The sequence below is a fragment of the Phaeoacremonium minimum genome (genome assembly GCF_000392275.1).
Source record: "Phaeoacremonium minimum UCRPA7 unplaced genomic scaffold PA7_03_scaffold_601, whole genome shotgun sequence".
Classification (NCBI taxonomy): domain Eukaryota; kingdom Fungi; phylum Ascomycota; class Sordariomycetes; order Togniniales; family Togniniaceae; genus Phaeoacremonium; species Phaeoacremonium minimum.
In genome coordinates, this window is record NW_006921503.1 from 208700 (window position 1) to 280478 (window position 71779).

A 71779-nucleotide genomic window follows, 5' to 3' on the forward strand; every position below is an offset into this window, starting at 1 on the left:
CAGGCTACACGAGACTTGCCCGACACAACCAATGGAGCGTATCAGTTTCGACCTAGTAGGCTAGTCAAGGGTTGAGGAAGTGACCTCTATCGGCTATGACTCCCGGGTGCTCCCAGTCAACAAGTAACCTGAGTCGTATTAGTCTAGCTAGGCCGCGGAGTATCGGGTTCGCCATCTCCTGGTGAGCTTCTCCCCACACTCCGGATCAGTATTTATCAATTTGGAAGGCCTCACACAGCTTTCGTGGCTCGCACTTATCTTCTAATGTTATGAAAGTACGGTCTCCTACACAATCAGCGCCTCTACTAAAGCGCTCCTGAGACGCCACCATCATAGTACTTGCCCTGGTCCTGCAACGATGTCAACTACGCAGCCAACTTTGCGCTGGGGCATCATTGCAACCGGCCTGATCTCGTCATGGTTTGTCGCTGACTTATCTCTGCCACGCACCAATGCACAAGCAAAGCATATCATCCAGGCTGTCGGTTCTTCATCCCAAGAGAAGGGCAAGGCTTTTGTGGACAAACATCTGGCTGGGATATCTCCAGCGATATATGGCAGCTATAAAGAGGTCTACGCTGATCCAAACGTTGATATTGTCTACATTGGCACACCGCATGCGTTTCATCGCCAAAACTGTCTGGATGCAATTGCTCATGGCAAGAATATTCTCTGTGAGAAGGCATTTACACTGAATGCAGCAGAGGCCAGGGAGGTCTTTGCAGCTGCCGAGAAGAAAGGGGTGTTCATTATGGAGGCCATGTGGACACGCTTTTTCCCACTCACCAAGACTCTTCAATCCATGCTCCATTCCGACAAAGTCATTGGAGACATACATCGGGTGTTCTGCGACTTTGCAATCAAGCAAGACATTACTTCGCAGCCCGCAGAGTCTAGACTCAGGAACCGCGCACTAGGAGCAGGTAGTCTACTAGACGTCGGCATTTACAGCTTGACATGGGGTCTTTTAGCTCTAGACCCTAACAAGGGAACAGAGGCGCGGACCCCAAAGACGACAGCGGTTCAACAACTGGTCGATGGGATTGATGTCGCAAGTTCCATTATTCTCCTCTACCCCGGAGGCAAACAAGGGATCCTCACTTCGTCAACGCTTGCCAAAACAGCCCCGGAATTCTGTCGAATTGAGGGCAGCAAAGGTACCATTATCATTGAAGGAATAGCATCTTCTGTGCCGTCATCTTTCACAGTTGTAGTGCCCGGGGAAGCTCCCAAAAAGTACGAATTTGCGCGACCAGGTAAGGGCTTCTACTGGGAAGCGGACGCGGTGGCACTGGATATCGCAGCAGGGCGAAAGCAGAGCAGCGTGATGCCTTGGGCTGAGACTGTTCGCGTTCTAGACCTACTGGATGAAGTCAGGAGGCAAGGCGGGGCCACATTTCCCCAGGAGGAGGCGACATAGAGCATTCATGAGCACGGCATCTGGATCCGACGATGCGGAGATTGTGGGGCAAGACCTTGGGAGCGGAACACAACTTACTGGAGGTAGACATGTACGCTTATTCGTAATCGCCTAATTATAGACGATTTCCCGAGTCCGTGGATTGTGGCTGCTAAACTACCAGAAATGGGTGCTGATGACTCGAGCAAGCCCGTCTGCTGTCGAATGAGCATGCTTCCCGCTACTCCCCGAAGAGGGATACCTCCACCTTCCCCAATTACAACTTCTCCATTTTATATCATCTCCCGCCATTCCCCGACAACTTGGACGTGAGCCAGCAACAACCACATCTACCATTTTCATCTCGCCAAAGATTTGGCTGGCTGGTTACCACAGGATCCACATCATAGGGTTCATCTCCCCGCAAGACTACAATGCATGGGCTGGATCATCCAGAAGGAGACCTACACCCCGGCTCCAAAAGACGAAGGACGTCAACTATGTACCAGCGTAGACGAGCTGTGACAGCTTGTCAGCCTTGTCGTGCCAGGAAAACGAAATGTGACAACGTCAGACCCGTATGCGGATTCTGCGTAAAGAATGCAGCTCAATGCATATATCTAGATGCATCCAAAGACTATTCCTCGTGCGTTTCGCCAATTCCTAGACATGTGTCGTAACACCTGCTGACACGACGAGCTTAGGTTTGATCCGGCAAGTCTGGCAATCCTGGACCGCGTGAACTACGCAGTCAGCCTTCTCGAGTCTCAATGCGCTGGAGCTGCCAGTGCGCAACGCAGTCAAGACGTGCAAGGTCTCTCTCCAGCATCAATTGTCACCCCGCAACATTCTACCGTCGAGATATCTCCTTCTGTTGCGATATTTGACACACAAGCTTCATCGTCGCAGGCGGAGCATGACCTGTTCGATAGCCCGGAGTATCCCGCTACCATCATCAATTGTGAAGCGGTTCTTCGCTGGCCTATCTTCCAAGGATTCGTCCCCGATATTCAATCATTCGTTCTGGATTTCGACCATGATCGGTTCAATGTACAAGATGAGTCTAGAAATGGCACATTAAATGGTGGGGTGAGAGAGGAAGAATTCAACACTCTTTCCAAAAGATTTCTTGCTTATGTCCACATCAAAAACCCAATACTTGACACTGCCGAGTTCAAAACGTATGTCAGGGATGTGGCGGAGCATGGCATCAGATGGGATGGGCCTTCATGTCTAGTAGTATGTTGAGTTGATCCATCTCAGCTCATGAGACTGACTCTTGTATAGCTAATAGCATGTGCTCTCGCCTGTCTGTCCCCGCGATTTCGACCGGATCATGAATTGGAGACGTCGAAACCTGAAGTCAACAAGAATATGGCTTCCGCTTGTTATCTGGCTGCCAAGAAACGTCTGGGGCTGATCGAGCCTTCCCTGCTTTCTGTACAATGCCTATTTCTCTTTGGAGTGTTTGAAATGTATCTGCTCAAGCCTGTGAAGGCGTGGTTTTACTTTAATCAGGCTTGCGTACAGTTCAGAAATCAGCTATGGGCAAGAACGCGTAAAGGGTCAACATACGACCACTCCACGCCACGTGAGACTCGACGGCTTGAGCAGCGACTGTATTGGTCGTGTATGAAGTCTGAATGGTACGCAACACCTTATGAAACATTACGAAGATGCCTTACTTATCCTATACACAGCGAGCTGCGATGCGAGATTCCTTTGCCTCCAAGCGGAATCACTCGCTTTGGGTATCCTGATCCGTTTCCCTCGCCGCCCACCGAACTCACCTCGCCTACGGCCGATTGTTCAAACCTGGAGCATCCAAGCCCCCATCATGACATCAAACCAGAAGAGGAGAGAAGCTGGTTCTACTATCTCGCCGAGATCTCCTTTCGGAGGATGATGGACCGCGCGATTGCAGTACTTGCACGAGACGGCGAGCGAGGATGGATTTCAAACATTCGCGAGAATCTCGAGCACCACAAAGCATTCCAGGAAGAGATAAACATTTGGTAAGCTTGATATTTCATAGGTTGTACATGATATCCCTTGCAAGTCTGACACTGTTTGTAGGTGGTCCCACGTCCCACCACAAATCAATGGTCAGGATGTCAAGACCATGCCGAATGAACTCGCACACTGTATTCAGAGCCGGACAATAAGCTGTCGTGAATGGATCTGTCGCCCATTCCTATACTATGTGATTCATCAACCTGCAGATGATCCATACATGTCAGAAGCCATGCCTTTGGCAAGAGATTGTCTTGACCTCTGCATTCAAGGCCAGCTCCACATACAGGCATATCACCGCCATCACGGGACGTGGTATGTAGTGCGGAACTCGGCAACAAGAGCGTTGCTTTTGACCGCTGCGGCAAGAAGCGGAAAAATCAAGATGCCAGCAAGAAGCAAAGAGATAGTGGATATGGCGATGGAGACATTGAGATGGTGGGCAACAGAGGCGCCGGACCTGCTTTGGGCGCGTGATGTGCTAGAAGCCCTCATGACAAGCCAACTGGATCAGCAGCTATACTGTTGAAAGCTTATTGCATTCCATTTCGCATCACTGGGCAAGCCTGTACTTGGGACTATGGGGCTATTCTTATCAAGGTGGCTCAACGTTGAAACCATGGCAGAATAGGTTGGAAAATGGTATCATATTAATGCGAGTAAACATAGTACGAGACTATGACAATCAATGGGCAAGATCTATACTAGACTACCCCTATTATTAAGTCTCCTCGAAAGAAGATCCGTCGTTTGATTTAGGTTCGATGCGAGAGATTGTTTAGATCAAGGTTCCCTTGTTCTGCTTCTTATCGACATTGTAGTTCTTCCACATTGCGATAAAGGGGAAACCCAGGACGAGACAAGCCGTAGCGGCGATGCACTCGTACTTTTGACTGTATCCGTACGCATAATTGATGGCATCTCGCGTGGCGCTTCCGACAGGGTATGACATCTGAGTAGTTGTTCCGCCGAGATAAATCGTGGAGAAGTTGCCCTTGTCCGCTTCAGGCAGCGCCCTGAGGAGGGCATCAGGGAAAGTGTTGGTGTAGATTGCGCCAGCTACTGCGTAACCGATGGCACCTCCTAAGCTGGATGATAGTCCGACCAAGGCAAGCATCAAGGGTACACCGTCACGATCAGCCGCAGCCATGACCGCCATCTGCTCTCCGATGACGAGAGTGCCACCAGCGAAGGCAATGAAGATCTGGCACATGACGAGGTACCCAATACTTCCCTCACCACCACGGAAATGAATCATGAGGCCGGCACCGAGAATCATCAGAGGCAGACCGAAGAGCAAGCATGTGTACTTGAAATGCTTGGTCCAGCGGACCCACAGCCCAAAGACAACACCCCAGAAGCAAGAACCAACGTTGTAGACCTGTAGCATATAACCTGCGTCGGAGATGTTGAGGTCGTACACCACCTGGACGAAGTAGTAGTAGTACAAGTCCCACTGGTAGAAGCTGAAGTAGAGAAGGGCAGCAAGAAGGCAGGCACCAAGAACGGTGGGCTTCCTGAAGAGTTCCCATTTGACGAAGTGAACACGAGCCGCCCACTTCTCCCACGCCGCAAAGGCAAAGAAGAGTAGGAATCCAATGATGACCATGGCGATGAAGCTGGCTGAGCTATACCCGGCTCGTCCGTTCGACTGCAAGCTGAATGGCAGAAGGAATACGACGAATGCCGCAATCAGAAGGAAGGCGCCGACAATGTCGAAGTCATGAAAGTAATGGACGCATGACTGCCACTTAGTGCGACCGCTGGGCTCTCTGACAAACAAACCCATCTTTTCGGCCTTGCGCTGGAAGAACTTGAACACGATGGCAAGCGGGGTGAGCACGACGAACATGATGATCGCAAACGCGCCGTAGGCCCATCGCCAGCCTGTCTTAGGGTCTCTTGTGATGAAGGACTGTGCGGCCAAAGGACCTGTGAAGGCTGTGCAAATGAAGGGTGTGCCCACAAATGCAAATGCAAAGGCTCGGTTGCGCAGACCAGAGGTATCGGCGATGAAGACATCCATGATGAAGTAGATGGCATCATAGCCGATCCAGTAGAGGACGTAACCAGCGGCATAGCCATTCGGGCCTGTGCAAGAAGCAATGACAATGATGCCAAGCAGGTACACGCCCGCGAAGAGCAAGAAGCCCTCGGCTCTGCCCCAGAGATTGAGGATCTTGGCGATGGGAAGCCTAAGCACACCGCCGATGATGGATGCTAAGATGTTGGCCGTCGAGACTTGAGGCGCGGACATGAAGTTCGAGTAGGCATAGTAGATGACGTTGTTGCCAATGGCGGACTGCAGCGCAAGCATGAAGAAGCATAGCCAGATCCTGTTGGCCGAAAACGTCTTGTTAGCAAATGCAACGGTCGCGAGGACAGGTCAACCACTGGTTCAGAGGTCGTAATCCAACTATGCTTGTTGAGGTTATCATTGCTTACCATCCATAGGTTGCGTAAACAGCCCATTTCGGCCAGACGAGTGCCGCGGCCTCCGCCTTCTTGACACCGAGCTGCGCGGTGTTGGTAATGCGATCGGGGTTCTCAATGACCTCCTTCTCGTTCTTCTCCTCCAAACTCAGCGTGTCGGTGTCCGATTTGTAGTTGTCAGCAGGGACTCCTGCCGGGCCATCCTGCACTCTTTTCTCATCGGCCTGGTTTGGCGTTACGCCAAAGGCATGAGCGCCGAGTCGCGTGTCGTTGCGACCGCGGACAAGATCGAGAACACCCATGTTCTCGCTAATTGGTAAGTAGACAGATGGACTTTGCTCTGGTCAATCAAAGATAGATAAGATAATGGAGGGGAAAACCCCGACACAGAAGCTGCCAGGGACGATATAAAGATGTGCTGGAATTGAGCTACAACTAATTAGGTAGAGTGAGAGAGAGCTCGACAATCGTCGTCACTCAGCCAACTCCGTGGGTAGACATGTTACATTCTTATATGCAGCTGCACATCGGCGAAGCCGCTCTGCATGCACAGGGAAAAGGCAAGCAGGAATCGGGATCGTGGGCTCTGGTAGGTCCATTTCCCAGGGTCCCTCCAGCAGCAGGGACTGCATTGGTCTGGTGGGGGGCAATGCCCGAGACAAGTGAAGAACCTGGACACAACACGGACAGGATGGACAGCACCACAAGGCGGACCACTTTTGACAGACCAAGAGACCAAAAGAACCCAAAAGACCAAGACCATGACCCGCCCTGGAGCTTCTAGATCAACATGGTGCTGAGCCGTTTCCGGGAGTGACACACCAGAAGCCACAGTGGGATCAGCGGCTCATTGGCTCATCGTCACCTCATCCTTCCAATGTTATCATTCCATCTAATCTACGATGGGGAAAGCACAGGTCAGATCTGATAATCGCCCTTCACACACTGCACCCTAGAGTATCTTGTCCCGACCCCCCCAAGCCAAGTCATCTGCGGTGGCTTGAATTGCGGTCTCCTCCAGTTCTCTTAAGTCGAAAGCTTGTCTCGCCGCCTGCCCGCAAATCATGTCAATACCCGTAGATCCGTGACGTGCCCGCCCCGTCGGGTCTTGTCATTGCTTGACTGATGATGCCACCTAGTAGACCATCCACTGTCATTCAGGTGCGGACCTTGAGACTAGTTACGACCCGCCGTGCACCCATCGCAGTCTCTTGCCGTCTCTCTCTCCCGATTGCGTCCAGGCCCATATGGGACGAGGAGCTTCCCGGAAGTCGCGGGCCCCAAACCAAGAGACGAATACTGTAGAGTTCTTGTCCAGGGTATTGTCATGTGAAGGATGCTCTGATGCTCTCTTGGCTAGAGACTTTAGTCGGGAAGAACTGGGCCTCATCACCTAGGAAGGGGGCCACGTAATAGGAGACTAGAACGAAGTCTAGAATTGCTCTGACTCGCTGGAACAGGACCCTGGACCGCCCTAGGTGGTGTCTGCTAGTGTTATTCTCCTACTCTTCTGGGCTTGCCTGGTTTTGCATGTAGTGTATCTCAGGTGCATTGTACCTGGTAGTGAAGAATAGGCCGGCTGCAAGTACTGGCAGACACTGTTATTGCCAAGGCGTGAGCTCTACATTCGTATGGGTGGTTCTGTGCATGCGTGCTCTGAAATTGTTACTGTGCCGTGCATGCTGACATGTGTGTGGTGTGGTGTGCTCAGTCAGTTTCCTGTGACCTCTTTTCACTCTTACAGTACTGATAGCTTTGAACAGCACACTGATAGCTTCTCATCAGATAAAACGGAGGCGCAGCACTTCCTTGAGAGCGCACCTAGCTACTCTGGTGTCTCTACCTTGGGAGCTTGGCTATTTCCAGCGTCTTGTCCCGCTCAGAGCACCCGAGTAAGGCAAGCCACCATGCAAGCTTTTGCTGGAGGTAACGTTAAGGCCCGGGGCCGGGAGCGGGCAGGGAATTGGCAATGCATGGCGCTGCGGGCGTGGGCATGGGCACCGGGAATGACTGGCAATGTGCCTCGAAGGTGCATACCAGACACCGCATCAGATAAAAATTTTCTCATTCTTTTCCCCACTTTCTCATTATCGGCCCATCTGATAAAATTGTGACTTTGATCTTATCTTTTCTCATTTCCTGCCTGTGATTCCACGTTCCATCACGTCATGACCCACTGACCGGCCTCGCACCAGGTGAGCGGCCTGGCAAGCCTAGCAAGACCATCGTTGCTGATCAAGGAGCTGTGCCGTACTGATCAAGTCATTCATTTGCAGGAAACGTCAATATAGTGTGCTATACTAAATCACAAATGGGTTTGCATGTGTAAGGCTAACAGGGTTTCTCTCCGAAGCTAGACACGGGCGGCTTGCATAGCCCAGTGCCAGTAGAACCTAGTGAGTCCACAGTACACCCTCAATGTAATGTGTACTTCTGTCAGAGTTGTCGGTGCATGGATTACATGAATTGCCCAGCCATCACGAGAGGGTAAGGTAAGATCTACCCGTCTGCCTACATGCCTCGAGACCAAACAACGAGTCTTGTGAAGTCTTGCACGTTGAACCTTTCTATGACGATGCCCTCGATCTATTCTGTCAATCGGCTCGTCACCTCTTAGTGGCCGCCTTGTTGCATCGACCATCTGACAATTCTTGGCCTTTGCAGGCCTTTGTGGGTTAGCGAGAGCTTGACCCAAGCTCCTAATGCCAAAGGCCCTTGTGTCAAGCAACCGAGATTACTAGCATTGTATTCGCCAAAGTCTATATCGAGTAGACTCCGGCGCCTGTTCAAATGAACAGCAAGCGATGCAAATTGGTATCACAAGATATTATACCTTTCCCAGCTGTCTTTTTGGTGTTAGCGTCGGCGTCCGTGTCGGGATGTGCGTGCTTCTAGTTTAAATCGGGGACGAGGTAAAACTGTAGCATATATATCGACAACCAAATCGCGGCTTGTGTTCCTTGAGTAGTTCGATCGGGATCGAGTTTACAATGCCGTTGAATGGCTGTCGTGCGCCGTTTGCACATGTGCCGAGAATTGAGGGCATTCATCCATTCAGATCTATGGTGGCTCATGGCGTCAAGCCGCACTTGGATGGAGCGAGTCGCCGGCATGGCCGTTCATCGGCGCCAGGGTACATGCGGCGCTATTGATATTAGCTAGATTATCTTGATCCTTTGAGCCCATTCCGCTCGTAGCCTTGTTGGTGGCTTTCCACAGGAATGCGCTCCGATGCGTGAAGTGTTTGACAGATGCCAGTGTTCCCGTTGTAAAGAAACACCCGGATAATCATCTCATCCCACTAGATCTTGCTTCCATACCAGACTTCTTCGGTCCGTCGATCTGGATGCTTTGGCCCACACTCATCAAGAGATTGACACGATTCATAGCAGGACTGCATCCGTTATCGTTCTTTAGCTATCTCCTAACCCATCCGACTTCAGTTTCGATGCTCAACTGGATTCAGGTAGCAATAGCGGATCGTCAATATCTACCACTTAGTCTAACCTTCATTGTCATATCCTTTCTTGGCCCTGCCTCCATTCCAACCACCTGGAAGGCCAAATCGCCAACCTTCATGTCAAGGTCTGTGTACATGACTCTTGGTTCCTTATTCTGGGTATCTACCAAGGTTTCAAAATCAAACCAACGAGCTGTCAAAGGAGGCATGATATTTAGCTCATCCATTGCGAGGTCTTGGGCAATGCATGCTCTTGGCCCACGCTCAAAAGACCGCCATGCAAAGCGATGCGTCTCACCCTCCTGACTACCTAGGAACCGTTCCGGTCGAACCATCTTGGGATCTTTCCGGATGGCAGGGCCCATTTGTGACGAATGCGCACATGGGATTACCATCGCGTTAGAAAAGAGAGGATACTCTTGCCTCGCCACTTTGGTGATTTTGCTCCACCTGGGGGCTTACGAATCGTGAACCCAACAGGATAGAAACGAAGTGTCTCCTTGATGACTGCACTTGTGTATGAAAGCTCATTCGTCTTGGAAGGGCTGGTGACAAGCTCCTTGATAGTGGCGTAAATGTCCGGGCTGAAGTGTGCGTCATGCTCTTCGCGCAGTTTGTTCATGATATCAGGGTAAATGCTGAGAAACATGATGGCGAAAGTGAACGTGTCTGTCGTAGTACCGTGTCCGCCGAGAAGAAGAGCCTTCAGGCTGCGAGAGCGATTAGCAACGTCAAAATTGATTCCATGAGCGGCATTACTTGGTAGCTGCTGTTTCGATGAACACATCTTCCAAACCCGGCCTCGAGTCGCCTTGGATTCTGTCAAGGATGATGCGGTCAAAAATACTACTAGCTTGTCGCCTAGTCGGAAGCTCCTTCTCATCTTTCATGACTCGATAGCGCTCCCGCATTCCAGTTGCCAGGGCGTCATGAACACGTCCCTTCACATCACGCAACCTTTTCCAAACTGCAAGACGAGCCACTGGGTTTCATGTTGCAAGGACTGCCGTTGCAGGGTCAATCGAAGCCCGCAAGTCGTCGAGAAGAGGCGAATCGGATTTCTGAGCTTTCAAGGAGAAGCCGAAGCCAAAGACAATTCTACCAATCACGTCGAATACGGTTTTTGCTGCCTCCTCTTCAAGACAGAGGGATCTCCAGTCTTTGCAAGGTCGTGTAGCCTGTCGTGAAAGACTTTCGCCTCGCCTGCGATCATGCCGATCATCTGCTTGATGTATGTCTGTGTGAACCCAGAGCTAACCATCCGGTGGTTGAACTTCCATCGTTCGCCATTAGAAGCAGCTATATTGTTTGGGCCTGTAAAAGGTCGCAGGAAAATCTCAAATCTTTGGTGTTTCGGATAAGGGAGTACCGTGAGGACTTGTGCTGCGGCATCAGGATCGGTGATGATGATTTGAGGTTCAAGTATTGGCCATGCTTCGATATAGAAGATCCCAGGGAGTTCATATCGCTGAGCTAGATATGTATAAAGTTCTGCGGGTGTGTTAGTGGCGGGAAGAGAGCGATGGCCTCTTGGAACACCCTGAGATGTCCCCATAAAAAACTATCGCCCGGTGGTTGAGGCTGTCATCAATTAGAACCGCCGGTTTTGCATGCCGTGGCTGAAATCATACCAGACCTCTAAACAACAGCCGAACTTGAAGCCATCGAAAGATAACAAAGCCAAAATATGCAGCCATGCCGGACACTACAAGCGAGGTATTAGACAATACGAACATTTTGACGGATCTAACTCGAGTCATGTTCCGTGACGAAGCCAAGGATGACTGGGCTTACAGATACTTCGACCACGGGAACACCGATCTTCTCCTCATCTTCTCGTTCCAGAAGTTGCCATCCTCCCCGCCCAAAGCGTTATTTTTGTCTGTCAAGAGCAATTGGATGGACATGATTGGAAAACTCGGTCCGTATTCGGACCACCAACAGGTGTTACCGATATTGGGTCAGAGTTCAACTTTGAAGCTGATTCGATAGCTTGGCTCCGGGGCTGAAGCACTTGTGCTACACTCAATCGTAAAGATATCACTAACCCTTGCACTTGTATGGCTGATGGCCACACTGACGAGCACCCTACTATATTCTAATGCTTTTTAGGTTATCTTATTGGATCATCAGTGCATAATTAATGAATAAGTGTACCATACACCCTTCAATGCGACACAAACAGGCCACGCAAAAAAATAGAACATTCAACACGATGATCCAGGTACTATTAGGAAAGGTATTTAACTCGGCGATGATACAAGTACTATGACATGGATTGTGTCAAGAATCAGACTTCCAGACGGCGCCAATTGTAATGTACCGTTACTCATCCTCCCATAGATTTCACTAGTGAGTCGAAATCTGTCTTTGAAAGACGCGCTTTACTCATATCCAACTCGAAGTGATCCTTGCCAATATCATGGAATCTGATAGGACTAGAGCTGCTAGATGGCGTCTCAACAGCATGACTACTAACTCCCCAGCCGAAGGTTGCATTTCCATTAGGATCAATTGATCCACCATCCCATTTGCTGCACCCAGAGCAAAGTAGATTGGCAGTCCAGTGAGTAGCATTAACAGACGAGCTTGAATAGACTTTCGTGACTGTGCCGTTGTATGGTGTTGGAGCATGGTACGCACTATAAATACCTTTTAGCTGTTTTGGCATGACACTGCCGAGAAGAAGATACTGACCTAGCCCAGCGACTAGACACGACAGCCCCGTCACCATTTGGCCAAGCAATCAAGAGTGGACTTCGGAGCATACAACCACCAGAAGCAAAACCTACCCAGCCGGCACTCTTTGGAGCGATAATTGACAGGACAATGTCAAAAGGGGCAGCTGAGGCATCAGGAATGGCGAGCTTGTAAGTGACACCACTTGTAGACTCAGGCCATTCCAGCATTTTCTGACATTGTACAGTACTTATAAGGCTCATGACGCCAGCTAGTAGATATGTCTTCATTGCTGCGGTCTTGTAATTGATATCAGGAACGAAGGTGTGTGCAGATCATTCGCTGTTGTTTTGAGGTGAAGCAAAGGACCGAAAAGAACAACGTGAAGATATTCTTCGTAGCATCGGGTCCTTTCCTCCCGTTTTATAATCTCACGCTTGCAAGATTAGGACTGACAAGCCATAGATTCTCAAGACAATTATCAGCACGATCATTGGGCGTTTTCTGTTAATGCCCTACTATTTTAAGATCCAGGACCAAATTACTGGTGCCGGTACATCAATAACTTTCTGGGGTAGACGCGGCTAAACGCATCGCCTTTTGCCGCATCAGGTCTACGTTGATGGACTCTCATCTCCAAAGTAGCTCCCGGGGCTTCCCCTCAATGCATAAATCCCGGCCCTATGGCAGTTGAACGATTGTAAATGCAATGATTTTCCTGCCAATCGGTCTGCCGGTATATCTGAACCTACATCGTGAGACCTGGTGGTCCTTCTTGTGGTGGCGCATAACGATTCGCTGGTAAGGCTTTTAAGGATGTTACTGAAAGCTTACTCGAAGTGTTGGATATAAAGGCAACGATTGAAATAGAGTTATGTATATATGGACTTTGCTATACGATCTATATCCAAGAAATATATATATATATACAAAAGATTGCAAGGTAAATCATAGCGAAGGAGTGACTGGGGGGAGTTTCAACGCGCCAGAGTCGAATACCAAAACAAAGCCCCCTGCCCTGAAGAGTTGACAATTGATTATTTGCTTTGGATGCAGATGCCCCTGTATCATGATAGACAGCGCTGGATTGAACTATGTAATTTGCAGATAGAGCGAGATAGCCCCTTATGCCTGCACTACTTGCTACTTGTTTATTTCCTGTTTCTGTAATTTGGTTGTCCACTGGTATCTCCACATCAAAAGCAACATCTACTCCTTGCATCACAAGACTGTTCATCGTCCAGAAGCTAGCCATCGAATTGACCTCTTCTGGTCAGAGCCATGCTCCGTGAGATCTACTTAACCTAATGAAGAGAAGAAAATCACTAGACGAAGTTCAATGGATCGCGAAGATCTGGGCTTCGATGTCTAACACTTCAATGATCAACCGTCGCAACGAATCTCTAATGAGCTGTTGGAAAGAATCTACTGGTGGTTCTTGTGTTTGCCTGTTGTTCCGTCTCCCCCTTGTTAAGAATGCCGTTGAATCGCACCGCAACTGCAGTGCGAACTTGACCGTCTCACGCAATAGCAAGGGAAGGCCCTAAAATGCCTGAAAGTCGAGGAATGAAGCTCTATTTGAGTGCTGACACTACCCCCACGCCGCATGATCTCCTACCATTCCACCAGTTAACTGTGCAGTAGAACACTTCTAAACCCACCCAGGTCGCTCCCTGCCAAATGTAGCTCTTGGCGTCGGTTTATTCTCTAATACCTTTTCAATTTCCTCCATTATGTCCGGCGTGAGCTTCTGGATCAACTCTAGTGCCTTGCAGTTGTCTACAATCTGCTGAGGCTTACTTGCACCGAGGATTACAGTGCTAACATTCTCGTTCTTCGCAGCCCACGCAAGAGCCAACTGAGCTGTGGTTCCACCCAATCTCTCAGCGATCGTGGTCAACTTCTTGACCTTTTCAATCTTGGCCTTTCCATCAGATTCGCTCAGAGCACCGATCGTATTTTTGAAAAAGTCTGCATTGTTCGCAAATCGAGAATCCTCCGGGATGCCATCGTTGTACTTGCCCGTAAGTACACCCGATGCCAATGGCGACCAAATGGTGGTACCATACTGGAACTGTTGGTACAGTGGTGCGTATTCAACCTCGAAGCGTTCACGGCGGAAAGCATTGTATTCTGGTTGCTCAACCACTGGCGCAATGAGATTATATCGCTCAGCTATTTGGGTAGCTTCCATGATCTCCAAGGCTGACCATTCAGACGTGCCCCAATAGTATGCTGGGATAATGTTAGTCATGGATCAGGCCACGGAAGTCACGCACCTACCTAGATTCAAGTTCCGAATGACTTGAGTAAACCCTTCGACAATTTCGCGCATGGGCGTTCCGCGATCAGGTCGATGAGCGAAGACAATGTCAACGTATGGCTGTTGAAGACGTTTCAAGCTGCTCTTTAGTCCTTCTACGACATGCTTCCTGCTCAATCCACGTGTGTTTGGTTCCTCTCGACCGGTGCCGAAGAAAATCTTGGTGGAGAGCACATATTCGTCTCGCGGCCACGCAAGCTCCTGTAATGCTTGGCCCATTTCAATCTCGCTTTCTCCCTTTGAATACGTCTCTGCTGTATCAAAGAAATTGATACCATGATCCCAGGCTGTTTGCATACACTCCTTGACAATGTTGCCCTTCTGTGTACCGCCATAAGTGAGCCAGCCTCCGAGCGAGAAGATCGAGACCTTCCTGGATCAATTGTCAGTAGCTATCACCCGAAGACAGACGATGGAGCTATGAATTACAGGCCGGTAGGCCCCAGATGGCGGAAAATCATTCCATTGGCTTTGTACTTGGACTCGACAGGCATGTTGAAGACGTGGATATGGTCAATGGAGATTCTACACTGGAAGATCCAAAGGTGAAAGATTGTCACAATGAATGGTGCGAGATCAAATTCAAATTGGCACCACTAGAAGCGGGGAGCTTGTTATAAATGGAGGGGGCAAACAGCAAAGAGCCTAATAAAGCTCGCGATAAGCTCATCTTAGTTCCCGCCTTATCCCCCCTCCCGAGGAAGCTGAAGCCCTAAAGTCCATGACGCAACAGCTAAGTCCGACCCGTTCCCCTGAAACATAAAGTCATGACGGAGACGCATGTCGATCAAGGAGAGATGCCGAATCAGGCAAAGAAACACACAGATATACCGCTTCAGAGCATTGAAAGGCCTAGGTAAAGGCCTTTGACACGTGTGCGATTACAGGATACTGCTTCACAGCATTCAATCGCGTAATGCTTGCCAGATTAAGCATGCTTGACTACTCCAATGGGGTAGCAACCCCCCACACGAGCATTTGTCATCAATTTCTTGTACAAGTGAAGATTCGGAGTTAATGATTGGCACTCTGCTGGGACTGAGCATATAGCACATCTATTTTCAAGCGGCACCCTGATGGCATCGACTGCATTGGCATATCACGACACGGGGGCTGCAATGACCGGATTGACTGCTTAGGGGTTTGGTCATCTTTCGTATTTGAATTCATTCATTGCCTCTTGTGGAAGAGTTGTTTGACTGACTCCAAGCCACTCAACTAGGCTGATGGTGCGTACAGTCTGATATACAGGACGTCGGAGATAACTTTCTCATGGCAACTTTCGGTGAATTCGACCTCACCCGCTGAGATATTCCACCGGGCGCGACTGATCTTCCACATCACGGAATGTATCAATTCGTTGAAACCAAATGGATGGCTTCAAGTGTGCAATCCAGATCTGCCAGAGTTGCAGGAGTATGGTTGCAGCTAGAAGGGAAGTCATGATAGCAGCGATTATCTCCTCGCGGCGACAACCAGACGGCAACGAGGTATCTACGCTTGATGATTGTTAGCTACGAAATGAACTGCTAGATGGAAAGTGACTTACCAACGTGATCACAACGAACGACTTGAGCGTGGCTTCGATTTTTCCATCCCCACATAAAATGGAGATGGCCCGGCCATGCTTTATCGATCCGGATATACGTTGACGCTTTAGGTTACGTCAAGGGAATTTAAATCAATGTTTCCTGACAAGCAAATTCCGCAGTGGCTGGATTTGATACTGGAAGTCAGCTCGCTCCTTTGCTCGATAGCCAGTGGCGAATATGATAACTCAGGCCAATAGCGGGAGTAGCTGATAAGTGTCTCAGTCAAGACAATACCGAATGACTCGTTTGTAATTTCGATGGGTATGCAGCTATCAGATGAAAGTAAACTCCCCAGAGCCCCAGTCGTAATTCATCGATGAGGCATCTGCATCAGATATGGTAGGAAAGCTAGCAGTGCTCCTCGCTGGTGCCAATGATGCAGCATCTCCAGGCGGGCATCGAGAACTGGCTGATGCATCAACGAGATCCCTCTCGTCAGGCATCTCGTAGAAGCAATAGCATGTGGTAGCCCCAAGGACCTCCTGCATGATAGATAGAAACCCGTTTATGATTGGTCGTAATAGTTCTCTGTATAGGTCTTTCGACATTCCAGTTTCAAAACTTCCGTACAATTGTGCCGAAAGGTGCAGAGGACCGTCACCAGAAACACCAGCAATGATGGCCATAAACTGACGGAATATATGGGCTGCTCGATGTGCTTGAATCCAACCTTCAGAGAATGCTTCTAGGATATTGATTACCACAGCCACCTCCTCTCGAGCTGAGAAGGGTGTTCCGCTAAGAGCGGAGGCTGCAAAGCTATGCAAGAGTACCAATCCTACCGGAAACATCCGACAGAGTGTTACTTGATTCAAAGGCAGTTGCCGTTGCTGAAAGAGCGCCGAAGTCGACTGAAGGTGCTTTTGTGCAAACCGAAGTAATTCCGTTCCGGAAATCGGTATGAAAGAGTTAAATTGGCAAGGATAGTACAGAAGAATGAGTAGATGGTAGTATCTGGCACTCTGCCATGTCACTGAATTGTGAATTGGGAGGTTATCTGCTTCGAGAGATGACACAAGGCATCCAGTGCTATACCAGCCCTCAATATTGGATCTGATATCTTGTTGAATGGCTCGTCGGTCGGTACGAGATATAGCTGCAATGTCCGAGTTTCTTCTGAGGTGGATTTCTCGAAGAATACGATCCTCCAGTTGTCGCAACTGTATGACGTGACGATTGGTCTGAAGAATGGATGCAAAATACGGCTTCTCTGTTGATGCAAACTCCTCGATTGTCAGGCTAGGGAGAGAGACATCCACATTGTCATCAACAAGTGCAACCGAATAGCCAAGAGAGACGGCCATCATCCTATCGAAGACATATATACTCCAAAATAGACGGTGTCGGAGTTCAATATCGGCTGCAGAGAGAGACTTTTCTTCTGATATCTTTCGGCTCAACCCGAGCAGTAGAGCCTTCCGCGACACAATGCCAATGATCGACCATGCTGATGCGCCGTTTGGATCAAAGAGCGAATACAGAGCAAGCAACAAGAGTATCTGGATGGACTCGGTGTCTTCTCGAATGATACATTCTTGTATGATGGCTGCGTATGCAATATCAAACTTTGATGTCGTATCATTTGGGATTTGGCCTGCACGCTGAAGAGTCGTGCAGCCAATTGCCATGATGAGATAAAGCAGAGTGGAGCTGGCATCACTTCGACTTCCTGGAACGCCTCTCATTGATTCAAGCCCTCGAAGTATTTTGATCCGGTCAACAAATGGATACGCACGATTGGTATTCCGGAAGTAAGCATCGACAAATCTCCGGGCAATAGCATCCCTTGGAAGCGATTGAGGGTTAAGACTAGTTCGTTGAGTCGAATTGGGCTTTGAAAGTGGAAGCTGCCCTGTGACCTGCAGTCTCGAAGGCTCATGGCTACTTGCTGCCAAGCTCTCTCCGTCCTGGTTGACTGCAAGACTCTGTTGGTTGAATATTATTGAAGCAGAAGGACCCGGCGTCTGAAAAGCTTCTTGATTGTCGATAGTGGAACTACCAGGGGTAATGCCAGCTGCCGGCGTTGGCGAACTGGTTTCAATGCTTCCGAGCAGTGCATCCAAATCAGATCCCGTGTCGATACCTTCAACGCCCGACATACCAACAGGGAGATTCTTGTTTATATAACGGGTGAGCCAGTCAACTCTCGCTCGAAGATGATGTGCCGTGGCTGCGCTTGAGGTTGCTGGCGTGGAGAAAGAGCATTTGTGACCTGCGTTTGCACATAAAGTACATACGGGGAAAGTACGGCTGCATTTCTTCTTGAAACTTCTACATCTGTCACAGGCTGGGATATCGCGAGATTGGGCGACTGACTTCCGGCCAAGAGTGTTACTGTTTGGGGTGCCATCGCTATCTTGGGATATATCCGATGGATGGGCTGTCGGAGTTGTCGACATGGACCTCAACAGAGATACGCGGCGGCTACGGCCGCGGTTGATGTTGGACCGCGTTCGTTGAGGGGGCTGCGTATCTGGCATCTCATCCATCTTTCTATTGTATCATCGCATCCTGTGCGGTTCAATGCGACAATGGTCGCGGCTGACATTCGTAATCAGCGTGTAGGCTTTGATATCATTATCACGGCAGAATCCCGCTAGATTGCGACGTCGAGACAAAGCGGTCAATGCCTACCGAGATTGTCGCTTGCACACTGGCGAAATCAAGTCCACTTTTCCACCGGAGTATCAACGACTCGTGCTGAGTCGTGCTCGCTTCAGCACATCTAGATTCTGCTAGCCCCTCCCAAATGACCCACTCATCCCTTGCTAATTGTCGGACAAGCCCGACACAGTCTGTCGGCGTCGGTGCGATTCGCCATCGACAGTCATTCGTGATCTGACTAAACATGGGCATATATCATCTTGATAGTTTGGATGTATGTGAGGTAAGCGTCCGATAGCTCCCATTGTCTCAGGCTATATCACGATTGCTACGACGACACCAATGCATTTCACTTGATTTGGCCGCTCGTCATTTAAGTAACTCTGTCGCCATTCTGACCAATTTGGTCGAACTGATCAGGTCCCTTCACAATGTCACCCATGTATACGAATGAGGCGTTGGATATCGAGTCGGTCGCTGTCATCGGAGCCGGTCCCTGCGGTCTAGCTGCAGCGAAGTAAGTGCTATGCTAAATTGCACTAATATTGCGTGCTTACTCTACTACAGGTATCTATTAGCTGAAAACAAGTTCTCCAAAGTTGAAATTTTTGAACAGAGGGACACAATAGGAGGTATCTGGACTTACAGTCCCTTGAATGTCGTGGACAACAATTTCACAATCCCGAGGACAGAGCCATCACACCACCCAGACACCGCGGTTTATCTAGACGACTGCAATGTTCCAAAATTTGTCTCCCCTCTGTATGAGTTTCTGGAAACCAATATTCCGCATACCTTGATGAATTATTCAGATCAAAAGTTCCCTCAAGGCACATCGTTGTTTCCCGCTCACAACATCGTCAAGGAGTATCTTGAAACGTACGCAGGAAGTTTGAAACCAGTACTATCGCTTTCAACGCAGATCCTTGGCGTCACTAAGATACAAAACGGTACGAAGAAGCAATGGGAGGTTGAATCACTTGATTTAATATCAAATACTAGAAAGAAGAGCTTTTTCGATGCTGTTCTTGTAGCGAGTGGTCATTACAATGACCCATTCATCCCTGATATCCCGGGTCTTTCAGACTTCAACAAGGCATACCCTAGATCAGTTTCACATTCCAAGTTCTATAGGAACCCTTTGCAATATAAGGATAAGGTGAGATAAGATTTGCCTCGTAATAATGGCTCGCTAATTCTGGCAATAGAAAGTCGTGGTGGTTGGCAATTCAGCATCGGGCATAGACTTGAGTTCGCAACTATCGACGGTCTGCAAAAGACCAGTCATTGTGTCAGAAAAATCGACACCCAATACACCCAGCGAAGCAAATCTAAATATGAAGATAGCCCCAGAGATTTTGAGAGTCGATACGAAAGGACGAACCTTGGTATTCGCGGATGGATCCATTGAGACAGACGTCGACGGGATAGTCTTCTGTACGGGGTACTTCTATACGTACCCTTTTCTCAAAGGGCTTGCATCGCCCGTCACTACGAATGGATCACATGTTCGACGTCTTTACGAACATGTCCTATACATGGATGATCCAACTCTAGCGTTTGCAGGAATACCTCAACGTGTTGTTCCATTTCCAGTTGCTGAAGCGCAAAGCGCATGGGTAGCACGCATATGGGCAGATCGCCTAAGTCTGCCGTCAAATCACGAAATGCGGGAGTGGGAAAGCGAAACATACAAAGATGGAGCAGCTGACAAGAGCGTTCACAACCTGGCCTTCCCTAAAGACGTGAATTACATCAACAGACTGTATAGCAGGAGTATGACTGCCATAAAGAGGGTAGACCTTGAGAATGATGGAGTTGGAAAGCCGCCACCGTATTGGGATGCAGAAGCAGCTTGGGTGAGGGAACGATTCCCTTTAATCAAGATTGCATCCAGAAAGCTAGGAGAGAGGAAACATGAAGTGAAATCACTTGCAGATTTGGGGTTTGTATACCACAGTCAAGACGTTTCCAGTATCGCCGAGAGAAAGTTGCTTTAAAAAGATATAGCAGGCTTCATCATCAGGTTAATCATTTAGATTTAGACAGGTCATGTAACTCACTCATGACCAAAGGCACGGTTCTGCTAATGTATTTCGCCGGAACAGAAATGGTGAGGTCGTGAAATAAACAATAAGATTCACTCATCGGCATTGAAGCGGTCACTGAAATTGTCATCTCTTGCCAGCTGCAGTCAGTCATTGTCTTGTTTAAAATCATAAAAGTACTCTACTCTCTCGAATCGTCCCTTGGTATAATGAGGGCACTGCTTGAAATTTTTACCAGGGGCATCAAGGGCAATACAATACAGTGATATGCGTCATCAATGTGTACTCTTGTATTTCAAGGTCACTCAATGGAATCATTTCCAAATCGACCTGATATCGTTAGATCTTTCGGTCACCTAGTGTACGAAGATGTTGAAGTTCAACATAATGATCATATCAGGTTAGATTAAGCGCCAAAGATCTTCTCTAGGTACCGTAGCCAGTTCTCACCCAACACTTTCCGCATTTTCTCCTCACTCCAACCCTTGCGTGCCATAGCTACAGCTAGCTCTGCCCGCTCAGCCAAAGGACCCAAAGGCTTGACTACCTTTTGGCTACCCCATGGTGTAAGTTGTCTTGCATAACCTTTATCCTTGTTGCACCAAGCCATAAAATCACTTGGTCGTCCATGTCCTTCGCTTGCATCGGATCCGATTCCCACGAGATCCTCCCCAATCAAGCCAATAACATAGTCCAAGGCATCAACGTAATCGTCAAGTGTACTGTCGTTGCCACGCGCCATATGCGGTCCAAATTGCGATAAGCCAACGAAACCTCCCTTGGCTCCAAGTGCCCGGATTAGATCATCCGACTTATTGCGTGGGTGATCATTCATCCCTCCTGGCAACACATGAGAGAAGCAAGGCGGTTTGCCGGCAGGGGCAAATTCGATAACGTCGGCTGTAGTCTGTGGCCCAACATGTGATAGATCGCATACAATGCCAAGCTTCGCCATCTCCGTTACAACTTCGCGTCCAAAGCCAGTGAGTCCGCTATCACGGAGCTCTGTATATCCTGCACCACTGTAATTCTGGGTGTTGTACGTTAATTGCATCTTACGCACACCAAGGTCGCGGAATACACGCAGATATTCCAAGCGGTCCTCGATGCCTGCGGTGTTCTGCCAACTCAGGAGCACGGCCGTCTTGCCAGATGCTTTGGCATTGCGAATATCAGCGACTGTCTGCGCTTGAACAATCAAGTCGCTATGTTCCTCAAACCACTCCTTCCATTGAACAACATTTAGAATACTGTCGCGGAAGTTTTCCCATAGACCACAGGTGCAAGACACACCAGTAATACCACCAGCATTCCACGCCTCGAAAATGGGACGGGACCAGTTACAGATATTCAGTCCGTCGAAGTGAATTGCCGACGCATAAATCGAACGGGCCTCAGATTCGGAGACCATTGCGTCTTGAAGTAAATTGAGTTGTTAAGGACGTCACTAGACGTATCTCGGTTCTGTCAAGTTTGGATAATAGTGGCAATTGAGACCCCTGTCCTCTTTTCGCTAGAATGATTGAACCTTTGCCTTCTATTCTCCAGCTCATCCGGTGATGATTACGCCAGTTTTGCTATTATTTTTGAAGTCGGTCGATGGCGACCCATAATTGTGCTAGAACGAACTTAGTCAGTCGGGCCACGCTTAGTTTCCTTGAGTCGGGCTCTCCCCGACAAAATCTGCGGCATCCACCCGGTCCCTGACCCAACGGCTTCCTGATAGGAATGAAATGACTCGCCAGGACCAGCTTATCGAGCCTTCTTTATCACCGGTTGTCGGGATAGTCCGCAAAAGCCCCAGAGAAACGAATTGACGACATCAGCTCCCACAATTTCACCATTATCTTTCCAACAAGATTTTGATGATCAACTCGTCTATTGAAGAGTAGAACTTCTTATTTATAGCTTTGGAGACGCTCGCGTGAGTCGTGGCAGGACTTGATATTCTCACAGCGAATGCCGATGGGGCTATGATTTCTTGCTGAACTCCCACCTGCAGCTCAAAAACAATGGAGCAGACAAACCCTGACAGACCCGCTTCTGCGGAGAAAGACACGGCATCGGTCAACCTGAGCTCCGGTGAGGATGACTCTCGGAGCAGCCCACGCCGGCCGTTAAGCAAGCGTATCTTGGCTGTCATCTGGGATTCCTTGGATAAGACACCGGAAGAGAGGAGATTTATCGCAAAGATTGATTGGTGGATCCTGAGTTATTGTTGTATTGCGTACTTTGTCAAGTACTTGGATCAAACAAATGTCAGTATTGACCCGCTGTGACCTTCAATGCGTCTTTGAACAGGCAGGAACTTGGCTAACATGACCCTTTAGGTGTCTAATGCCTACGTGTCTGGCATGAAGGAAGATCTTTCGATGACTGGCAACGATCTCAATTACCTGACTACCTATTGGAATATCGGCTACATTCTCGGCCAGCTCCCTTCCCAGTACATGTTGACAAAAATCCGCCCTTCCATCTGGCTTCCTACTCTTGAGCTTTCATGGGGCTTCATTGTCATGGGCATGGCTGGCTCTAAGAGCGTCACTACTATGTATGTGTTGCGCTTCTTCAGCGGCCTGCTTGAGGCAAGTGCCTATCCCGGTATAATGACCTTGTTGGGAAACTGGTATACGCCTATGGAATTGGGAAAACGTGCTTGTATCTTTCAGGCATCTAGTAGCGCGGCCCAAATGTTTTCAGGGTAAGTTTCTCTGGCTGTCAGGAAGTAGTCCAAGTCTGACAGAATAGATATCTCCAAGCTGGCCTTTACTCTGGGATGAATGGCAGGGCTGGTCTCGCGGCTTGGCGCTGGCTGTTCATTTTCGATGGTATCATTGGGATTCCCATTGCTGTATACGGCTATTGGGCCATTCCGGATGCACCGACATCTTCCAAGGCCCGTTGGTTGAAGCCCCGCGATAGGGAGATTGCTGTCTCTCGAATGGAAAAGGTCGGCCGTGCTCCACTCAAGCGATTAACTTGGGGTACAATTCGCGACATCCTTGCCAACTGGCCGATCTGGCTATTCAGTTCCATCTTTATTGCACACGTTTGCGCTATCAAGATCTACAGCTACTTCAATCTCTGGCTCAAGTCGACGCATCTGTATTCAACCGAGGAGGTCAACATTATTCCAACTGCCGGATACGGACTCCAGATCGTATGCACGCTCACCTATGCATGGGTATCCGACGCGGTTCAAAGCCGGTGGCCGCTCATCATTGTTGCTTGTCTAGTGGCACTGATTGGAACAATCATTTTGTCTATCTGGCCGTCAGGGAATATCAGTGCGATGATGGCAGGATGGTTACTGACGTTTTGCGAAACCGGTGCTGGTGCTCTTATCATCACTTGGATTAACGAGATCTGTGGACACAATGCGGAACATCGGGCCATCATCATCGGAGTCGTGGAGACAATGGCATTCACTTTCTCCGCTTGGGTGCCGTTGCTTGTGTACAACACCGGTGAAGCACCCCATTTCAAGATTGGATATCAAATCGCGGCAATGTTCTTCTCGATTGAAATTGTATTGACGGTTGTCATCTTGTTCTGCTGGAGGAGATGGCCTCAGGGGTAGGCTTTGAATATATAGAGAAGATTCACTGTTGCTTATCACGGAATAAAATCATTAGGAAGAGCAATATGATTTAAAACAAAACTTATCTTAAATGCCAATAATTTACTTGATGAAAAGTTATAAATTTCTTACAGTTATATTAGGTTAATAAAGTACTAGAATATTTTAAGGATAGAAGGAGTTGCTTCCGATCTATTTACGCTAGTATATTAAATTAGTCAACGTTGGGTCTATATGACACCTTATTATTATATAAATATCTTATTATCTAACTTAAATAGATTTAATATATTCTTTTTCTTATAATTTATAAAGGGTATAGTTGTTTTATCATTAAGAGTATTTATTAATAGTAGAATAAAGATCAAGTTTTTATTAGAGGCTTTATTATAATGTAAGGATATCGCCTCCTTGCTGTGGCTGTGGCTGGAAGCCAAAGGCCTACGCCTCAAAAGGGAGCACGGACCTCCTATAGTATATATAAATGCCTCACCGCCGTTCGGTCGGAGACCGATCAGCAAGCAGTAGTATTAGAACCTACACACCTAGCTTGGGGGTAATAAATCAATAACCCCCTCTCTGTTCTTCACCTTGCACATGTGACTTAGCTTCACCATCCTTACATATAATCAAATTAATATAAAGATAGTATATATATTTTTTTAAGATTATTTGTCTTCTGAAAGTCTAGCTCTTCAAAACATAGTAGTTTGCTGCTTCACCTTGGGAAGTCTGCAGCCATTGTTCCACCGTACTCCGGACTGTCCTGCTTCTCGGCGAGGATTACGATTCAATTAATTAAGGACCATTGAAACCTTTCATAGAGACTGCATCTGGTAAACCGGACTGGCAACCAGCAAAGAAAGTCTTGCCTTTTAGCTCTTACATAGGAATAGAACGCTTCGTGGTTGGTTTCTTGTGCATTGAGCCCAGGGTTTACCTCAGGGATACGTCAGGGGTAGTCACGTGAGCTATTGGTGCACCCTCCATACTCGACGACTTGACCCTACGATGCACCTGATCAGGGACGTTCTGAAGAGAGAAGGAAGGGATGGCAGTCTGGCTGTGCGTCATGCAACCACTACATGTGCGATGTGCTTGTGGCAGCAAACTGTTGCATTCCACCTAGGCCGGATTCGACCTTCCATATAAAGCCCATGCCGCGGTAAGATACCTTGGCTGATGAATCCGGTTCATCGAGCCGTCATGTCTCAAGCTCATGTACGTGATTGAGCCTTCCAGTAAGCGACGTCCCAACATGATCTAGGGATCGTTGACATCGTCTTCTTCCCCTTGGTAATAAGAGTACTTCGAGGACTTCCGGACGAGAACGGGTCGCTGAAATCGAGATATATCGCGTCTGACCCTAGACTATCGAGGTTCATCAAGAGGCTGAGGCCCAACACCTATAAGTGTTGCCTTAGAGGTCTATTTACAGCGGTGAGAGAAGCTCTGAACAATACTCAAACTTCGGTTTGCTGCAAGTAGGAAAACAAGGTAGCATACGTGAAATAAATCAACTCGGCGCTGAGGACACCTCGTTAACATCCCATAGCTCCGGTGCGCTTCTAAATCTGCCCTTCTACCTCTTACGGCAGACTCGGCATTCGCGGGTCGTACAAGACCGATATCGAGGCCCGCAACTCGATAAAGGCCTTCTCGGTCGTCAATAAGCCCGCAATCCGAGTGTTGTCTGGACTGTGTTGTGACAATTACTCCCGAGCAACTCTGCTTCGGGCTATGAAGAAGTTTCAGTGAATGAAGTCTCCCTAGGTACCCTTCTCAAGTAGATTGCCATAATAGGCCTGGTTGCGAGGGGCCTTTGGCGCCACATCCTAACCTCAGACCAATTGCGTTGTAAATGCGTCAGAAGAGGTGCCTCCTACCGGCAAAACCTCGGAACAGATGGAGTCTGCTAGAGGTTTAGCCCGAGATTCATTCACGTGGTTGCAGCATAAGCGAATTATCTGATCGCCCTTTATTGCATGTATGGCTGAGGTTTGTACACTCTGCACCCAACAAGACCGTCCCCGTTCCTGATTGCCGAAGTATGCCTAGACCCTAAAATAGACTGGCTCCGGGGGTTAAACCTCGGCAGCTCTAGTGTAGAGTTAGCTGATGGAGGCGACCTGACTCGCGAGGTGGATTGAGATTCCCTGGTGGCCTTTACGGAGAACACAAATTCCCACTATCAGCCACTTTGCCTGGGCACGTACGCGTACGGCGACTCCCATGGCACGGACCTTATGTCGTTATGTACATTGTACATTGTAGACCCAATATCATTGTTGGGGGACCCTGGAATTCGGGCGATTGGTCTCCGGGGACGACGCTCAAAGTCCTTTCGGACGATCTTTCCTACGACAGGCAAGGTATGGGGTCCCCGCAGATTCTCCCCGCGGTAGAGTCTGGGGACACCCCTATAAGGCTCGTGGTGGCACCTAACATGTTAGAATCACTCTTTCCAGGCCCATCTCGTTGCCCTCGTCTTCTGACAATCCAGAGGCACGTTCCCTAAGCTCGATTAGATCTCTCTAGACAAGATCATCAAAGAGCAAAATCACACCGTCAACACGTTCCTTGTCCCTGGGCTTGATCATGGATAAGCCAGAGACAGAGTTGCGGGTCGAAAGGCCTCAGGACGGCTATGACCCCACGATCGGAAACAATCCTGAAGAGATCCATGGACGCGCCATCCAGCAGCAGGAACACAACCGAGGATATATGGAGTCACTCCGGAAGGATCCATGGCTTCTATTCTGGATTGGAGTCATGCTCTGGACCCTGGGCGTGCGGGGTTTCGAGGCGCAGGCATCTGGCTCTGTCATCAGTATTCCTTATTTTAAAAAAACATTCGGGAAGCCCTTGGACGGCGACTACTATATCGAGACAAGCTGGCAGTCTGCGCTTAATGGCGGTGGCAATGCCACCGGCATCGTAGGGGCGCTTCTTGCCTCCTATTTCATCGACATAATCGGATACAAGCCTGTCATCCTTTTCGCATGCGTTATCAACTTGGCATCAGTAGGCGTCGAGTTCGGCAGCACCTCCATAGCCATGTTCTTTGGCGGCAAGATGATGAACTTCGTTGCCATTGGGGCTTTCCAAAACGCCTGTACTACGTATGTTGCTGATATTGCGCCACTGGCGATCCGAGCGTCCGCTATTGGCTTCTGCAACTTGGCTCAGTGCATCGGCCCCTTCCTCTCGGCGATCATGTCTTACTATACCGCTCAGTGGGATACTGAATGGTCCTGGAAAGCCCTGATTTGTGCTCAGTGGGGTTTCGCCGGTATTGCTTTCATTGGACAGATCTTCATGCCCGAGTCTCCGGTGTATTTAGTCCGGAGGGGCAAGATGACCGCTGCTCGGAAAGTTCTCGGCCGCCTCTACAAGGATCCATCTGATGCTGATGGCCATCTGGAGGTCATCAAGCTGACTTTGGAGGAGTCGGAAACGTCGAAGAGTACGGGATCATACATAGACTGCTTCCGTGGAACCAACCTTCGGCGAACTCTGATTGCTATGCTGGCTTTCCTTGCTGAGCCGATGTCCGGTCTTGGCTTTGTCGGCTCATACGGAGCTCTTATGTACCAGTATGTGGGCATCGGGGCTCGCCAGTCCTTCCTCTTGCAAATTGGAGCTCAGATTCTGTCTATGTCTGGGGCCACCATCGCCTTCCTCGTTAGTGACTTCTACGGCCGTCGACCGATGTTCCTTGTCGGCTGCACTGCGCTCGCCGTGCTGCTCATCTGTATGGGCATTGCGGGATCGATCAACACAGTCGCCGCCACGACCGCTGCTGTCGGTTTCTACACCATGTACAACTTCTTCTACAACGTAGGCGTCGGATCGGGAGTTTATGCAATTGCTGGCGAAATGCCAACCTCGAGCCTACGAGGCAAATCGCTCGCTCTCTCAATGATGCTCAGCAATGCGACGAACACTATGTGGGCGTTTGTGTGCCCATACATCTTCAATCCTGGATATGGCAACCTCAAAGCAAAAATTGGCTTCATTTTCGGTGCCTTCATGCTTATCTGGGCTGTCATGGGCTTCTACCACATTCCGGAGACCCGTAGGAGAACCTACGAGGAGCTAGATGAGCTCTTCATGAATCACGTCCCCGCTCGCCAGTTCCGCAAATACGTCACTGTCGCGGAACAGCGCGCAGCAGAGGCCTACAGCACAGAACATAAGGCTGCAGCTGCAGAGGCCGAGCATGTGTGAACAGCTCAGGAAGAGGAAACAGAGACTATCAGAGGTCACTACACCATTTCGGTGTTCTAGTCTCCCAGCACATGCGTAAGGGCGTACAATGTGCGATTGAAGCAGTTCTGTAATCTGGGTTGATACATTGACTTCCTTCAGCAAATACAATCTGCCATCTACGTAGGTTACAGACGCATTCGTGTGCTCTGGATCGTGACTGTCCAGACTTCATGCGGTCCAATGACTAATGTCTGTGTTCTAATGCTGGAAACCACTACCTATGATCCAAGACATATTATTGACTGTGTGGTTCCGTCCCAGTTGAGGGCCACGTTGGCTCCATTGCTGGACGTGGTAAATACATGGCTGGTTTCTGATATACATACTGTAAAGTTGAATCGCCTCGTACAACACCACGTTACTGGCGGCAATTACACCGAGCGAGGACATTCGGGGGAACAAATTGACCGCGAGATCGCACTCTTAATTGTTCTGTGCCACAGAACGCTGAGTAGCTAGAGAAAGAATGGACTGTAATGTGGACACCGTAGATTGTCTACTCCTCGGCCAGGATAATAGTTGTTAGTTCGGCAAGGATATCACTACCTCCTCAACAAGGGTTTACTACCTTTGTAGAAGTAAACAAACCTATGGTAATAAACAGAATATTTGAGAACTTGATGATTATCATAACTCTCGATAATAAGTATCTTTATCCTTCAATAATTAACGTTTGTTACCTGGCGGAGGAGTACTTGTGCAGGAACTTCCCAGTGGGAGTCGCGGAAAACAACCCCCACTAGATCCACTCGTGGATGGATCTTGGCATGGGCACATTACTCGTGCAGCTTTCCAATCACGGATTTCGTTTAAAGACGCCATAACACTTGTGTACCAACTGTAATGGAGTTCGGGGAAAAGGATCCCGAGGAGCAGCATATACCTTTCAATGACGACGAACACTAGGCGAAACTTGAAGCATTCCATCACTCAAGCAGCTTGCCTTTGGAGTGATTGACTCTACCGGTTTCATCATGTCGCCTGTCCAACCTACTCTATCTGCCCCCACTATCGAGCAGCATCCGACCGGGTTCGCGGTCAGCACGGCTTCTCCCCGGTTGTCATGGCGGTTTATACTTGACGATCCCGCACCGCAGGGCTGGGAGCAGACAGGTTATGAGCTCGAGATCATCCGGCCGGCGTCTACCGTCGTAGTGCCCGAGCTGTACAAGGTGACCGGCAGCGCCTCGCTCTTGGTGCCTTGGCCTAGCACGCCTTTGCGATCGCGGGACCAGGTTCGCGTTCGGGTCCGGGCCTATGGTAACATGGGCTCGGAGCCGACCGAGTGGTCGCCATGGACGGTAGTCGAGTGCGCATTGCTAGAACGGAAGGACTGGATCGCCCGCCCGATCACCAGCGCCCGCCCTTTCAGCTGCGACATTTCTGGCCCGCTGAGGCCGTTGCGATTTCGACGAACATTCGTGGCGCCGCGTGAAGCCGCAGTCCGACAACGATCTCGCTTGTATATTACTAGTTTAGGAGTATATCGTGCATTCATCAACGGAAAACGAGTCGGCGATGAGTGCATGGCGCCCGGCTGGACTAGCTATAAGCATCGCCTCAACTATCAGGTCTTTGATATCGCCCCGTTGCTGAAACCCGGTCAAACCAACGTCATCGCAGTAGAAGTTGCTGAGGGTTGGTGGGCCACACGGCTTGGCTTCCACGGTGGCAGGAGGTGTATCTATGGCAACGATATCGGAGTGCTGGCACAAGTGGAAATAGGAACACGGGATCATGAAGGATATACATTGGTGTCAGATGAGTCATGGCTCTGCCAACCCAGTGCTATCATCCGCAGCGAGATATACGACGGCGAGGTATATGACGCGCGAGAAGAGATTCCTGGCTGGAGCGAACGATTGGAGCTGGAGGATCAGAGTTGGCATCCTGCTCGCATATTACCAATGCCTGATGCAGATTTGGTCTCTCCTGAAGGACCGCCAGTTCGAGTTACAGAAGAAATCAAGCCTGTCGACATCACTATTACACCGTCAGGCAAGACTATAGTCGACTTCGGCCAAAATCTTGTGGGCCGACTGCTCATTCGGGGTCTACAAACGCCTTGTGGACACGAGGTCACTTTCACCCATGCTGAGGTTCTCGAAGACGGAGAACTAGGCATTCGCCCCCTTCGCGTTGCGAAATGTGCGGACACGGTGATATCGTCAGGAGAACTGATAGAAAGTTGGTCCCCAGAGTTTACTTTTCATGGATTCCGCTATGTCCAGGTCGAAGGGTGGTCACCGGATGACCTGGAAAATCCATTAGTAAAGGCCAGTAGCCTATCCGCCCTAGTCATCCACACTGATATGCTCCGGACTGGCCACTTCTCCTGCTCGCATTCCATGATCAATAAACTGCATCAGAATGCTTGGTGGAGCATGCGTGGCAACTTTCTCTCCATACCTACGGATTGCCCACAGAGAGACGAGAGACTAGGATGGACCGGTGATATTCAGGTCTTTTGTCCTTCAGCCAACTTCCTCTACAATACTGCGGGCATGCTGGGAGATTGGCTACGGGACCTGGCGGCGGAACAACTTGAAGAAGGAGCCGATTCTATTCCCCCTTTCGTCGTGCCCAATGTCATAGAGCACTTGTGGCCGCAGGCACCGCAGGCGGTGTGGGACGATGTAACGGTTTTAACCCCGTGGGCCTTGTATCGTTCGTATGGAGATGTCAATATCCTTCGACGGCAATATCCGAGTATGGTAGCTTGGGTAGACAGGGGAATACGCCGTGGACCAGATCGCCTTTGGGATTCTCAACTTTGGCAGCTCGGTGACTGGCTTGACCCAACTGCACCTCCCGATGAACCGGGTAATGCCCGCACGAACGGCACTCTGGTGGCCGACGCATACCTCGTTCATGTCACATCCGTCTTAGCAGAGATTAGCAGAATCTTGGGAGAAGAGGACGACGCCCGCCGGTATGCTCTGGATTTCCAGCAGCTGAAGTCTACCTTCCAAGAGAAGTACATTGCCCCGTCAGGCTTTCTAGTCGGCGACAGCCAGACTGCTCTCAGTCTAGCACTGGTCTACGATCTGCATGCGACACCCGAACAGGTTGCACGTGCAGCGGAACGGCTGGTGGAACTGGTCCGCTTCGCAAAGTTCCGCGTTTCCACCGGATTTGCCGGCACACCCATCATCACCCACGCCCTCACCAAAAGCGGTCACCATCAGATCGCTTACCGCATGCTGCAGGAGAAGAACCGCCCTTCTTGGATGTATCCCATCAGTATGGGAGCTACCACTGTATGGGAACGGTGGGACAGCATGTTACCCGACGGGTCGATCAACCCGGGCGAGATGACCAGCTTCAACCACTATGCCCTGGGCTCTGTTATAAACTGGTTGCATGAATGCGTGGCCGGTGTCAGTCCTCTAGAGCCGGGATGGAAGACATTTAGGGTTGCCCCTATTCCTGGTGGGACCGTTACTTGGGCCGAAGCAACCTATGAGACGCCGTATGGCCGGCTAGAGTGCCGTTGGTCGATCCGGGGTGACGACCAATTTGAGCTAGACCTGTCAGTTCCCGCGAACAGTAGCGCTCAGGTCATTCTCCCTCACGAAAGGACTCGAATTCCGGAATCGGTGGGGAGATTTGTCGGATCGGGACGACATCATTTCCAGAGTCGCTGGAACAAATCTACACAGTGGCCACCTAAACCTTTGCTGCCCCCAGTGGGTGAGTGGGAGGAGGATACTTTTGTCTAAGACACAAAAATAAATAATGTGTTGAGATCGGATGCCTCCTCTTAGACCTACCCTAAGTTCTCTCAGCTGATCAGAGAGCGAAGTCTTCAAGACTTCAGTTAGTGGATGGCGCAGGGTATATCAGGTTGTGCTACAGATTTTCGGCAAGTCGGCTGGCCGAGCCTTCAAGACTCCTTTGCAGAATGACTGCCAGGGTTAGTGGTTGATGGCGCCAAATGGGGAAGAGGAGAGTTGTTAGTTTCCACATTCCAGTGCATGAACCGACCAGAGGACCCCGGTCGAGTCTCTTCAGACTTTCTCTAGCTGCAGATCCACGCATTAGCATCTTCTCTCCTCCTGCGAGGCTGGGAAAAACACACACATCGCATCACGCAGCTAGCAACATCATGTTCTCGACCTCTGGCTGGCTGATCCTGCCCTCGAAGACTCCTAGAATTACACTGTTACCCTTTGCAAGCGCGGCTGAGCCCTAACCGGACCGGCAAATGTGGATTCAAAATACGTCATGAAAGCAAGGATGAGCATATACAACGCTGGGTAACAGAGGAGGAGGAGTGTGATTGGCTGTGGTGAAGGGACCCACGGTCTACACGGAAAGATCAGCACTCTGCACCTAGCATTCCTCTCCTGTAACAAGTCTAGCCCTGTCATCTCATATACTGTCCCTCGTCACCATACGTTTCTGTCGAGCTTTTTTTTCGTCATACAATAACGAAATCTCTTAACTTTACCTTGATGTTGAAGCAATCCAGATAAAAAGTGTCTAAATATGCCTCTTCTGAAACCATGTAATGTTTGCTCGATCGGCGGAGAATCGCCGCCACGGGCATCCACTGACAGCACATACCATGTCGCCCGAACGAGCTGTGCAAGGCAATAAGGCGATAGGGCTGACCTGCTCTGGTGCAATTGTAGCAGAGCCCAACGCCCGGCTCAATCGGTGCCCTAGGGCGAATAATGTTACAGAATCATGGGTAAGGTATGCGAAGTGAGTTCAAATGCTCTCGAAGTAGCTGTCAACCTCAAATTTTGACCCATCTCAATAGGAGAGGTTAATGTCTTTGAGATATCCGCTATCTTGCAGGAAAGGGTTATGGCCTCGCTTTCCGCTGCCATCACTAGCACGCCTCAGTGTTATGTGGGCTCCACAACCGGTCTCCGAATAGCGAGAGGAACATACGACAGTCCCTGATGAAATTGCCACCGTGCTTGTAGCCTACAAAGTTTTTGCTTCAGGAGTTGCCAGTCTTGAGGCGACTATTAAGTAGGGCGATTTGCTCATGACGATTGATGAAACTCCGATCTATAAGCAAGACGAGTCAGAGCCAACTGCTTCAGTGCCAACAAATCTGCTGTTATTGCCTGAAGCTATTACACTACACCGATCACACCTTTTATACAGCAATTGATTGCGAAGATAGTATCTTTAACATTCTATGGTTCAAATATATGCTCTTATTACTACCACTGCATACTTGCCTGATGTTCAGCTCACTTAGATACAATCAGAGTTAAGGACACTAGTTTGATGATTTATTTAGTTTATAGTATCCCTCGCCTCCTAAGATGAAACACTCAAAATCCAAGCTTTGACACAAATCCAATCCTTCCATTCAATCATCTACCTCAAGTTCTCTTAGTTGAGGTGGTGTATGAATGTTTGAAGTTGTCAATTTGTTAGGTATCAAGGTGCATTCTCTACCAATTTATCACTTGACTCAATCGCGCGATACCGCAATCATCTTTTAGCCTTGAAGTGTGAAAGTTTGATTCGGTCATTCAACAGCTGCAAGCTGGAAGATCAGATATGATTATTCATCAGGCATCTATCATTTATTTGTCTATTGAGTTGGGGAAGCAAGGTCTTACCCCTGCCAGCAGTCAGGTGACTTATTTTGCTATTACTTACTTCACTTTGTTCGCTTCACTTAGTTATTACTACTACAATACAAGAATGGCTACCCCATTCATTCTCAGTACGTTCTCAGGCCCTGGAGGCTTCTTCTTGTGTGTGTGCTATGTGATATCTTGATTGGGTGCTGGTCAGCAGTAGGCACTGCTGCCCTTTTTCACTATGTCTGGTGGAGAGTGCGCTGAACTCGTGATACGTGTCCTTGTCCCTAATCTGGGTAACTAATCTGCTTCTCCAATATCAAACTTAATTCTCCGCAGTTGTCGTATCTGAGAGCTCAGTAGATTCAGAATCCTTCTTACTGATTTTCTTCCAGCTCATCCCCCAAGCTGTAAGAGAAGCCACTGCAGCGAGAGCAGCAGCGAGATAGAACACGTGGTCAATACTGTTTGAGTATGCTACGAGCACTCCAGGTAGATCCCCGGGGCTCACGATGCGGCGAAAATGTGTGGCACCAGCAGCGATAACAGCCTGAGCATCGACATTTGGAGCCTTACTTCGTAGCTGCGAACGGAGACTGGTGTCGAAAATAACGTTATATAATGATAGAAAGATCGTAGGTCCAATGTACTGGGCCCAAACTACGAACGCAGTGGCAGAAGAGATCTCCTCTCCTTGTGCGGCGTTCTGAACCGCGATAATAGGCTTGAGATTGTAAGCAAAGCTCGGTGTGGACACAAGGTTACTAACCATCATTATACCCAAGCCTCGACCCAGCCCAGTAAGAACCATGAATCCAACCCACTCACCTGTTGAGGTGTTTGGTTGGAGTAAGCTGAATAAACCTGTTCCTACAGCTGTGAGAGCCCCTGAGACTATGGCAAATGGTGGGATATAGCCGAATCTATTCACTATCTAACCGTTAGCATTCGCATCTCAGGTGTATACCTAGACACCTTACCAGTAGCACCAGCAATCACGACCAGTAGCATCTGAGGAAGAATCATTGCAAGAAGGTACACCCCGCTTGTGATAGCTTTGACACCCTTGACCGCTTGAAAGTAGACTGGCAAGAAATATGTAGCTCCAAATAAGGCTGACATGACGACGGTATAGTTTGCACCACTTGCCATGATTGCTCGTCGCTTGATGATTTGGAAAGGTAACAGGGCATCATAGCCTTTGAAATAGTTCCAACCACACCAGACAATGAAAGTGGCTCCAGCACCACAGAAGAGACCGATCACCTGGGACGAATTCCACGCAAAGTCATTGCCTCCATATTGTAGTGCAAGGAGCAGCATGATGACAGCAGGAGCAAATATGGCGAAACCAACCAGATCTAGATGGTGATGGAGCTCTCTCAGCACAGGAGATAGCTGCTGCTTGGGAATCTGTTCGGGAATATGTACGAAATGTAGGGGCATGACCACTAGAGCACCAAGTGGCAGGTTGATATAGAAGCCTATCAACAATATTAGCGGATGTCCCGGCCAATTAAAGGAATTGACTCATACACCATCGCCAAGTATAACCTGAAGTAAATGCACCTCCTATGACAGGCCCAAGTGCCACGCCCAGTTGAGATACTGTACAAGATTAGGTCACGCGGATATAGTTCAACAGGTAAACACACTTCCCATGGTAATTGCGGTAGGCACTGGTAATTACAGTTAGCAAGCATTTCTTGGTGATTCCATGGCAGAAATAGACTTACGGGCTCGCTTCTCTAAAGGGAGGGAAGCGGCAAGGATAGTAAGTGCGCCATTAATTAGTCCTGATGCTCCAATACTAGCGATTACTCGGCCGCCGATGAGCATTGCAGAAGACTGGGCAGCACCACAAATAGCAGATCCAATCTCGAATATTGCAAAGAATGTGATAAAAGTCCACTATGTGACAAAGTCAGCGTCGTTCTGACCATGGTGCTAGGCTGTCTCACCTTGAGCTTGAAGTTTTGGTATATTTTTCCTGTCAATGGTTGGAGGACGGCACTGAAGGGTTCGAACTTAGATTTGAGCATAACATATCTAGTCTTAAGCAATTCAACTTTACCTTCCAAGTTGATAAGCACTTCCATACCAGCCAATATCCTATTCATGTAAGTGTCCGGTGTAGATTTGGTTGGGGCGGGTCGACTGACATGAAGGGAGTGGAATTCGTCAGTGATACTTGGAATGGCCTAGATAGTACAATCAGTCCGTGGATTTTTAACATTGCTTCATCGACTTTACGTACCGTAGAGATAATCGAGGTGTCTAGCATGATAAGAAAACATGCCAGAGTCAAGCTAATGAGCATTAGGATGAACGAAAGGCCAGTAACAGTCTCCGTCTTTGCGACATCTGCCGACTCAGTGTCATGTTCTTGTCCATTCGTTCTTGTTTCTGTATTTTCCATGGCCATTGTGCCCGAGGATTTCGTGGTATTTGTTGAATGTGTATACCAAACACGCATGAGCTGGATGAGTATTGGCTGCTGGAAATGCTGACGATAGGATAGCCTCAACGGGAGTATGGAAACCGGCTAAATCTAGCTGGAGACTTGGAGATTTGGTATTTGAAGGTTTATAAGTGATATCTCCAAGAGTGACGAATGTAGAATGAGGGCGAAGGAGCCCGGATACTGCTACACCGGGTCGTAATACAATTAAACATACTGATCGGTATTTAAATCCGAGAGAGTACCTAATATCGGTTCCTTTCTGAGTGATATAACTAAGTAGATTTATCCTTTTGCCTTTGCCTTTGAAATTGTCTGCCAGTATCCTCGGAATTAGTCGGTGAAATCATTGATCCAGGGTCCGGGTCCGCCGGGCCCGCCGGGTTTCCGGATCAAAGCCCACCTAAATCCTCTTCCTGACTCGTCTTCATTTCAATCCTCCTGCTTACTCGCAATGTCATCCGATCCAGAAATTATCAGGATACGGAAAAATTATAATTGTCCTGTTGAAGCTTTTGATCTTGTGGTGGTAATGCCGTCCTTTGCAGTATCATAACTACAACGGGGCCGCAGGACAAATTCGACACTTAGACTACCCGCTGCAGAAGCGTCAGGTCGATTACCTAAGCCATTCCAGCGGAGCAATGGACCTGAATGCCGTCCGGACATCTTTATCACTTCGGGGGCCTGGGGGCAAAGCCTGTGCGAATTGTGCCAGAGTCAAATGCAAGTGCATCAGCCGAATCGATGGGAACGACTGTGAGAGGTTGGCCATTCTCGACACCCGACCGAGATCCAAATGGAACGCTCACTCAGTGTAGATGCTATCGGTTGAACAAACCATGTGTACCTTCATCTCCGGCGAGACGACGCGGTCCCAAACGCCACAATGTGTCTCATCCAACACCGATGTCAGCCAGGCTCGAGAAGAAACTGGACGACCTAATGTCACTTATGAAACTTCAACAAACACCGGCATACTTCAGTCATGACTCCACTGGCATTATAGAGTCTGAAGATGATAATAATTACGGCAACGATTCTTCGCCAACCTTGACAGACAATACTTTGGCGGGCATTCAGACCGATGACTACATCGATGAACCTTCTATTGAAGAAGCCGAGGCTTGCCTCCGACAGTTTCGTGAGGAGATGATGGCAAGTCTCATATTCTGGACTCTATTGTTTATCGAAGCTAATGATCGCCAGTCATTGTGTCCATACGTGTATATTTCCACCGACATGAAATCATCAACACTTCGTCAACAGTATCCATTCCTGTGGTTGAATATCATGAGTGTTGCGACCAAGCCCCCCAGAAAGCGATATTCCCTCGGGAGACAAGCCAGAAGCACCATCGTGCACAAAATAGTTGACGAGGGCCGAAGAAGTGTTGATATGTTACTTGGGGTGCTCACATATCTTACCTGGTAGGCGAAGCGTGAAATTGTGACTCCGGGCTATGCTGACTTGGTACAGGGTTCACCGGTTTCCTATGGACAAACTCTTTACTTCTATGGCTTCTCAAATTGCCGTGTCTCTAATCCACGATCTCGGATTACACATGCCGCCGCCAGAACAACCGTCGAAGGTCGGGCACCTCCTCAAATGTAAAGGATTCGGTCTCTTCCCGACAGTCCGAAGAGAGAGAACAATGGAAGATCGACGAGCCCTTTTAGGAGCATATATTGTTACATCTACGTGCGTATTGCCAAGTCAACCCCCGCTAGAATATAACCGATCGTGGACTCGGCTCACAATGCCTACAGGACCTGTCACGCGTTCAGATCTGCCGATGGTCTTCGTTGGTCGCCTTACCTCGACGAATGCATGAATTATGTCGCTCAAAATAGTACCGAGCCTCAAGATTGCATCCTTGTTGCTCAAGCGAAATTACAATTGATGACCAACGAACTTCGATCTACATATCGTGGAGGAACGAATGTCGAGATTCCTATCGCGTATCTTGATGCACTTCGTTTACAAGTCGATAGCTTCGTGAAACCAGTCGATGGATCAAGCACTGTCTTCGACAATAACCGTAAGTGATCAAGACCTTGCGGAGAATATTAGCTGATGTATCACGATAGCAACGATGATGAGGCTGCATCATTTCACAATGCTCATGATTCACGAGTCACTTCTTATTAAGCCTCCTTCGTCACACAATGCGCACCCGAAACAGTTTCAAATCTATCAGCGCGTGACAGAATCCATCCGAGCTTGGCTTGACCTATACTTCTCTATACCATTGGATCAACTACAATACTTGCCCTGTGGGAACTACAGCCAACTTTACTACATTATGATGTTTATGTATAGGATCTCTACCTTCAACATTCCCGCTTGGACCACTCTCGTGGCCGAGGCATCGGTGGAAGTGGTACCGATATTAAATCGATTAATCCAAAAGTTTGAGCAAGCGGAAGCTGCAGCATCACAAGAGGCACCAGACAGTGGCGCGGACGAGGCTTTTCTCTTTGGAATACAGAAATTTAGTGCGATTAGGACGATTTGCGAAACTGAATTGACCCCCGAGGCAGATAGAGTGGATAATTCAGCTCTATCGCAGGATCCGTTGATGGATGGGCCGGAATTAGATTTGACCACCCTTCCCGTGGATTCAGCTTTCTTTCCTATGATGCCTGGGATTTTTGACGACGTCACATGGCAATGAACAAACGTTCACAAGCGAATTCACGGAAAAAGAATCAATTGTATTTAATAAACTTGATTTGGTCATTAGATCATCTTCTTCATTGGCCTATTCCGCCGTCTTTTCCAGGTGATCAACATTGTCATGTTTCTCGGCATACTCCACAGCGGTAAGTGCAGGTCGCGACCTGGCAAACCGTACTGTAGCCCATACCGACGGCGACTCCCGGAAGACCATGTCGATCTCCTCAAGGTTGCGGCCCATGGTCTCGGGGAAGAGGAAGTATACAGAGACGGGAACGCATGCTGCGATAACGGCAAAGACTATGTAAAATTGCCATCCTATTGTTTCGATGGCAACTGGAGTGACCATGACTACCACGAAGTTCCTAAATTCTCAGGTTAATTACAGCCGGTCATTAAGTGAGTTGGCAGGATCTAACATACCAGAGCCAGTGGTTGGCTGTTGAAATGGAGGACATGGCCATACGGAGGCGAATTGGTGCAACTTCCGTGCAGTACAGGAAGTTGGCGCCGAGGAAGCCGATTGGGACAAAGGTATTGTAGAGATAGATGAAACAACCAGCTGCGATCTGGGCAGCACGGTTCTCCTTACCGAAGGAAGTGGAAACGGCCAGTGCAATCATACAACAGGACATTCCAATGCCCGAAAGAATAAAGACAGCTCGTCGTCCAAAGCGGTCAATGGTGACGAAAGCGATGAAAGACGACAGAAACTTCCATGTCAGAGCTCCACCAGTAAGAACTCTGGATAGCTCGCTGCTGAGACCTAGATTTGTCTGGAAGAGAGTGGTGGCGTAAACAGAAACGAGGTTGCTGCCCGACATTTGTTGGTAAAATTGAAGAAGCATGCACAGAAAGAAGCGGTAAAGGAGCTTCTCTTCGCCCATCTTCAGCATATCGCCGAGCTTGGCCGCATTGCCCGAAGTCTCTTCGAGGGACAGCTCAATACCAGCCAGTTCAGCCTGAACCTCGAGGCTGTCTTCAGCGTGACCCCTGAGAACCGACAATGATTCGCGAGCCTCTTGAACTCGGTTCTTCATCAGAAGCCAACGTGGTGATTCAGGAAAGACGTATACGGAAGCCATTAGGACGAGTGAGAATGCAACAGCAATGGCAATTGGTGGACGCCATGTGAGGGGACCAGTCTTAAATTCGAAAAAACCGAGGTCAATCCAGGACTCGAGGACATAACCTAAACAGATAAATAGACCAGTCACCACGACACTGCGTCCCCGGTTCTTTGCTCCAGAAGTCTCGCTTTGCCATACCGGAACGATGGAGCTTAATTGGCCGACACCAGCTCCAATCAAAACCCTTCCGACGATGAATTGGGCCAAGCTGAATGATGACGCCTCGAGGACTTCGCCGACCAGGGTGAATACGGCACCGGCAAAGATGACATTTCGTCGACCAAAGATATCTCCAGTGTAAGAACAAGACAGAGCACCAATGAGGGCACCTATCACGAATGTTGCTACGACAAACCCCTGAAGGGTTGACTTCGAGCTCTTGGTGGTACCGGTGGCGTGAACGGTATCAATCTCGGGAAATGTCTTGACCCAATCTTCCTCAGACAGCAGGCCTCCGATGCCAGCCTGGTTGTAACCAAAGAGAACAAAGGAGGGAGCCACAATCAGGGCGATTTGTAGAATGCTCAGAGCGTGACCAGTGAGGCCAAAAGCCGTCTTGAATCCCATTCTCTCGCTGGTGTCAAGGGGGAGGAAAGGGGGATGCGAGAGTGAGAGGAATGAGCTCCTTAGAAAGACTACCGACATGAACTTGGACTCCATCTGGGAGCCTGTCCCTTATCATGGCCTGGCATTCTGCAATCCCCATTGTATCCACGACGTGATTCATGTAACGGCGGGGTAAGCCCACATAAAGGAGTCGGTGTGCTCTGGAGGATGCAAAGCGGCTCCCACTTCTCCAGTCTCTCCAAGAGGGATAAAATTTGCTGACGAGTGTATCACGAAAACGTAGCTTCTCTCTAGACTACTCCATTGTGGGTCAAAAAGCTTGCTTTTGAGATCACTTGCCCGGCACTTGATTCGGTAGGCTTGGCTCATTGGCGCGTAGCCGCACGATTGCGGTGGGTCGAGATCCAGAACGCAAACGGGGCTCGCCGAGGAAGCGCCGCTATAGCAATGCCATACAATGGAGCTTGGTGGACTTGTAGGGATGATGATAGTATGCTTAGAAAACACTGAACGTCATTTGGTCACTCAATAAACACCAGCGATACCGCTCTCTCAAGCCTGATGAGGGATATAATACACAAAGCCTCCCCATTCTTCTTGCCGGACCACTCGCGACCCCGTGGGGCCAGTCGGGGAACTAAATGTTCCACTCGAGATCAAATGCTGAGAGTGTGATGTAATTTGAATCTGCCCAGCCAGCCGTAGAGCCGCATGAATAAGTTTGCCTGCCTGCAAATTGCGTTGGATCAAGTCGCCGTCTCCTGACTGCGAGGACACGCCAAACCGTTTGGAAAATGTCCACGGCTTTGCTGAAGAATGCTGTCCAGGAGACTTAGTGTCTCTGCTGGTAGGATAAATCAATAGACGTGTGTGCATTAAACCACGCGGAGCGGGTCGGGATAGACACCAGTTCGCGACGGATCGGGCGGATGCTGCAAACGTATACACAAGCACACTAAGCTCCTTCTGATTCCTGCAGCACATTAAGGTGGGTTCAGCCTCACCACATGACGACATTTGTCAGGAGTTCCCCACGCCTTGGCCGAATTCGCAGCTCGAATATGGCATTATAATAATTCGAATCTGTATGGCCAAGTTGCATCCTTTATTAGGAGCAATTCTCATTTAATACTCATTGATCTCCTTCTCATCGAGTGGAGAATCTCCCAAAGCCACGTATATTCAATATCTGTGATGGCGCAAAGTAGCTTTCTCCTCCGTGCTTGGCTGATACAATTGCGCATATACCCAAGAGAGACTTGTGAAATATGATCCAAATATACGAATCATGCTTGTCAAACAACGAAGCTCGACGTGGTATTTCTTCAATCCGAGACAGATCATCAGCAGCCATCTTTGAATGAAACGGCAAGAGTAGACGCAAGCTTCCAATTGACTGACGTTGGTGGCTTGTTTCTCATTTATTAGACGGCCAGGCTAGGACATCTGCCCGTTTTCGATCATCAGCCTCAAAGCTATCATCTCTGACTTCATCTGGGTCAACTATCAGTGAAGGAATTTCCCCCGCTCTAGACGCTTCTTCTTTCGATAGCTGAGGTTGGCCAATATCAGTGTTGCAGTAACCTCTACAAGTAGATACCCGGCGGCTGTCCAATTGCCTGAGGTCACCGCAGGCTGTTGTACAACCTGAAATACTGCGAGAGGAATGGTGGCAACAGCTAATCCAGCCCAAATATTGAGTCCAACTCCTGCAAATGCACGAGTGGCTGGATCTTCTTTGAGGAGCTCGTTTGTCCAAGCCCAGAACATCGTGCTAGCTGCCATACCCCAACTGGTTTGGGTGTATAGGAAAAATCTAAACGCTCGGTTCTAAGGGAAGACAGGCGTGGTTGCGAGGAGGACAACAACGACAAAGTTGATGGCTGGGCTAATAACCAGAGCTGGCCAACGGCGGCCTCGGAGAACCGTGTCTGAGAGCCAGCCGAAGAGAAACATCTGAAATATATCCATTGCGTACACGGGCGTACTATACGCAACGTTGTAGGATCCCGGTTTGACAGTGTTCCACGCTTTAAACCAATATGGTTCTGATTGCGCAGGGTAGTAGCCAATCGAGCTGCACCAGGAGATCGTCCAGAGCAGCCATATTTCAGGTGTGAGGAACCAACATTTAATCTGCTGCAATGTGGAATGTCCTTGCTTGATGCGTCCTTCCTTGGGATTCCGGTCACGCGCCAGTTCAATATCTGCCTCCGTGAAGATGTACCCTGTGTCTGTCGTGCAGGAACGTCGGGTAGTAGAAAGTATTGGGGTACGGCTATCCCGATAGATATGATACCATCAACGAGGAATAACCAACGCCACCCACTCATTCCATGAACACCGTTGAGACCGATATATGCAGCAGCTTGGAGGTACCTGCTAAACATGGGTCCAACAGCAGTAGCAGCACTAATTATTCCCACGCGTTTTCCGAGCTCAGCCTTTTGATACCAAGCGCCGCAAGAGGTACATACCTGCTGTTCGTCAGTACATCCGCGTAATGCAGAAAGTGTAACTTACCAGCGGAGAAGTGTCCACTTATCACATCAGATTAGCCAAGTATAGGTGATAGTACAGCTAAGTGTACTTACGTTTCAAGTAGTCCAATAAAGGTTCGTAAGGCGTACATTTGTGGCGCAGTATTCATCTTTGCTTGTGCGAACGTGCTGATGCAATAGGTCAGCAGTTTGAGATATACATTACCGGATTTCTTGTGCTCACCAAATTGTCAAGCCGACTTCGAGAGTCGGTATTAGATATCTCGGGTTAACTTTCGTCAAGAGTAAGTTAATCGACCAGAGACCAACGAGCTAATGTAAGGGTAGCGAAAGAGCTCTTTGATGTCGTTTCATGACGAAGCTTACACCTGCGACAGAGAAGCAGGTCTGTATTAAACTGAAATTTAGTATTACAAACTCTCAGAGCGCCCGCTTGAGTTATTTCATTACGTACGGCGGCATAATTCAATTCCTATCATGCGTGTTAGCCCCGGAATGACCCAAGTCAATAAAACTTCAATTACATTGCCGTACAAGCTAACTTCTTCCTTCATACCAGACACGAAGGCATTGTTGATGTTAACCCTATATTTCAATAATTAGTCTGTTTAACTCAAAATTCAGACAGGATAGACTGTACCGACCAAGGTATTTGACGAAGGTACTAAGACAAGCAAATGTTAACAATGTGCTGTCTACCTTGAATAGAAGTCGACGTTCCTAGATGACCGCCACTAGTGACTTCATCAAGCATGTCAGTGATGTCAGTTGCCCAGACTTCAGGAGGCTTGTCCCATGTATCCCAGAAGAATCTTCGCCATGATCCCTTATACGCCGATACGTCCTTGCTGTTTTCAATTCCAGTGGCTTGGCCGTGTTCGACTTCTCTTCGAGCCACATTCTCAGTGAGCGGATTGGTTGGCATGATTACGAACTTAGTATAATAATGTTGACCAAGCCATCAGAATCTAGTTCCAGCTAAGACCATACTGAGAAGCTTCCGTAAACCTCGAATAACTTCACCATTCACTTGAATGAACAGTATATTAAATGATAGATTTTTGTCTAGAATATAAAGCCAAATTTGTTCAATACGATATTGTGTGCCGTCCCCACTGAAGCCAGGAATGCGAGCGACACCGGCCTTAATCCTTGCAAACCAGCTCACACGCCATCTTGCTATATATTTCATGTTCCATGTGTCAATTATGCCTTTAAGCTTCCACCTGTCAGGTACGAATTCGCGTGAGCCGATGTTTATATCTTATCAATCACCATGCCTCACTAGAGTCTGTAGGTTATATTCGATGACTCCACGAGTACTATCTTCACATATTATTGTACAAGCCTTTCAAATGGAGCTACTATCTAAGCCTCAGCAGTTTTGCAATTTGTCGTGTCCAGATTGAATACAACAGCGGTATAAAGGTCTATCATAAGTTTGATGGTGATGTTAGGGATGATAAACTGGCTTTGGATCTTGTTCTCGTGTTAGGTAACAACTACGGTTGACATGATGTCATTCAATGTACAAATGGCGTGCCAAATGTAGTCGGCAATCGGCAGAAGAGCTAGAGGATCTCGCTGTAAACTCATCGGGGAATTAATTGGTTACATGTCTGACGATCCCCGCAATCGGACCCAGCGCAAGAGACTGAGATTCAATATAGCTATCCTCTTTCGTTGTTGGCATTAATACTGTTAGTATATTCTTGCTGTTATCTATCCCAATATGGCGCCTTCAGTCGCAACCCTACCATTGGTGAACACCACAACACCAAGATGGACTCAAACATCGGCTCTAAAGTCGACGCAAACCACATCCATCACGTACCTCGAGATTCCCCATCACGAAGAACAGAAACTCGAGAGGCATTTGCCTATTCCTCTTCCAGCATCAGAGCGTCTACAAAAAGCCAGAATAGATATTTCTAATGGCTATCCTGAGTATCCTCGCAAACTAACGTGGCTCGAGGACGCCATTGCACTAGAGCCGAAAGATCGTGAATATGTTGATCCAGGTAGTCGGGCTGACCCAGACAAAAAGGCTTTATTTGGGGCAGCGAAACAGGTCAAACATTTAACAAAACATATTGGAACTGAGATAACGGGTCTTCAGTTGAAAGTGTTCCAAATATGCTACAATTGTCGAGAGACAGCGAGTAACTGACTGGTCTAGGACCTGACATCGCAACAGAAAGACGAATTAGGATTGCTCATCGCGGATCGGTCAGTTATGTTCTTTCGTGACTAAGATCTTAGCCCACAGCAGCAAGAGGAACTAGGACGATGGTACGGCGACGTTGACATCCACATATGGTGACATGATTCCTCCCTATACCCTAGATCGCTCACCCCTGATAATAGCCCACCCTTCCCCATGTTCCAGGTGTCAGAGGTGCACAGATTATCTGGCCAGATCTTCAGAGAACATGGAAACCCGCTAGCTTTAGACAGCCTGGCGGAAATTCGCGTTGGTATACGTAAGTTGATCGTCTCCTATTGTACGAGTGAGTACACACTGATCAGCTTTCTAGCGATGAGGGCCACGGGAAGTATCCAGCAGGCATCACGCACGTCCACCACGACACTGTTCTAGACATTGGGGGAGATATACTTTGGGCATCTGGTTATTCCGCCTATGAGAAACTATGCCAGCATTCAGCCGCATGATCGATGGGAAGTACGCAGTCTACAAAAGTGCTCACCAATTTCTTTCAAAGGCTCACCCTACCGCGGGACTGGTCCCGATTGAGGGGATTCATCTGCTTGTGAGAGTTCACCCGGCGACGGGATAGAAATCGTTGTATGTGAATCAATCTTGGACATCCCATATTGTGGATCTCGACAAGGCCGAGAGTGATTTGATACTTGGATACTTGTTCGATATCTATGAGAAAGATTCGGATATTCAAGTTCGCTTTCAATGGTCACCCCGGACGAGTGCGTTGTGGGACAACCGCATAACCATTCATCAGGTTAGTTGGGATTATGAAGGAGAGGAGCCACGGCATGGAACAAGAGTGATATCCTTGGCTGAGAAGCCATATTTCGATGCAAATGCTCCCACAAGACGAGAGGGACTGGGGCTGGGCGATTCATAAATCTAAGGCCTTAGCCATTCTGTCTAATCCAGTTTCCAAAACATGCTTCGGTTGAGTAAAAACGATGCGAAAGTACCCAGCAACCTCACTTCCAAACTCTTCCCCATCGATTAAATACACCTTTTCTTCGATGAGCCGCCGATGAATATCTAAGTTGATGTAAGAATCTTTCCGAACTTTCCTGAAATTGATGGCAGATTGAGCCCCTATCTTGGAAGGTTCATGACTTTGGTATGATTCCTTGTATTGTCTTCGTAGCCATGCCACACCTAGATTTGCCCACACAAACAAGCCCGCGTTCGTACTTTTGTGGAAGGGGATGTTATGATTTTCCAGAAATGTTGTGACAACAACGTAATTCTCCGCAATGCGTTTTCGGTTCTCATTAATGAATCCAGCAATGAATTTATGATCTTCAAGGATGATGCATGCAACATACTCGAGAAAGGCAGCTGGATAGGAGTATGGTGCATGAGCGTCAAGAGCAGAAATGAGGGAAGGGCTATTCTGAGAGACTACACAACCAATCCGTAGGCCATTGCAGCCAAAGTCCTTGCTTGTGCCCCACAAGACATGAAGTAGAGCTGGGTCAATAATCCCAGTCGGATTGATGGAGAGGACTGATGTGAATTGTGTTGTTTGTGTCTTATAAGGGTTGTCAAAGATGCTCAATGCGTAGACTTCATCCACAATCATATGAATGCGATACTTTTGGCACAAGCGCATTAGAGCTACTAGAACCTCTTCCGTATAGCATCTTCCTAGAGGATTATGTGGAGAACAAAGTAAAAGACCTCGAACTCGTTGAGATCTGGCATGAGCTTCGATAATAGAAGATTCATAGATAGACACAGCACCCAGCCCGAGAGGATCTGTTCTTTCAAATGATACCGGGATGGTGCGGATCTTGGCCCGGTTTCCTATCTCAAAAGGGAATGCTCCATAATAAGGACGACCTAGAAGAAATCCATCGTCTGGATCACCAAGCTCGAAAGCACAACGCTCTAGAGATCCTGTCACTCCATTTGAAATGCTAATATGACTCGCCAACACTGGTGAAGACGGCAAGAAGAACTTGTTGAAGAAAGCAGCAAGAGTAGCTCTCAACCTCATACTTCCACTAGGACCCTCCCCATATGATAGGGCAGTTCGTGGTGGATTGAAGTTGTTCTTGATATGTTCAATCAACTCAATCTGCATCAAACAGTTCTCTGCTGTGCCGAGATTGATGAAACCTTTCAGGTTCAGCTCTGAGCAGTAGGGATTGGCCATTATGTCCCATATATGCTCTTGTCGACGAAGCGAGGCAGCAGTGCCTCTTGCTGATAACATATTGATGGAGGACGAGGACCAATGATAGGTTTGTCCGATAAGTGTGGATAGATAGTTTTGAAGACAAGAAGACTCTGTCAGGGATTGTAGTGAAGGATAACATGCTGCTGAGTTTCCATTCAATGAACAGGTTGAAGAAGGTAAAATTCAGAATTATTGACCTATCGACATGACCAGACACCTTTCAATCACTCCCCCAATCAGATGCACTCAAGGGAATTCGTTTCATGCCATTACATTCGGCATCTTGGCTCACGGGTTGAAAGTCCGAGGCTCGCTCACTCGGCAGGCAAGCCCCCTAAGTTATAATAGGGGGTTCACAATGATTGACCAATGATCTACTTGAACAACGCTCTACACGGTTACTTATGTCTATACCCTGCTAGACCCTCGCCCCTCATGGGATCTCGTGAGCATATGGGCCATGTATGTCGACTAGTAATTTAAATCGAAAGGATCGCCGCATATTGACATCACGATGGTCTCCGGTTCCCGAATCCTACATCTGCAGGTTCCTTCCTTCATTACAATTGACACTCAGAGTGTGGCAGTTCGAGCGCCTGTTACCAACACCTTCACTCCAGATTAGCTTACCTAGGCTGCTTCCGGGAGGATTTCTTTATGATCAATGCTATAGTCTTTGGCCAATCTGGTAAATAGTTCAAGCTCGACCTAAAGCAACGCAATTCGGAAAAGCTTAGGCCACAGTCAGCATGAGTATAGTCGACACCTGCGTAAGTCTTCTGTGATACGTTTTCTGTATGTGAATGAACTGGGTTTGCTTTTACGGTAAAAGCTTCATTACGATGCTACAATGACGAACCTATTTAGCGAGTCATTCAGTTCCTAGGGCTAACAGCGAATATGTGCAAGCGGAGCTTTGCTATTACCAAATGTCATTATTATTTAGCATTGTACACTCGTTGCAGCTCACTGACTTAGTAACATGCCTCTTGGTTCGAATAGTGTCTCCCGCATTGTGTTTATGCAGCCAAGGCTAACTAACAGGGGCTCAACGTTACATGTGCGGGCTCTGTACCAATACACTCTTGTTCGCGGTGAATATTCGCTAGAATTTAGACATTTACTACTATATCCACCCCCAGAGACACAAGAACCTAGACTGATTAGAAGTCAACATACATTGGACTGGATTAGTACGGTAGCACTGCATCCTAACTTGCAGAGAATTGGAAGATAAGGGGTGCTCTCGGACCCGAAACCCAAGTTTGGTAATCAATGGACACTCGCATCCTTCTCGGACTACGTGTCCGCTCAGAAAGACAGGGCAGTCCACTCCAACCAGCGGTGCCATGTAAATTGAACATTGCAACCGTGCATATAATCAATTGGTCATAGACATGGGTCATATTGAGTAAATGGGGCTACTTTGAATTTTACCACCTTCATCGAAAAAGAAAGAACTCTTACATCAGCCTGTGTCAACAAGATCTATCCAACCCTACTGATAAGTAATAGCCCGCTTGAGTATACCATGTCCAAGACTGTCACCAAGCTACAACAAGTCAATCCTGTGGAAGGTCGCGACGCGGTTCTCAAAGCGCTTCGTGAGGATGGGGGTGTCATAATCAAAGGCCTCTTCACCAAAGATCAAGTCCGTCGCTTGAATGAAGAGGTCCAGCCTGCTATAGATAGACTCAGTTCAGGATCAAAACAGTCAGAAGAATGGTTACAGGAGTTTCACGGTGACAATACCAAGAGGTTGAACGGTTTGGTCGCAGTGAGCAAAACATTTCGTCACGAATTTCTAGAATGTGATTTGATTCACCAACTATGTGAGGAAATCTATTTGAAAGACGCTGGGGGCTATTGGATGAATTCTGCTCAACTCATCGATATTGGACCTGGAAGCAAAGCCCAGCCATTACATAGGGATCAATGGCAGTTTCCCATCTTCACTCGCTGCGGGCCAGACGCGCCCGAGGCCAGCTGCAACTTCCTTGTGGCGTTAACTCCATTCACTGATGAGAATGGTGCAACTAGGCTTATTCCTGGAAGTCACAAATGGGACGACTTTTCGCAAAATGGAACTCAAGAAGACACCATTCCAGCAGAGATGGATGAGGGTGATGCCTGTTTCATTACTGGAAAGGTTGTACATGGAGGCGGTGCCAACAGAACAAAAGACTTTATCAGGAGGGGAGTCGCAATTGTCTTTCAGTGTTCCTACCTGACTCCTGAAGAAGCCTACCCGTTTGTTGTTAACAAGGAAATTGCCCAATCGCTAAGCCCAAGAGGTCAGCGAATGATTGGATTCCGTTCCCAATTCCTCAAAGACAGTCCTGGAGTATGGAAGACTAATTACGGTGAAGTGGATGAGGTGTATTGTTAGGAGCGGGTCAATCTAGAAACACATAGTCTCTGACTCTCAAGTGAATATGCATATTCATCACAAGTCGTCTTTTAAGTTGCTATAAGAAGTGATAGCTACTCATTGCAGCTCCTTGTTAGAGACTGGCTTCCACGCCTCATGAATCAAATCCTCGATATACTTTGGCGTAGGGGCTTTACCCTTAAACTCCTTGATCAGGTCGAGATGGTCGCCCAGCTTGGTTAGATCATATCCACCAAGGGCTACAGATGCCTCAAGATCAGCCACTATCCCACGAATCCCCTGTGGAAATCGATCTGAATATTCCTCGGCTATAGCTATATTGACCGGTAGATCAATAGATTCATGCCGGAGAAGCTTCTCGACTGGCTGATAGCGCACTTGAAACTTACGACCTAAACTTTTCTCGTACAGTCTGACGAGCTCATTCATCGACACAGTACTGGTGACCGTTGTCATAATTTGTTTCCACTTATCCAACTCAAGCGCCAATGCTAGATATCGTGCAAAATCTGTCGTGAAAGTCATGCTCATTCTTCCTTCTCCATCCCCGGGCAACACAGCTTGTCCACTTGCCGGGTCAACGCAGAAACACAGCGGCCGTAATGAGCTTGCGATCCGTGGTAGACCGAAATAGTCCATGAACATTCCGGTGTATATGTATGCATATTCCAGGGTTGTTGTCTTGGACAACTCTTCTCTAGCGGCAAGGTGGAACCTCTTCTCCGGGTACGGAAGAACATCATTCCCAACATTATATTCGACATTAAATTCAGACGGAATGAAGCGCCTGACGAAAGGACACTGGTCGGCGGCCCGGATCAGTCGCTTCTGCGTGGCACATACGGAGTCACTGTCCATAGGAAGAGCACAGATCACGACTTCGACACGCTTTTGTGTAAGCTGCTCCAGAAGCTCATCTTCAGACTTGTAGTCGGTCTGAATCACTGGGAAATATTTTTCGCCAGTCAGAGGCGAAATGCGCTCCGAGTTCAAACTACTGTCCACTATCTGCATTCATCATATTAATGTCGCACAATATTGTATCGCAAAACCGCTTCGTACCTTTCTTGACATGATCCAAATCTCATGCTTGCCTGTATCAAAAAGGGCGGCAGTGATAGGACGACCTAGATCACCTAGGCCCCCAGCCACCAAGACAACAACCATAATGCAATACAAGCTACTGCGTCTCTCCTTCCACAAGCTGGTAAGTGATCGCAGGCCAGCTTGAATGAGGCTCTTTGTCAAGACTTATTGTAATGGTGGCGGGATGCGAATCATTTTGCGATGGTTCAGAATTACTAGGATATTTCTCAGACGTGTCGACTATCGCGGTATAATCGACAAATTGAGCTCCTGCCTGCTGATCTTTGAGCTACGGCTTGGCTATGATCCTGTGGGTTCCCGGACTTGGCGTAAGACTAGGCTGATCCAGACTTGCTCATGTAGCTGCACATCTGTGACAGACCCATGTATCTGGAAATGTGGCTAGACAAATCCGGCTCAAATGACGGGATGGATAAAGAATGCCATGTTAAGCACATGTGGATTCATTTCTCAGACGTTACCTCGGGAACTTTTCCGAGAATAACACAAGTCCCACAATGATTCGGACTCCAGTATTCCTTCTCGGATTTAATCGTCACATTGATGCTACACGGTTTCCATTCTAGTACAAACATTGGAGCTCTTTTTAAACGAATGGCAAGGCTTAATTCAGTCGCATAGTTGTGTCGTGACGGTAGATGATCAATCCTCCGCTTTCCAATTATGCTATGGATTTACAGACTTTCCAAATTGAGGAGACGTAGAACATAGTCAAGACCATCGAATGTTCTCTTCAAGACTAGTGACAGGCAATTGTATCTACAAGTATTAGTACAGGAGGTCATGAATTTTAGTGGGAGACTAGATAGTCATCATAATGAAACACGTAAGGGTGGGCAACCAGTATACCGTGCAGGAGCCCAATCCTTTGGCTATATTATATCATAGTCAATACAACTAGGGAGAATGATCTTGCGTTTAAGCCATCTAGGATTAGCATTGATCGGGATATCTTAGCCTTTAGAGAAACCCTCCAGTGTCTACATATCTTCTAAAATATATGGGTCAACATCTTACACTGACGATGACGCCTTCGTCGTCATTGATTCCCCCAATTCCAAGAGATGCCCAGTAGCAAATGGTACATACTCTACGTCACCCCCTCGGCGATGCACTAGCAATGACTTACTGGGCCACAGACTTGAAGCAAGGGTGATAGAGGGTGATAATACACCCAACTCGATATCCTTGTGTATGTGACAAGCTAAAGAGCTTATTCCTTTACCACAGAAAAGATGGACACTCTTCCAGCAGAAGAGAGATTGGTTCAGACCATCATCAATAAGTCTAGAACAAATGGTATCAATGGTTCAGACAATATACGGCCATCCCTAAACGAGCTCATTCATCCCATTAGCAAAAGATATCACGACAAAGTCGCTGTGGTATGTGGCGACAAGTCACTCACCTTCCAAGAGCTCGACGCATTTGCAAATCGTCTTTCTCAAGCTCTTATACATCGAGGATTTAACAGTGGCGATCTTGTCGGCGTGGCCTTGGATCGTTGCGTCGAGCTCATTGCGGTACTGCTAGGTGTCCTGAGGACGGGTGCCGCCTACGTACCAATTGAGCCGACTTTGCCCGTCGAACGCGTCAGGCAAATGATGGAGAACGCTTGCCCAAAGCTCATTATAACCGATACCGAAACCTCTGACATTTTTGCTTCTCTTGGAGATTGGTGCTTTCTAAGCTTAGAGGAGGCACTACAAACAACCTCTACGTCTGAGGATGGCGTTAACGATGATGTCTTAACACAGAGCGACGATCTGGCATATGTGATGTACACATCAGGATCGACTGGCCAGCCTAAAGGAGTTGAGATTACTCATGGAGGGCTCGCAAACCTACTTGTCTCAATGCAAAAGGAACCAGGTTGCAACGAAACAGATCGATTGCTTGCAATCACCACAGTGTCTTTCGATATGGCCGTTGTAGATTGTTTTCTGCCACTCTCCTGCGGAGCAACCACAATAATCGCGCAAAGACACGAATTATTAGACATGAAAGCTCTTGTGGGACTTATGGAACGTCATCAAATTACTATAATGCAAGGAACACCTACAATCTGGCAAATGATGGTAGATTCAGGATGGCAGGGCCTACCACGACTCAAGAAAATCTTTAGCGCCGGTGAAGCTTTACCTCGGACCCTTGCAGATCGCTTGATGGACTACAGCGATGAGGTTTGGAATCTATATGGCGCAACTGAGGCAAGTGTCTATTCCAGTATGTGGAGGGTATGCCACGACCATGATGTAATCATAGGAGGACCTATTGGAAACACACACCTGTATGTGCTCAACGATGACTTGTCACCAGTCTCAGCCGGTTCTCCTGGAGAATTGTGCATTGGAGGGCTTGGCGTTGGCCGTGGCTATCACAACAACAGCAAGCTCAGTCGGGCTAGATTTGTGAATAACCCATTTCATCCTGGCCTGCTCTATCGAACCGGCGATGTCGCTCGTTTTATAGCATCTGACAAGTTAAGTGTCTTGGGTCGTATAGATGGACAAGTTAAGATCCGAGGTCATAGGATTGAACTTGGTGATATTGAAGCAGCTATCACCGCACACGCAAGCATATCGGCGGCGATTGTTATCAGCCGCGATGATCGACTGGTGGCATATTACTTGAAGAAGGTTCAACCACTCAGGAACGGAAACTCCGAAGCCTGTTCACTGGCGCTTAATGGAGGTGGCCGCCACTTACGCTACTGGGTTGCTGAGCGACTCCCTTCTTACATGGTACCGGCATTTTTTGTTGAGGTGGACGCCTTTCCCCTGTCCATCAATGGGAAAATCGACCGTAAAGCACTTCCAGATCCAATTACGACATCTGAGACCAGCACCTCCGCCATGATACCCGCTACTGGGTTAGAAGGCTACATATTCCGAATCTGGTCAAAGGTTCTTGGCCATGACCGATTGAGTATCAACGACAACTTTTTCGAAATTGGAGGAGACTCTCTACGGATTGTTCGCGTTCGGAAGGAGCTCGAAATACTTTTGGGGCAGCCAGTTCAAGTAGCGAAACTATTCGAACACTTCACGATCAAAACATTAGCAGCGTATCTGAGTGGCTCGGCCAACGCGCCTCGTCTGAAATCAATTCCTAGTCAGCAGTTTCACACGGATGATAATCAAGATATCGCAATTGTATCTATGTCTTGTCGTCTACCCGGTGGAATAAACGGCCCCGAACAGTTTTGGGAGCTACTTGATACTGGGGGTGACGCCATCAGAGATGTACCTGAGGGCCGTTGGAGTGATGATCTTAGACCCGACGCTCAAAGTAATATGTATTGTCGCTGTGGTGGATTTGTTGAATCGATCAACTCTTTCGATATATCCTTCTTTGGCATTTCGCCTCGAGAAGCCCGCCGATTAGACCCTTCACAGTATATGCTGCTTGAGGTTTGTTGGGAAGCCTTTGAGAGGGCAGGTTACACTATGGAAAAGCTTCGAGGTAGCCGGACCGGCGTGTATATTGGAGCGAGTAACATCTCATCTCACAACAGTCTTAACCCTGGTTCCGTTCAAGATCTGGAGGATCTAGATGGATATACAGTAAGCGGGTCAGCTGGTGGTACAATGTCCGGCCGCATCTCGTACTTCTTCGGCCTACAGGGCCCCACGATGACCGTGGACACAGCTTGTTCTTCCTCACTAGTCGCGACTCATCTATCTTGTACGGCGCTACGTCAAGGTGAATGCGACATGGCTGTGACTGGTGGAATAACCTTGATGTTGAATCCAGGGTTGCATGCAGAATTCTCGCAGCTCCAGGGGATGTCACCGGATGGACATTGTCGATCCTTCTCAGCAGATGCAGAAGGAACGGGATGGTCCGAGGGTTCTGTCGTTGTCATGCTCAAGCGACTATCCGCTGCACAAGGAGATGGCGATCGTATCTATGGTGTGATACGAGGTACGGCGGTTAATCACGACGGCCGTAGTGCAACTTTGACTGCTCCTAGCGGCCCTTCCCAGCAACAAGTCATTCGAACCGCACTAGCTACAGCTAGACTCCAACCAAATGATATAGACTACATTGAGGCTCACGGGACAGCTACTAAACTCGGTGATCCCATTGAGGGTGCCGCGTTGGCCGAAGTGTTTGGTCCAAGTCGTGCTATACACCCCCTGTTGGTTGGCACTGCCAAATCCAACATTGGTCACACTCAAGCAGCCAGTGGACTCGTGGGCCTATTAAAAGCAGTCCTGGCTTTGCAACATAGCACGTTGCCTCAAACGCTCCATGTCGCGAACCCTACTCCAGCTGTGGATTGGCAAGGTGCAAACATGGCCTTGGTGTTGAACAAACAGTCATGGCTGTCCCGAGACAATCGTCTACGCCGGGCAGGGATTAGTGCATTTGGTATAGGCGGGACAAATGCTCATATAGTTGTTGAAGAACCGCCTAAGCAGCCCGTGATCCCAGCGAATGCTAGGTTGCCTGGCATTTTGCCCTTTCTCGTCTCAGGAGACACAGACAAGGCTTTACGCAGGCAGGCTGAGAGGCTTTACCGACATATCAATACCTTCGGTAGTGAAGATAACCTGGGTGACATTGCCTTCTCATTGGCGTGTACTCGCAGTCATCTTCGAAGGCGATTGGTATTGGTGGCTCAAGATAAAGACGAATTGCTGGAAAAGTTGCACCTGAATATTCACGAAGACCTCCAGATCTCTACTGACTGTAACGAGGTCGCTACGGAGCCTAGACTTGCTATGCTCTTCACCGGGCAAGGTAGTCAGTGGCCAGGCATGGGTAGAGACTTGTGCGAGGTCTACTCCGTTTTTGACAACACATTACGCGAAATCGCCAGTATATTTGACACGGAGTTGGCAGTACCGCTACTTGATGTCATGTGGGCAGAGCCCAAAAGCTCAAGTGCCCTGCTTCTAGATCGTACGGATTTCGCTCAACCTGCTCTGTTCGCCCTGGGAGTAGCTCTGTGGCGGCTTTGGCACAGCTGGAATGTGAAACCAGACTTTGTCTTGGGCCACAGCCTAGGCGAGTTGACTGTTGCCCACATAGCGGGCATATTGACCCTTCCCGATGCTTGTAGGCTAGTAGCAGCACTTGGCCGTTTAATGCAAGCTCAAACTGGCGATTATAGCATGGTGTCGCTTGAAACCAGCGCTGCCGAGGTAGCTGCAACTATTGAGCGAATGGGTCATGCTGCCAAGGTTGATATTGCTGCATACAATACACCAACGCAGACGGTGATATCCGGCCATCAAGATGGTATCGAAAATATAACTAGTCATTTCAATGGGAAAGGCCATAGGACCAAAAAACTTGTTGTCGGACATGCTTTTCACTCTCGCTGTATAGAAGACATGCTAGCAGACTATCAAGCAGTTGCTGAGACCATACAGTTCAACCCACCTCTGCTCAAAATTATCAGTAGCCAAACAGGGACATTGGCTAAGACGGGCGAGTTGGAAAATGCTCAATATTGGGTCAAACAAGCCCGCGAACCAGTCCGATTCAGTGATGGGATACAGGTCTTGGTCAGTGAAAGCGTCAACGTAGTCATTGAGCTAGGACCTGACCAAGTTCTTTGTGGCATGGGTGCAATGTGTGTTGCAGATCGTAACCAGACTCCGGCCATCACTTGGCTGCCTTCTCTCAGTCCTCGCAATGATGGTGTCTCGATGCTTCAGCAATGTCTAGCTCATTTACATATACGAAATGTACCTATCGACTGGCAAGCCTACTTCAAACCGTTCGGCTATCAACGAGCTCAATTACCAACCTACTCCTTCCAACGCGAATATACTCTTCCTCATACCATAAGCAAGCCTCTTATAAGGCCTGATCGGAATCGTGCCGGGATTGCTAATGGTATTTCTGGAGTTAATAGCATTGAAAACGGTTACCCCCGAGGCAATATAACACGCAACCAATTTGAAGTAGTATGGCATTCAGTTAAGACGGACAACGTTCGTCCTAAAGGTGTCTGGGGTCTTATAATTGAGACATTCGACTCGAAGTGGACAGCGACCACCATGAAAACTTTGTCGCAGGCCGGTATACAATTCATACAGGTCGATAAAATCGGAGATGCCGCACAAATGAATGGCTTGATTTGTCTATGGGACTTAGGAGCCGACGTTATACCTCGGGCAAAAGAAACAATGACAAAAGCACTCGCGCAGTTACAAACGGCAGCCCAAACTAACTTTGCACCGCCACTAATATGGATTACCCACCACACTATTGGCCTTGGTGGTAAACTTGATAACAGTTCCATGTTTCCGGGACCTGGGTCGCTGCTATGGGGTTTAATGCGGACTGCTAGAAGTGAGCATCCTGAATTGCACTTGCGCCTCCTCGATTTCGACCACGAAACGGCGAAAGAGGGTGTCATATCGGCCTTGATGCAGGACACAGAACCTGAATGCGCTGTGCGCCAGGATCAAGTGTTTGTCCCACGGTTGCAACGTGTTGATGCATGTTCGAAGCCAACGTTGGTCAAAGATCGGCTTTTACGACAAGATGGTGCAGTGTTGATAACGGGTGGTCTTGGAGATCTTGGATCACGCGTAGCACGGTGGCTAGTCAGTCATCACGGTGTCTGTGACTTGGTTTTGACATCGCGTCATGGTATGGAGTGTCCAGGTGCGAATGAGTTGGTGGCAGAGCTTCTCACCTTGGGCGCCAAAGCTACCGTATTGAATGGCGATGTAGCCAACCAAGACATTGTCCGTTCCATTATGGTAATGTTCAACAAGGACCGACCCCTACGAGGCATAGTCCATGCAGCCGGTGTTATCGACTCAGGGGTTCTCTCTACTATGACACCGGAGCGCTGTGAGACTACAATTGTACCCAAGGTGCACGGTGCTTGGAATTTGCACCAGGCAACTCGAGACATGGATTTAGACTTATTTATGATGTTTTCATCCATCTCTGGTGTCATGGGCATGCCGGGCCTCGCGAATTATGCTGCATCTAACACCTTTCTTGATGCACTGGCTTACTTTCGCTATGCCCAAGGTTTACCGGCAACTTCCATTGCTTATGGCACCTGGGCAGGTGATGGTATGGCCTCCAAACTTGGAACGACAACTTTGAATCACCTTTCTCAATATGGTCTGGATCCTTTGACACCTGAGGAGGGATTGGAACTGTTTGAACAAGCCGTTGTCAGCAGACGTCCGCTGACTATGGCAGCTGTCCTTGATTTGGAGCGTCTTCGAGCTTATGTCGAGGAACAGGGTGGTGATATACCACCATTACTCAGTTCACTTCTAAATCGGGAGAGAAATGGTAGACAAGGTGTTTCTGCGGGCAAGCAAAACTTGCGCGAGGTTCTCAGTCACGCCGAACCAAGGGAACACGGCCCTATTGTGCTCAAGATGACCCGCCAGGTTGTTGCTAAAGCACTGGGTTTCACAAACCCTTTCGACGTGGATATTGATCGTCCATTGAAAGAAATCGGCATCGACTCGTTGACAGCGGTGCAAATGCGCAATCATCTTGCGACACTGACTGGGTTAGCTCTCTCTGTCAATATCGTCTTCATGTGCCCAAGTTTGAGAGCGCTCAGTCAATCCTTGCTAGACCAACTGCAGGAGTCTGATATATCGTCAACAGCGAAGACATCGGATAGTCGATTGGAAATGAAGGCCATATGCAAAGGCTGCCTCGATAGGAGCTTCATATTCGACAAGGCAGCCCGAGAGCAAGTCAATCGTTTTGCTGAACGTCCCGGGTCTGTGTTTCTGACTGGAGCGACTGGCTTTGTTGGAGCCTTCATCTTGTCTGAATTACTGAAACAAGGCATTACCACATACTGCCTGGTCCGTGCTTCATCTGTTGACAAGGCACAGCAGCGGCTTATGAGTACATTGCGAGAATATGATCTTTGGGAGCCCAAATTTGCACCGTTGATCAAACCAATCATTGGCGACTTGACACAGCCGTTGCTTGGGATGACTGATCAAGTATTCGATGACTTGGCTGATCGCGTAGACACGATTTGTCATTCCGGGGCTCAGGTCGACTGGTTACGACCACTCGAAGACTATGTCAGCCCCAACATTGTCAGCGCTCATGAGGTTCTGAGGTTGGCCTCCCGCGGCCGAGCGAAGGCAGTCCACCTCGTTTCCACAATCTCTACACTGCCTTTCCATATGGGCCTAAGCCTCGATGAAAGTGATGTTGAATTCGGCTATGGAACCTCGAAATATCTCGCTGAGAAATTGGTGGCGGCAGCTCGTTGGCGTGGGGCGAGGGCATCTATCTACCGCTTGCCTTACGTTACGGCCTCCACAGAGACTGGTCATTTTAGGCGTGATCGCGGCGATTTCTTACACAACTTAATTAAGGGAAGCATTGAAATGGGTGCATTCCCTCTGATAGATGCTGATATGTCACTTGTGCTACCAGTTGACTATCTAGCCAAAACGATGGTTACTATCATCACACAAGAGTCCCTTAGATTGGGTCAAGATTTTGACTTTCTAAGGACTCAGGCACCAACCTGCAGCGACTTTTTCAAGCAGATGGGTGCAATCAGTGGTCAAGGCCACATAGACGTCATACCATTCAGCATGTGGAAGGAGCAGGCACTAGAGTATGCTGGCCTGTATCCCGGCAGTCCTCTTGCTCGTATTACTGCTGTCCTGGACGGATATACGGATGAAAGCGCTACTTTGTTGTTCGAGAGCTTGCCAGGGGGTGATAATGTTCTTGGAGGCGTTGATCACCCTGCGCCCTTGATGGATAAGGTGTTCATTGCAAAATATCTAGACCGTATCTCTAGTCATCCTGGGAACCCAATGTAGTGACGCAGAATTAGACGCTCAACTTCAAACAATTGCATCAAAGCATCACGAGGCAGTAACACGAAAGTATCTCCTGCTGCTGAATCTTTGAGGTCTAAGAGCGTTGAAGAAAGCATTCTGGTCTCTACAATAATAGAAATTCGCAAGCATGGGTGACCTAAAGGCTTTGTGCGAGCACTTACAGCATCGCCTTGCTAGGACCAGTATCAATCTCGCCCACCAGTTGAGTCAAAGGGCAATTTGCTGTTAAGTCTCCATTGAATGGGTTCAATGAGATGAAACACAATGTTATTAGACCACCTCTAGTCCAAACGCGTACCTTAATTCAATGGGCCCTATATGGGGCATATGTTCACAGATCTACGCATTAGATAACATTGGTTTCCCAACGTTGTGGCTCCTGTGGCTGCCCTGATGGTGTACGTCTAATTCTCCGCATATTAGGAGCAAAAAGGCTCCCAATGCCCCACAAGCCCCACTATAGCGTCGGTTACCTGTCCATTATTTCAGGGGGCGTATCCGACACCCGTATCTCTTATCGTCGGAAAACTGGCCACAAGCCCTGCTCCTTCAACTCCACGGGCCTGAGGCGTACGCAACTTATCCATTGTTACCTTTACCCTCTGCTGCTGGGATATGCTCGGCTGTCCGTCCCAATGAACGATGCGCACACCCGCCGCTGGCACACGACGGCGGAGACACCGCCGAGTAGCAGATGAAAATAGGAAGAGAGCCCCACGAGCGTAAGTGTTTGAGCCTGATTCTTTAGACGGCTGTTGCCGCTATACTCTCAATAACTCTAACGCCTGTAGTTGTGATCTATGTAAGGCTAGAAAGTCCAAGTGCATTGAGACTCTTTCTGGGGTCTGCCAGAGATGTCACAAGAAAGCACTTGCCTGTCGGTATGATCGGTAAGTTGACTGCCCCTTCTTAACGCCTGCGAGAAATGTCGAGCTCACTCCAGTTCAGAAGAGTCAGTTCATTGGACGATGAAATCTCGTCCCCAAATCATAGTAGAGGATCGCAGAATGAAATCAGTAGTATCTTGGCGACTGCGGCTATGGCCGAGACCAGTCCAGAAGGGATCTTTGCTATGGGCAATGGTAAGTCAAGGTCCATTGTCTGTTCCACGTAGACGTACTAAAAACTGGGTTGTAAGATCCGACACAACGCGCCGTATGGCCTAGGTTTCTCTCAAGGCTCCGAGAGGCTTTCTCTCTTGAATCTAACACTGAAACTGAGGCAGACAAGATGATGCTGCAAACCGTACGTTCTCTAGAGATTAAAGTAATAACTTAGCTCAAGTATTTCCTAGCAAGTAGTACGGACTCCTTTGTTGCAGCCTGCAGAGTTGAGACGCCTACGAAAAGCAGTCGACGCCTTCCCTCCCCATGTTGTCGCGGAGTTCTTACTATCTGTATGCATCGATCACGGCACAGATAGCTTCTTCTACTTTGATCAAGCCCAATTGCTGGCCGACATTAAAGAGTTCTACGCTAATTCTGTGTCTCCTCTACGGTCAGACAGCACCTTTGTTTGCATGGCACATGCTGCTCTTGCTTTGGGAAGCCAATGGACTACGTTGGCGAAGCGCGAACGCTCGGTAGCATCTTTCGTGCAGGAGGACGGAGATCCCGGTCGTATTTTCTACAACGAGGCACGTGCACTCATTCCCGACATCATAGACCGCCCGTCAATCCGATGCGTCCAGGCTCCTTATATGATTGGAGTTTATCTACTACCATCCAGCGCCATTGGATCTTCGTATATGTATATGGGAATCGCATTGAGGAAAGCCCTTGCCCTTGACCTACACCAGAATACGGACGACCCGCTCCTAAGTGAAAGGGAGAAGGAGATCCGACGTAGAGTCTGGTGGGCACTCTACTCCCTCGAACGGTATGCCACTATATTGAGCACCTAGTACTTGTCCCACTAACCTCCAGCAGATCTGTCACAGTGAAGCTGAATCGGCCTCGCTCCATTAACGCGGACATCATAACCGTTGCTCTTCCAAAACCCTATCCGCCTTTAGACAGCGTACAGAGATTTGACAACATCGAACATCAGATAGCAGATGCTAAGCTGGCATTAATCTTGGACAAACTGGGGGAATCTGGGTAAGGGAGACCTTGTGTTCTTACTCTTATCGATCTATATGAGACATTAACGACAATGATTTAGTGATGGCATGATCCCACTGGACACATGTGAGGCTGAGTTGAAAGAGTGGAAGAGCTCGCTTCCTACTACATTCAAATTGGAACATCTTGACCCCAGAGACTCATCATACCGAGCCGTTTTCCACCTGTACCTGAACTATTACTACGCATGGATCGCAATGGGCAAAGTTTCAGTTGTTACTGTCGTTCGAGCGCGCCTACGGTATAAACTCGATAAAGAACCGCAACCACCGCAGATTGGACGTAATGTAAGCGATAGGGCCAAGTCCTGCATCAAAACAGCGAAGAAAATGCTGTCCATGTTTGAAGAAATCAAAGGAACAGGAAACCTTACTAGATTTTCATTCACCGACTTTCAGGGGTGTAGCACCGCCACGATTATTATCCTCCTAGCTGGCATTCTGGAGAGGGATTCTGGGTATGAGGCTAGGGTTCAATTAGGGCTTGACTGCCTGCATAGAATGGCTGAGGGGAACATGACTGCAAAGATGGGTGTTTCGTTTGTGGGAGCTCTACAATCTATTGCGAATGAGGCCGTGGAAAAGCTGCAAGATGTTCAGTCTCCAACAACGGCAGCTCAAACGTCTCAAACAGGACAATCTTCTGATTATGACGCTTGGCTGGTGTGGTTGTCTAGGTCACATTCTCTCCACAGCGGAAATGACTCACCATCAGGTCAATCTTCAACCGAACAGTCCTCCACATTACAAACTCAGCATACTAGTTTGTGGGCCATGGGACATCAAATCCCAGGCTCGCTTTCTTGGGACGGAGCAACGGCTCTTCAACAGGTCACACCACATTCTTTGCTCATGCCATTACCGGACAACACCACTGACCCTGCGGGCAATTTCGATTCTTATTTGTTCTCTGCTCCCGGGCCTTTTGATGATGATCAAGTCTATCTCATGGGGTTGACTGGCATGGATGTATTGAACTTTGTGGAGTGATAGCAGAATGAATAGTTAAACGAATGAAAGATGTGCTGAGAGTGGTCAACCTCATGTTTACCACAAGATGGTCAAGCTCTCCCTCTACATGCGTACCGCCTCATAGCACATTTTACTCTTCATGATAGTTTTTTAGATATCTAGTTTGCGTAAGCCGATAATCATCGAGCTCGAGAAATGAGTTGAGGCCATTTGTTCCATTAGAATTGAAGACGAAATTCGTCCCGACACCATCCGGATTTGTCAAATTCCAGCGCGGACACTTGGGTACTCCACATACAGTAAGTAGTTTTTAATTAGAACGACAGAATCGAAAGAATCGTCCAGATGTGTAGAGACTACCTGCCTCCATGATGATTCGGATTCAAGTCTGAGATGAAAGATGCCCAAACTCTACTCATTAGGGTTGATACTGATCGTAGCTCGTCGTTATAACTAGAACTAGCAACGTTATTGAAAACGAATGCTAGTTCAACGGCATGAGGGGAGCCGACTGCTGCAGCCTGATCAAGAGGCATCAGATTGATGCGTGTAGAGTATGCGATGCCGTTAGTTGTAGCCCATGTATCGAGAACCTTCCGTCGCGATACGGTTTCGACAACGTCGGTATGAAATGCCACCTCACGCTTCCACTGCTTGCCATAGACTTCATCACTGCTGGGTGACTGTTGGTAACCTGCTGGTAAGCCGACAGCGTTGATATCAAGATAAAGTGTTTCGATAACTTCGATTGTGGCGTTATCTGGACCACCAGTTGCCACAAAGGCTCGAAAGTCCTCATCCGTGTTGACTTGTCCACCAAAGCCGAATATGGTCGCCTCATCTGTGTTGGTGGTGTATAAGATCGGCACGTTGACAAAGTGGGCTTTATCTAGTGAGTCAGTAGGACCATCCTGCAAGAAATTGCCATCGACCCGAGTCAGCCGGGGGCCAAGTCCCGTTCCACTGAAAACAGGCGTATGGCTGACATTCAAAGCAGTTGAAAGTACATCGAGAGGTAATGAGCGTAGGCATTCAAGTTCAGCGCTGTCAGCTTGTGAACAGCCCGTTGTCTCGGTGAGGTTGCGGTAGAGATCAGCAGTATAGGCCAGGGGATCCTTGATGTTGTAAGGCTATTTTCCCACCAAACTGCCGCTTTCCATGATTGCACCGCGGAACAAACCATCATTACGTCCACCATATGCAATTAGATGTTTGCCGACCGACAAGGCGCCCGAGCTTTCGCCCCAGATGATAACTCGAGATGGATCACCACCAAAATACCTGATGGTCTCCTGGATCCAGTGCAGCGCGAGTCGTTGATCTCGAAGACCATTATTTGCACTACTGTTGGCGAGTATTTCGGTCGTATTACCCCACAGAAACCCAAAGGCACTCAGTCGATAATTGAGAGACACGGCTATTACAGGTTTTTTGGCCTTTGAAGCCTGCCTGACAAAGTTTGTCAAGTTGGTCCCGGCCGAGCTGCCACTATACAGTCCGCCCCTGCGAGGATCGTCATATGCCAAAAGGTACTTCGGTGGTATTGTATGGACGGAGTCAGATAAGACAGAGAGTAATCCCCGTGTATCCATACTGCAACTGGTAGCTTCTGTTTCAACGCCTCTTTCGGACGCACTACATTTAAAGTCAAGCAGTCTTCAGACATGGGAAAAGCAGGAGGATACTGAGGGATCAGGTCAACGCCTATGAGGCTTCACTTGTGCTGAAGGATTTCACGTACAATGTATTGCATGCAGACTTCTGAAAAGGGGACTGCGGATTTGGTGCCAGTCCAAGTACTGTTCAGGCTTTGCGGTGCCCGGAAACGAAGGTTGCCAATTGGGAGTTGTGCATATGGCATACCCAAGAACACATCCTGGCCATGTTCAGGGAGGTCATAACCTTGGTAGGAACCATTCAAGACCTTCACGATGAGACTAGTGATGACTGCGGGGACCAGAGTCACCAAGATCAGAACGTTTAGTCGCCACATGGTTCACACGTGTACATACGATGACTTTGAGGCAGATAGGCTGATCTTCTGTGATACACTGCATCATGGCGACTACTTAAGCATATCCAGGGTATACAAGGTGTTATCATATGTGGGGCAATGTTATCAATAGATACAGTATTTTACAACGACCCAATCTCGGCCGCCTTTGATGGTCAGCTAGCCGACAGAGCCAGGACTAAATACCGACGTGATATCGGATGAAGCACAAGATGCACGTCATACTTCTTGTCCATTCAATTCAGTGAGTGGACCTCATATCATTGAGAGTTTAGAAAGATCCATCGGACCATTGGCCTCATATCAATGAGTTAACAGTCAGATACGACCAGGGAATACCGATGTAATTCTGCTACGGTAGTAGCTCGTTTCCATTGTCTGCTATACAGCACTCTAAAAGCTATTTGACCTATGATATGTAGTTGACAGTGTGACGGTCTACAGACGAACTCGCCGCTGCTTCTCCTTCCACGGCTTATAATACAGCCTTCACGCGTACTGGGATAGTTGCATCTTCACTCGCATTAGCCCAGCGGCTCTTGTATATGCGACCTTCCTTCATAATCATCAGTACATTCTCCTCGGGATTGTCCAAGATAGTCACATCCTCCAGAGGATTCTTCTTCAAAACAAGAATGTCCGCCGCAAACCCTTCTTTAAGCTGGCCTAGCTCTGTCTCACGCCTCAGCATTCGAGCCGGGTTAATAGTTGCGCTTTGGAGTACCGCCAACGGGGTGAGAACCTGACTTCGTAATGTGAATTCATACGTCTGTGCAGCTGATAACGGCCCTAGCAAGTCGGAGCCGTAACATAGTGTGACACCAGCCTTACTTGCAATGCGCAATGCTTGTAATCCAGCTTTGAGGACCTCTACATTCTTGGCTGCGCTCTCAGGCGGTAGGTAACCTGCCCACTTCTCGTTGGCCATTTCGGCATAAGTCACCAGTGTCGGCGTCAAAAATACACCCTTATTGGCGAGTAGCTCGGCAGTTGGCCTATCAATGAAGTTTCCGTGCTCGATCCCGAGGGCACCATGTTCCACGCAGTGCCTGATAGCCCGAGGGGTGTATGCGTGTGCTGTCACGTACACGCCAGCATTGTCAGCGCAAGCCACGATTGCCTTGATCTCCGCGCCTGTGAATTGCAATTGATCAATACGATCAGTTGGACTCGATACACCTCCTGATCCCATGATTTTGATGAAATCCGCTCCCATTCGTACTTCATCGCGCACCGCAGCCATGCATTCTGCGACGCCATTGCACAGCCTTCCCAATCCTGTTGTCGAGCCTCCGCAACAAGCACTATGGTCATGCGGTCCTCTGTAATCTGCGTGCCCGCCCGCCTGAGAAAGCGCGTGGCCTGCAATGAAAAGTCTGGGGCCTGGAAACACGCCATCTTCGATCGCCTCTTTCAACGCAAAGAGGGCCCCTCCGCAGTCCCGGACGGTGGTGAAGCCACGATGGAGCATTTGAGCGCAGACATACGGTTGACGCAGAAGAGAAACGTCTGCCGGGTTTCCAAATGCCTTCGATAGGTTGTCATATCCCGGGACCGCCACCAGGTGCACGTGTGAGTCAATTAGACCAGGACATAGATAGTGCCCTTGACATTCGATAATCTCATAAACCGATGAATATTCTGTAGGATCGAAGGGCTGAATGGAAGTGATTTTGCCATTCTCAACCTTGAGATCTACGTTCTGTAGTAATGAGCCGGTAGACACATCGACGACGGTTGCGTTGGACAGCACGTACGACTTCGGTGCTGAGCGCAGCCAGGGTTTGACCCTGATCTCCCTTGCCGTTACCATTGTGAATGGGAATTACAACGTTGAGAATGGAAAGAGGCGAAAATAGGATTTGTTTTGCATCTAAGTAGTGACCATGTTGAAGCACACGTAATGTCGAGGAAGGCCAGCCATTCGACAAATTCAACGAACGGCAGATTGCATGCGTCTTACAGGCTTGCCGACAGCGCAAGATGGGGTGCTCACCCAAGCAATTAGCGCGGGAACAGTAGCGTTAAGCACCTCACCCAAACGGCGGGTCTTTGCCAGGTTACCGATAGTTACTGTCGGGTATTTGGCCACCCAACATCGGCAATCTGCCACTTCCCCACATGTTATCAAGGAGACAAGCACAGACAGCTTGATGAGAGATATGACATTCTCCGCTTTCCCCTTCAATATGGATTTAAATATTGGATATCGGCACGTCTGCGACATGTCACCTTGCTCGGCCGATATTGTTATTCGTAGTGAGCTACTCTATGGTCTGGGTCTGTCATGACATGAGACTGAATGTGATCCTCTTTCCCAACGTACACAACTGAATCTATCCTATTCAAACATGAATGCGCAGCTCGAAACCAAGTCCCCAAGGCCGGAAGCGGCGCCAGAGGGCAACGGCAGCCGAGACGGCCATGACGAGAAACCTGGCGATGTTGTCGAAGTGGCATCCGATTCCTACACGCCCGAGGAAGAGAAACAGGTATTGAGAAAGATTGACATGACAGTGCTACCCATGGTACGTAAATAACAATATCCTCTCACTCAAACATCTCAAAGATTAACATTTGTAAGATGTGCTTCGTTTTCTTCCTCCAATACCTGGACAAGCAAAGTCTTAGCTATGCCAGCGTAAGCCAGCTACGATGAGTTGTAAGACGAACAAATCACTGAAAGGAATACACAGGTATTTGGTTTAATCACCGATCTAAGAATGACTAGCCATCAGTACTCCTGGTGCTCTTCGATCTTCTACGTCGGGCAGCTTGTGGCCGAGTATCCTTTCATCTACTTGATGAGCAAGCTGCATCTCACCAAGTTCGTCGGCGTAACAGTGTGAGTGAACAATGACATCCACTTGCTCTATCTACTGACGTAACACAAGTGCCTTTTGGGGAGTTATATGCATGTGTCTTGCTGCACCGCAGAACTTTGCCGGATTTGCAGCTGTTCGATTTCTACTAGGCTTTGCAGAAGGTGCAGTTTCTCCTGCCTTTGTTAGCATCACAGCAATATGGTATCGAAAGGAAGAGCATGCTACTCGCACGGGGTAAGTAGCTTGCAAAACTTATATCAACTGTCCGTCATGCGCTAACATCCACGAAGTATTTGGATCACCATGAATGGCCTAGCGCAAGTCGTCGGCTGCTTGCTGATGTACGGCATCGCTAAGAATACTTCACTGGCTCTTCAACCTTGGCGTACACTCTTCCTTATCTGCGGTGCACTGACCTCAGCCGCAGGGGTGATTTTCTACATTCTCATGCCTAATGGCCCCAAGGATGCTTGGTTCCTCACGGCCAGAGAAAAGCAGGTGCTGTCACTTCGCATGGTGAAAGATCGTGAAGGTGGTGACAAGACATCCTTCTCGCTTAGACAGCTCAAGGAGGCGCTTTTCGATCCAAAGTCATGGTTTGTTTTCTGGTTTGGTGTCCTTGTAACAATGCAGTCACCTGTTCTGACAGTGAGTTCCTTCACACCTGTAATATACTGCTATGCTCATAAGAGAACATAGTTCGCATCCCTGGTTATCAAGTCGATTGGGTATGACAAGTACCAGACGATCCTATATACTGCGCCATGTGGGGCTGTACAGATCGCTCTTCTCTGGATCGGTGTTCTGGGCTGTTGGCTTTTCCCTCGCAACCGAACGTTGGTCGTTTTGGCTCTGATATTTCCGCCACTTATTGGTAATATTCTTCTTTTCAAACTATCTCTCACTGCGGGATGGGGAATAATCGCGGCTTCATGGCTGGTAAGCTTGACAACCCTCAACATACTCCTAGTTAGAACATCACTAAATTCATTATAGGCGTCTTGTATCACGTCAATAATGTCAATCCCGCTGTCCCTGACCGCTTCGAATGTCAAAGGAAACACCAAACGATCTATTGTGAACGCCATGTTCTTCATTGGATATTGTGCTGGATGCATCGGCTCTCCACAACTTTGGACAGTATCCCCAAGGTATTTTAATGGCGTCGTTACAGCTATTGTCACTTGGTGTCTCCTGTTTGTTGTTGTCATCGGGTATAGGATTGTCTGCATGCACGATAACAAGATACGAGACAATCTTGACGTCGGGACTGCGAGCAACTTGGGGTCACAGGATCAAGTGCTTCTTGACAAATACGGAGCACCGAAAACAGATCTGACAGACAAGGAAGATAGAATGTTCAGGTATAGCTGGTAGGAGGTCTGCAAATGTAACAAACTTGGTCACGGGTTTAACACGAAGCGGATTTAGAGACTGGATTATTGCCGTCGAGAGTACTGTTACGTGAAGTAGATACACAAGTATTCAGTAGACTGTTAGCAACGTCCCCACAAATTTAGTTGTCATGCTATGGAAAAATAGCCTGGCTAATATAATACAGAAACTGGCAAGCATAGAAGAACCGAAGTTCACAGTGCACTATTATCATCGCCACTTGTTTCTCATTCCCAGCCGCCTGTCTACTAATATTTGTACTTGAAGTGGATGTTCTCACGATCCGTCATGTCACTCTCGGCGTTAACCCTTCCAAGGTGCTCGCTCTCCTCTTCCGAGATGCCCTGATCCTGGATGATCTTGCGCCGTCTCTTATTTTCCCAGATATCTTGTGATCAATTAGCACTTCGGTTCCGTTTTGCATGATACGTATGACTTACAGTAAAATCGCCAAGACGCCATGCACATAAACTCTACACAGTACAAAACACCACAGGCTGTGATACCTCGAATGTACCGAGGGGCATCAGAAGCTACAAACATTTGAGCTCCGACGGCATTGCCGACACAGTAAGCAATGAAGAGAACGGTGGCAGTGACCGTTTTCTTAGTTCTTCCAGCCACATTAGATGGCAGGAAAGTCCAAATCACTAAATCGGCATTAGTAGGTGTTCTGTGTATCCAGAAGGGACACTTACTCAATCCTGGCAGCGATCCGAACACCTGCATCATGTACATGCCCCATCTTAACCACATGTTTGACTTCGAGGGGAGAAGCGAGAGTGCCATCATTCCAGTGAATGCTGGGATGAGGGCGACCATCATCATGAAAACTTTGCAATATCAGCAATCAGCAGGAGCTTCTAGAATCCATTGGGATAGCGTACATCGAAAGTTTGGCTTCTTGAGTGTGATAAATCCGACGATTAAGAACCAACAAATGCTTAGAGCATAGTAGGGTGTTGATCCTTTGAGGAGAGTCTCTAGTGGGGTGAAGCCAAATGATTTCCATATAAGCTTCGAGAACGTCGTATTCGCACCATTTGGCAATGCATTGATGATGGTCACAAAGAAGAAGAAGTAGGTCTGAGGGTCTGTGGGAGTTCGTTAGCAGTTGTTGACGATAGCCGGCGGATGAGGACCATGGCAAACGCTATACCTTTGAAAGTACTCCAAACCTGTTCCCACTTGAAGTCAGAACGTTTTTCGCGATCCGATCCAGTCTGGTTGGCAACGACTCGCGCAACAGCAGCTCGTTTCTCGTCTTGGCTAAGCCATCGAACTTCACGAGGCGTTCCGAGAACGAACCAAACCATGATTCCAAGGGTGATTGTCAAAGCTCCGAGGAAGAAAGAGATGCCTTTCCACTATGAATAAGTTAATAACAGTGTTTCAAGACAAAGTAGAAGTAACATTCACATACTGCAGCCAGACCATCAGGATTCTTCTCTGCATGGAGTCCGATTCCATACATGCTAAGACCAGCGATAATATTCATCCCGGCATTTGATGTGCCCCAAACCAGAGATCGCATCGTGTGTTCTTGCGAGGTGTACCATGCTCCTGTAATCAGCATGAATGTTGGTGAGATGGTACACTCTAGAGCTCCTTGGAAAGTGCGAAGGACCATCAGGTGAGCGAAATTCTTGGCGAATGCAATACAGAGAACAATGATCCCCCATAGGACCATAACGATTGACAAAAACTTGCCAGTATGACACTTTTGCATCAACCAGTTGCCCGGGAACTCGCACACCATATATGAGAGGTAGAAGACTGTGCTCAGCCAATTGAATTGCTCGCCCACAAGGTTCGTGTCCTCTCGAATGCCAAAGACTGCCTGAGTACTAAGAGATGTTTTGTCTGCTTGTTGTGTGCCATAGCAGAACCACATTAGCGGTAGGAGCCATAAGTCGATTTTCAGAAGTAGCTTCCGGTAATATGCATCTGAATACTCGACTACCGCTTCTGTAATGTCCTCAGCGGCATCATCTATCTCTTTGAGATTGATTGGAGCATCAGTCACGCTGGCCCTTTCGGCAACGGGTATGTTTGTTGCCATTAAGAAAACTTGAGGATGAATTGACCTTGCCCGTAGTTGTCCTATACCTGATTGACGAGCAGGGGCGTAGTATTTGTACTTTTCAAATGCCAAGCCGACTACGATGTATATAGTTGAGGCTGTCGCTTATCTTCATCCAATGAGCAAATGGGCAGATGCCCAGCCGGGCCAAGCCCGAGAACGGATTGTGCATATTTCTATACAATATAGCATGTGTCATACTTCTGTTCCTGCCCGCAAAGCTCTATTTTGTAAGTAGGCTTGAGACCAAGCTATCAATTCTTAGACGTCAATTCAAGAACTACAAGGGACCATTCATCGAAATTCTGTTACTTAATGCGCATTCCAAGCCGCTTTAGAGAGATTGTATGT

The 71779-nt window shown here is 48.4% G+C and overlaps 8 protein-coding genes across 8 annotated transcripts; 4 read left to right on the plus strand and 4 right to left on the minus strand.

Annotated features, from left to right (window-relative positions):
• Nucleotides 1-4190: 4190 nt before the first annotated feature.
• UCRPA7_8647 (putative siderochrome-iron protein) lies at nucleotides 4191-6147 on the minus strand (the record flags this gene model as incomplete). Its single annotated transcript, XM_007921158.1, has 2 exons — nucleotides 4191-5748; nucleotides 5858-6147. The coding sequence occupies 2 exons, from the start codon at nucleotides 6145-6147 to the stop codon at nucleotides 4191-4193; spliced, it is 1848 nt and encodes a 615-aa protein (XP_007919349.1).
• A 7488-nt stretch (nucleotides 6148-13635) lies between these two features.
• On the minus strand, nucleotides 13636-14801 carry UCRPA7_8648 (putative voltage-gated potassium channel beta-2 subunit protein; the record flags this gene model as incomplete). Its single annotated transcript, XM_007921159.1, has 3 exons — nucleotides 13636-14219; nucleotides 14268-14680; nucleotides 14785-14801. 3 exons carry the CDS (start codon nucleotides 14799-14801, stop codon nucleotides 13636-13638), a joined length of 1014 nt encoding a protein of 337 aa, XP_007919350.1.
• A 7762-nt stretch (nucleotides 14802-22563) lies between these two features.
• On the plus strand, nucleotides 22564-24131 carry UCRPA7_8649 (putative pantothenate protein; the record flags this gene model as incomplete). Its single annotated transcript, XM_007921160.1, has 4 exons — nucleotides 22564-22809; nucleotides 22882-23102; nucleotides 23229-23252; nucleotides 23339-24131. 4 exons carry the CDS (start codon nucleotides 22564-22566, stop codon nucleotides 24129-24131), a joined length of 1284 nt encoding a protein of 427 aa, XP_007919351.1.
• Nucleotides 24132-26855: 2724 nt separating this feature from the next.
• On the plus strand, nucleotides 26856-28361 carry UCRPA7_8650 (putative maltose high-affinity maltose transporter (alpha-glucoside transporter) protein; the record flags this gene model as incomplete). Its single annotated transcript, XM_007921161.1, has 1 exon — nucleotides 26856-28361. One exon carries the CDS (start codon nucleotides 26856-26858, stop codon nucleotides 28359-28361), a length of 1506 nt encoding a protein of 501 aa, XP_007919352.1.
• Nucleotides 28362-31114: 2753 nt separating this feature from the next.
• UCRPA7_8651 (putative alfa-l-rhamnosidase protein) lies at nucleotides 31115-32125 on the plus strand (the record flags this gene model as incomplete). Its single annotated transcript, XM_007921162.1, has 1 exon — nucleotides 31115-32125. The coding sequence occupies one exon, from the start codon at nucleotides 31115-31117 to the stop codon at nucleotides 32123-32125; it is 1011 nt and encodes a 336-aa protein (XP_007919353.1).
• Nucleotides 32126-39183: 7058 nt separating this feature from the next.
• UCRPA7_8652 (putative sugar transporter stl1 protein) lies at nucleotides 39184-40795 on the minus strand (the record flags this gene model as incomplete). The annotated part of the gene is made up of 2 exons (XM_007921163.1): nucleotides 39184-39463; nucleotides 39522-40795. 2 exons carry the CDS (start codon nucleotides 40793-40795, stop codon nucleotides 39184-39186), a joined length of 1554 nt encoding a protein of 517 aa, XP_007919354.1.
• Nucleotides 40796-67476: 26681 nt separating this feature from the next.
• Nucleotides 67477-68968, plus strand: UCRPA7_8653 (putative major facilitator superfamily transporter protein; the record flags this gene model as incomplete). The annotated part of the gene is made up of 5 exons (XM_007921164.1): nucleotides 67477-67653; nucleotides 67864-67970; nucleotides 68241-68598; nucleotides 68650-68678; nucleotides 68947-68968. 5 exons carry the CDS (start codon nucleotides 67477-67479, stop codon nucleotides 68966-68968), a joined length of 693 nt encoding a protein of 230 aa, XP_007919355.1.
• A 625-nt stretch (nucleotides 68969-69593) lies between these two features.
• Nucleotides 69594-70879, minus strand: UCRPA7_8654 (putative major facilitator superfamily transporter protein; the record flags this gene model as incomplete). The annotated part of the gene is made up of 6 exons (XM_007921165.1): nucleotides 69594-69733; nucleotides 69786-69995; nucleotides 70044-70178; nucleotides 70233-70439; nucleotides 70505-70712; nucleotides 70769-70879. 6 exons carry the CDS (start codon nucleotides 70877-70879, stop codon nucleotides 69594-69596), a joined length of 1011 nt encoding a protein of 336 aa, XP_007919356.1.
• Between the last annotated feature and the right edge of the window lie 900 nt (nucleotides 70880-71779).